Source organism: Heteronotia binoei, chromosome 7 (genome assembly GCF_032191835.1).
Source record: "Heteronotia binoei isolate CCM8104 ecotype False Entrance Well chromosome 7, APGP_CSIRO_Hbin_v1, whole genome shotgun sequence".
NCBI classification, from domain to species: domain Eukaryota; kingdom Metazoa; phylum Chordata; class Lepidosauria; order Squamata; family Gekkonidae; genus Heteronotia; species Heteronotia binoei.
In genome coordinates, this window is record NC_083229.1 from 74,565,673 (window position 1) to 74,637,761 (window position 72,089).

General features: G+C 43.0%; 1 protein-coding gene across 1 annotated transcript; it reads left to right on the forward strand.

Annotated features, from left to right (window-relative positions):
* The first annotated feature begins 271 nt into the window (after window positions 1–271).
* On the forward strand, window positions 272–41,196 carry LOC132575253 (desmocollin-1-like). The gene is made up of 16 exons (XM_060243860.1): window positions 272–866; window positions 13,249–13,333; window positions 15,443–15,642; window positions 16,499–16,609; window positions 18,148–18,303; window positions 19,369–19,513; window positions 21,378–21,553; window positions 21,946–22,080; window positions 28,822–29,007; window positions 31,179–31,438; window positions 32,382–32,521; window positions 35,870–36,079; window positions 36,180–36,440; window positions 38,758–38,879; window positions 39,656–39,934; window positions 40,866–41,196. The coding sequence occupies exons 1-16, from the start codon at window positions 816–818 to the stop codon at window positions 41,061–41,063; spliced, it is 2,715 nt and encodes a 904-aa protein (XP_060099843.1). The 5' UTR covers window positions 272–815; the 3' UTR covers window positions 41,064–41,196.
* The last annotated feature ends 30,893 nt before the right edge of the window (window positions 41,197–72,089 follow it).

Genomic DNA, 72,089 nt, shown 5'->3' on the forward strand with positions numbered 1-72,089 from the left:
GAACAAGGGACATCTGGTGGTTATAGTTTTGGGGTTTTTGGGGGCGGGGAGCGTGAGAGAAGCCGAGGAAAGATGTTACAAACTTCTGAGCACAGAAATCCTGATCAGATACCTAACTCTTCTCCTCCCCGTTTGCAAGGAGAACAAACACAGCCTCTCTGGCCACGGGAGGGAGAATCAGTCAATAAAAAGCTCCAGCGGTAGGAGGGCTCTGTTGGTATGGCACGAAGTTGCTAAGGCGCTGTCCTGTCCTGTACGTCAAAGGTAACCTGAAGGCGGAAGCCAGGGCGTAGAAGCAGCCTGCCTTGGCGCTGGTAGCCACCCACTTTGGCCGCGCCCGTGTGAATGTCTCTTTCTCTCGCGGTACAGTCAGCGGCGAGGCAGCTAAGAAAGGCGTGTAATCTCCTATCTGCCTAGCACAGGGCGGGGTTCGGGCCACTCCCTGGCCAAGTACAAAGAAGGGGGGGGGGGAGAAGACAACCCTAATTAAAATGCTTGCTCTGAAGAGCCGCGGCAGGAGCCTCTCCTTCCTTGGTGTTGCTCCGCCCTTTTTATGAGCCAAGTCCTCCTGTGGACTGGAGGAGACACCCGGAGCCTGAACTAGTGTGAAAAAAAAAAGTGCGAGAAAAGAAAGTCGCGTCCTGCCGCCCATCCACTAGCACCACCGCGAGCCTCGCTGCAGCTACTGAGGCGGGCTGGGAGGCACCCACCTCCGCAACCTCACCTGGTCGCCGTCGCCTGCCGCTTAGTGCTGCGCGGTGCTTGCCCTAGCCGGGCCAATCCTTTTTCCCGCCAAGCCCCCCTTCAACCTGGACATGGCCTCGCTAGCAAGAGCCTCGTGCGTTCAACTTCTTATCGGTCTCCTGGTGAGTAGGATCCTGGGCAGGGGACGACCGTCTTCTGGAGAGGGGTGAGGGGACGGTACTACTGGAAGCAAATGACGTTCATCGGAGGCATATTTCAAAGCAGACCGAGGTATGTGCGGCAAGCGCTGGTCTAAGTAGAGGCCGTGCTTCGTCTGCTGCGGGGGAGACGCTGCCGAGAGCCCAGGGACGCTTTTTTCTTTCAAAGACTCCCACAGTCACGGCATAGGCTGACAGTGCTGGCACCTTCTAACTTACAAAGTGATGAAGAGTTCATAGGAATCCCCCCCCCCCTTCCGCACACATAAATACCGAAAGGGGGACAAGTCCGCCGCATTAAGCTGCAAAACTCCGAGGATCACGTGAGCTAATTTTTTTGCCTCCCCAAATGAGACAATATGGCTGGCTGCCTTTAAAGAGACTATCCTTTGCCTGTATACTCAGAAGCCCCTCCGCTTCTGCTTCGTGCTTGTTTAAGGGATACGGCTTCGAAGTTGCCAGACTTCGAGTCAGATTTCCTGGCGGCATAAGGAATGTTGTCGGGTTTACGCCCGGAATTAGGGTTCCAGGTCCCCCCTGGCTACCTGTGGGGGATGGGGGTGTAGTGTTGCCAGCTCCCGGTTGGGAAACTCATGGTGATTGGGGGATTGAGCTTGGGGAGGACAGGGATCTCTGTGCGGTACAATGCCATAGAGTCTACGCTCCAAAATAGCCATTTTCTCCAGGGAAACTGATATCTGTGGTCTGGACTTTGGAGATGAGCTGCAATTCCGGAGGATCCTCAGGTCCCACCTGGAGGCAGGCATCTCTAGCAGTAAAACAACCAGAATATAGAGGTGTGTATAAACTTCCATCCCACAATCAGCAGTGATGTTTGCCTGAATGAAATGAAACTTGCGGTGGGGCAAGGCCATCCTGTAGATAGAAGAGTAGTCTCTGTTTTTCTCACATTCTTCTACTTTGGCCTGAATGTCTGCAGTTGTTGATCTTTGAACCTGGCTTCTGTGGCTGAAGGGAAGGTTTTGTAAATTGTAGTGATAAGGTTGTAAAGAAATGCAGGATCGGACAAAAGTTTTATATGGTGATGTAGACATACAACTGAAATAAAATGTACATACTTTAAAATCTGTTTTGTCAAAGGTGAATGGTACCTATGTTCTTAATTAAGACAAAGTAAAGTAATGAGGAAATTTCTTTAACCAAATGGGGCATTAAACCTTAAGCTTAAAGCTCTGTCAAATGAAGGAAGGAAGGGCGAGTATAGACCAGGGGTGGCCTAACTTTTAGTTAACATAAGAGCCACATAGAATAAACATCAGATATTTGAGAGCTGCAAGACATGAACATCAGATGTTTGAGAGATTCAAGACAGGAAGGAAAGAAGGAAAGCAAATAGATGGGGGAAGGGAGGGAGAAATGGAAAGAAAGCAACTTTAAATGAATTCTCCAAGCCACTGTTCTTGGCTTGGCTTGGAGAAGTTATTGAAAGAGAGAAATGCCTTTTCCAGGTTGGCTGATGGGGTGGTGGAGGCTTCAAGAGCCTCACAATGTACATGAAAGAGCCACATGTGGCTCCTGAGCCACAATTTTGCCATTCCAGGTATATTTTATATTGTTGGACAAATACTTCCTCAATGTAATTTTTTTTGTTGAGCCTTAGAAAGAGGCAGGTAGTTGCTTGAAATTTGAGTTCCCCATTCTTTGAGTGACTCTCCTGATAATAATAGCTCCATTTACTTCCAAAGCCTTTCAGATTATTTATGTTAAGAGATGAATCTTGATTTTCAAAATCCAAATAATTAGTTAGAATAACGCAAATTTATCACATTTCAATTCTCAGTAGTAGTCTACTTACTTTTTATCTGTAATTATGAATAATCATCTGTTCATGAATGTTACATTGCCTGTATTTCCCTAACCTACCCCTTGAAAACAACAACCAACACATTTCTTGATAATGAAATGGCTAAACCATGACCGTAATAAGGTAGACTTCACTGAAATAACATTTCATAGCTGTTTATGGACATCTGGTTACCCTTAATAAAACATTCCAGTTTCTTCAGGCACATTGGTGGTTACTATGTTTGTTTGTATGTTCCTGCCGAAACTCAGGACCAGAGTTCAATTTATTCAGCATCAAATAATATTATTTAAATTACTTTTATTTGGCCTTGAGGTCTTTAATGTTCATACAGTGCAATGCTAAACAGAGTTACGCCCTTTTAAGTCTAAAGAAGGGTGTAACACTGTTCAGGATTACACTTAGTCAAAATGTACTTAATTTTAGATAAAATAAGTGATTCATTGAAATTACTTTAACAACTCAACAAACTTATTGATATGAATATAGATTTAATTGTAGTATATTCCAGGCATCAAGAATTGCACTTTGGGTAACTGAACTGTCAGAAAAGTTTGCTGTTAATTTACAAAACATAATGAAATATTTTTCCTAAGTTTCATTAAATAACTTTATAAAAAATGATGCTAAGTTTTAATGGGCTTTTCTGGTTATTTTATTTGATACATCAAAACTAGACTTATTCTGCTTGGCAACAAGAAAGAATTCTAAAAGGCATTACATAAGTTCTACCAAATGCATGTCTGACAAAATCCTTTTACTTCCATGGCTACATGAGGGAAGGGAAACCTAATCTAATGCTTTATATGGGAGACAGCATCTGATGCTTTATGGAAGGACTTGTAGCTGTGTGCATTTTTTCAACTCTGGTTCTAAAGCCTAAAACCACCAAACATTTTGGTTTCCTGAACGATCAATAGTACTTTTATTTTATAGATACAATTTGAGGACTTTTTCTGCTTTGATTTTAGTGTGTACTGCTACAAAGTGTATGGCATTGTAGTTCTACAGCAGTGACAGTATTTTAAGGGGGAGGGGGATGGGTGTTGAATACGCCTCTGCACTTACGTGCCTTACTTCACATTGTGGGCGATTCTGCACTCACCGTTTTCCGGGTGAAAAAACAGGTTTACAGTGAAGCAGGGCAAATCGCAGGTTTGCCTCGCGCCAAATGCCAGTGCGGAGCAACTGGTGCGAAATCTCCAGTTTGCTCCACCCAGAAAGGGAAGCCCACCCCGGAGAAAGGTGAGTGCGGAATCACCCCTGTCTTAGGGATTTCAGTTGAATTTTGCTCTGACTAAGCAGAGATGTTCACGGCCTTTACATGAAATAGTTCACAAGTAAGTTCTGCTGAAATCTCTGTGTCTGATCATAGAAACCATTTACAAATCAGGGTGTAAGCATGCTTAAATTCTATTTGAAATCAGATTTGTGAACATATCCCCTCTTCTTTTTAAGGATGCCAAATACTAACTTTCAGAAACCCTTGTTATTGTATACTGGTCTGTGCTTCACTGAAGAGGCTTCTAAAGGCTACTGTGTATGTTGTAATATAAGTTGCTTGCTACCTCTTTTTGGAACAACATAGGAGCTAGAATTGGGAATCTTATGCTCTAGAGATTCATGGATATTGAAAGCTTGTATTATATGCATGTGCTGAACTACATTTGGTATGCAAAGCACTATTATTATTACCAATAAGACTTAATTCTACTGGGACCTATTGCTTTCTTGCAATCAATGCTCTCTTAAAATAGTGAGCAATTATGCAACTGTACGGCCTGCTTGAAATCCTTTATTATGGAATTCAGTTGTATAGAGTTCAATAAGACGACTATTTATTAGTTTTAACTGGGTTAGTTTTAATTGTGGCTGCTCCTTTGCCTGCCATATTTCATTAAATTATACAAGGTGAATTTATTGCCACAGCTTTAATTCCAAGCCCATTCCTGATGCATGTATCAATCCTTGCAGTTCTAAACTTAGTTACTTACAGTAATAATACTGATGCAGAGGACTATACAAAAATGCAAGTATTTTGGTCCGTGAGCACTGACCCTTATATAGCCTTCCCCCCCCTCTGATGCAGCTTTTTACAGGGAGGCAACATAAGGGTGGTCTGCTCTCCACTCAGATGGGTGTTGCAAAACCTGCCCCTTCCTCACACCTCTCTATCCTGACAGATGCGGTGGAGTATCAGGTATATTAAACACTCAGCTAGAGGATATAGGGCAGCCAAGCAAGGCCATATTTTCTTTAAACTTTATAACATAATTTTTCTGAATCTGATTTGTCAGTATTCTCTCTTGTCCTACAGGAAAATGTAAAATACAACATGAAATATAGTTGAATGACATAATTTTGTTCTTCAAGGCAGTACTCACTGTATGACTATTCTGTAAAAATTAACAGCATTGTTGTATCACTGCCTTCTACAGTCCATGACTGCCTATATGAAAAATGAGTTTCAGTATGCAGTTCATGAAAACTGCTACATCAGCTCATTGACATATATATCAACGGACTGTACTAAATGATTATTAGTTTTCACAAAACAGTACAGTCTATATGGACTTCTACTGAAGTGGCTTACATTTGGATCTGAAACTGAAATAAGGTCAGACAGGAAACTTTAATAAATTGCAATCTTGAGTTCTTAGGGGCTGGCACTAGAGAAGCAACTCACATTCCTAATACTCACAAATCAGTATGTTTGCTTTGTTAGTATATCTTCCATTCCATGGTTCTGTGCTTTACTTGGGGTACAGTGGATGGCTCCATGAAAATGTCAACTCAGTGTGCTGCACTAGCACTGGTAAAAAAGACATGTTCTATGTTGAGGACTGTTGGGAGTACTGCCTTGGGCCCATCTTTCTCTCAATGTAATTTGTTCACAGGGTTGTTATTGTAATAAAATGGAGATGGCAAGAACAATGGTGTAAGTTTCTTCATGTCCCTAATGGGTAGAAAAGAGGGGGTATAAATATCTAACTAAATACAGTTCTGTGATACTGTCTCTTTAGAAGAAACCATGAGGAATGGATTGTGTTTTGAAATATAAAACTCGTGTCCTGTTTATAATCTCGCTGAAGACATGTTCAAATAATCAAACTGCAAGAAGTTTATGAAATTATCTATTAAGTCTAGAAAATGGATACAGCGAACTTAGAATCATAGAATCATAGAGTTGGAAGGGAAGGACTCCAGGGTCATCTAGTCCAACCCCTTGCTTAACAATGCTTTGTTTGTAATTTAATTACTGTTTTCCTTCCTATTTTTATATGTTTCATTTAAGTGTCATGTTTATACATTGGTTCTGGGCACATCAGGTCTGGACCCATTCCTATCCTGCTTCTGTCATGGGATGGAGATGGTATTGGCCACCCTCATAGACTATCTCTGCAAACAGCTGGACCAAGGCAGGTCGGCACTGCTGTTGATACTTGACCTTACAGCTGTGTTTGACATGGTCCACTATGATCTTTTGACTCACCACCTTGCTGATATAGGTCAGAGACTTGTAGTGACTCATTTCACTTCTCTGAGGTTGGTGACAGAGGGTTGCACTGGAAGAGAGGTTGTCAACTAGGCACCCATTGGTAGGTGGGCTTCCTCAGAGGGTAGTCTTCTCTAAGATGTTATTTAACATCTATATGCGCTCCCTCATCAACTGGTGTGGAGTTTTGGGCTGAGATGTCACCAGTATGCTGATGAAATTCAGCTATATCTGTTGATGGGTGGCCAGCCAGACACTGGTGCAGCAAACTTGGCTGAGGACTTGGAGGCTGTGGTGGGATGGTTGAAGCAGAACCAGCTGAGACTGAATCCTGCAAAATGAAGGTTCTGTGGGTGGAAAGGGGAGAATTCAGGGTTTGGGTGCCATCTCCCAGCTCTCGATGGTGTGCCCTTGATGCCAGCATCAACTGTCAAGAGTCTGGGTGTGATTCTGGATGCCTCCTTATCAGTCGAAGACCGGGTCACAAATGTTGCCAGACTGCCATTTTACCAACTTCACGAAGTCCGGCAACTGGCCCCATATCTGTCTCACCCTGACCTAGCTGCAGGAATCTAGGTAGCAGTCACCTCCAGATTGGAATACTCTGTGTGTAGGACTATCCCTGAGTCTGACCAGGGAATTCCATCTGGTCCAGAATGCAACAGTGCGAGTCCTCATGGGGATTCCACATGTGGCACATATTCAACCCATTCTTTTTGAGCTGCACTGGTTCCCAGTGGAGTACTGGATCAGATTCTAGGTAATGGTATTAACCTTTAAGGGCCTTAATGGTCAGAGACCCACGTATCTTTGCGACCACCTCACTTGGTATACTCCCTAAAGAGCATTACGCTCAATTGATAAGAACTTGTTGGTAGTCCCTGGCTCAAGAGACATCTGGTTGTCCTCAACCAGGCCCAGGGCATTTTTGGCCGTTGCCCCAACCTGGTGGAACTCTCTGCCAAATAACATCCATGCCCTGTGGGACTTAATGAGTTCCACAGGGCATTCAAGGCAGAGGTGGTTCAGGTGTTTGGCTGAGGGTGACAGCAACAGCTTCTGTCTGAATGGAACTCCTGTTTCTTGTGCCTTCACTCCATGAGGCAGTGGTATATTTTTAGCTGTTTCATCACCATCTTGTTGGTTATAAGTTATTTATTCTTGTAATATGGCAGGGTTCTAAAATATGATTTATTACCTGTCTGGCTGTCTGTTTTATATTGATGTGCACTGCCCTGAGCCCTGTTTCACAGGGAAGGTAAAAAAGGTAAAGGTAGTCTCCTGTGCAAGCACTGAGTTGTTACCGACCAATGGGGTGATGTCACATCATGACGTTTTCTTGGCAGACTTTCTATTATGGGGTGGTTTGCCATTGCCTTTCCCAGTCATCTACATTTTACCCCCAGCAAGCTGGGTACTCATTTTACCAACCTCAGAAGGATGGAAGGCTGAGTCAACCTTGAGTGGGCTACCTGAACACAGCTTCTGCTGGGATTGAACTCAGGTTGCGAGCAGAGCTTGGGCTGCAGTACTGCAGTTTATCACTCTGCGCCACGGGGTTCATTCCACAGGGAAGGGTGGTTTAAAAATCATTCATATATATGTGTGTGTGTATATATATGTGTGGGTGTGTGTAATTAATAATGGGAACGATACACTGAAGAACCATACAGAAAAGAGAAAATGATTACAGATTCCTTCCAAGAAGAATCTTTTGAAGAAGAAGCTACAGTTTTAGAAAGTGAAGTGAAAGCTGCATTGAAAACAACTGGAAGAAGCAAATCACCAGTACATGGACTATCAATAGAACTATTTCAAGTCACAGAGCCCATCAAAATCTTAACAATGGCCCACAAACTAGAAACACTCAATTTACATTCCAGTTTTTTTAAAAAAAGGTGTCAAAGACTGCAGTAACTATTGGATGATCATATTAATTTATCTTGCAAGTAAAGTGATGCTTATAATCTAACAACAACAACCATTATCATATATGGAACAAGAAATTTCAGATATTCAAGCTGAATTCAGAAAAGGAAGAGGTACTAGAGAACATAATAAAAGTCTGTGGTGGTTACTGGAGCATATGAGAGAATTTCTGAAGAAAATCAGCTTGTCTTTCATAGATTACAGTAAAAAAGACTGTGTGAACTGTGAAATACTGTGGTTGGTTTTAAAATAAACTGCTTTGCCACAGAGTCTGATTGGTTTTTTGTATTTTTCATGTGTGTGTCTGCACATGGAAGTCATGTCAAACTCTGGTGACTGACCCGTACTGGGGGTCTGGATGATGTTCAAGGAGGTGGCTGAATAAGCCTGCTCCACCTCCTGATTGGTATTTAAAGGACAGTCTCCCATCCAAGTATTAATCACAGTTGACCCTGCTCATCTTCCAAGTTCTGATGAGATTGGGCTTGCCTGGGCTATCCGGGTTGGGGGCAGCATCTGCTTGTTTGATGTGCAGGCTATACTCTGGACAAGAAGTTAGTGTGAGGACAGAATATGGAGAAACAAAATTTACAATTAGTGTCAGATAAGGATGCATTTTATCTTTCTCTCTGTTCAGTCTATATGCAGAACATATCACAAGGAATGCTGAATTTGATTTAGATGAAGGTAGAGTGAAAAATTGATGGAAGGAACCTTAATGGTTTGAGATATGCATTTGACACTATATTGCTGGCAGGGAATAGTGAAGACTTGGAACAACTACTGATAAAGGCTAAAGCAGGATTTCAACTGAACATCAAAAGACAAAAGTAATGACTACTGAGGTATTAGACAAATTTAAGGCTGAAAATGAAGAAGTTGAAATTGCTCAAGATTTTCTGTTCCTTGGCTGCATCATTAACCAAGAAATCAGACAGGGAGACTGAGACTGGGAACGCTAGCCATGAAGAACATATGAAGCTACCTTCTACTGAATCAGACTCTCCTTCAAAGTCAGTCTTGTCTACTCAGACTGGCAGCGGCTCTCCAGGGTCTCAAGCTGAGGTTTTTCACACCTCCTTGCTTGGACCCTTTTTAGTTGGAGATGCCGGGGATTGAACCTGGGACCTTCTGCTTACCAAGCAGATGCTCTGCCACTGAGCCACCATCTCTCCCTGAAAATATTCTAAAACAGGGGTGTCAAATTCATTTGTTATGAGGGACGGATCTGACATAAATGAGTCCTTGTCAGACCAGGCCATGTGCATAATAAAATGTAATGCCAAGTAGCAGAGATATAAACTTTATAAGGGAAACAAACACAAAGGTTTTTAAAAAACCCTTAAAATAAAATTTGCTTAAAGTATTAGCACTTTTGCAATATTGTGGTATCAAAACAAGCTCTCCCTCCCTCCTGCTTCCTCCCCAAGAGAGAAGCCTCAGTCAGTGGGAAAAACAGAGGCTTTGCTCTGTAGTTTCTGCCAAAGCAAGATAACATAAGAGTAGCCATGTTGGATCAGGCCAATGGCCCATCCAGTCCAACACTCTGTGTCACACAGTGGCCAAAAAAAAAAAATTACACACACACACTGTGGCTAATAGCCACTGATGGACCTCTGCTCCATATTTTTATGTGACACAGGAAAAAGTGAGAGTAGGAAGCAGACTTGCTTGCAGGCCTGATCCAGCCCCCGGACTGCATGTTTAACACCCTGTTCCAAAGTGTAAGCAGGGCTTTTTCCCCCCTGGGGGAACACAGCAGAATGGAGTTCTGGAACCTCTTCGTGGAAACAGAATTCTCAAAAAATGTTTAAAAGTTATGAGGGGCATCTGTGTGTTTCTCCTTTATTTTCCTCTTGAGGGTTCCAGCACCTCTTTTTCTAGAAAAAAAAGCCCTGAGTGACTAAGTTAATTCATGCCATAATATTTCCCTTTTCTATGTAAGGGTATGAAAGCTGGACAGTGAAGAAAGCTGTCACACAGCAGGGGACCAGGAAGGGCTTTCTAGTGGCTGCCACCACTCTGGTAAGGGTCTGATGGGGGGGGGGAGCAGAGCACCCACCCAACCCCTGTATTCCTTATGAACAGATACCTTTTAACTGGGATCAAAGAGACGTGAGGACCCAGGCAGTTTAACAACAAGAAGTTTAATATAAGTGCTCTAGAACAACAAGTGGGTAGTAAAATATTAGTGCAACAGTGAAATAAGAAACAAGTAAAAGTTGGTGTAAATAAATAAGAGTCCTGATGCATCTGACTAGATGTTTCCTTTAATAAGTCAAACCAATTCACTCATCTTCCCTGGATGAGGGATCTCTCTATATCTGCAGCCTCCTCCAGTCCAGCCTCAGCAAAGAGAACAAACTTATCTTTCTAGCTGAGCCTATTTATGCTTTCCTCCCAGGTCCCACTCTTTCTGGACTAGTTTTCCCTCCAAAACTCTGCTACCCAATCAGAGGGACACAAGGGATCCTGGAAGATGTAGGCCCCTGTATCTACTCCTAGACGGGCTTCTCCCTGTCCTTGTAGGCTGCACTAGGCCTCAGATCATGACAAAAGTTGACAGGAAGAAAGTTGATTCATTTGAAATCTGTTGTTGAAGGAAAGCTCTATGAATACTGTGGACTGCCAAAAAGACAAATAAGTGGCTTGTAGATCAAATCAAGCCTGCACTCTCCCTAGAGGCTAAAATGACCAAACTGAGGCTATTGTACTTTAGTCATATTATGAGAAGACTGGAATCACTGGAAAATACAATAATGCTAGGAAAAACTGAAGCAGCAGAAACAGAAGAAGACACAACATGAGATGGATTGACTCAATAAAGGAAGCCATGGCCCTCATTTTGCAAGACCTGAAAATGTAATGATAGGATGTTTTGGGGACCATTAAATTCATAGGGCTGCCATAGTCAGGAGATGAAATCAGGCTTGCCTGGGCTATAATGTCCAAATGGGGTGTACTCACTTTTGTTGCCAGCAGTTTAGACATTAATGGCTGTGTGTTGCGTAATTCTGAGGGGACAGCACATTTACACAGTTATACAAGCTGTAGACTCACTACTTTACATTGTACCCGTGTCATTTCTACAGTGTTGTCACATGAAAAGATATACTTAAATATTTACAAAATGTGAGGGAGTGTACTCACTTCTGTGACATACTGTATCTGAATCAGGACCCCTGAAGAGTTAATTCTTCACAGAACCTGAGAACCTTGAGTGTCAGGCTGTTCCAAGAGATCTGATTGGTTAGCATCAGCTGAGTAGAGAGGTCTTGAACTGGATGTTGAGGACAATTCAGTTTGGTTTCAGCCCTAGCTGAGAAGAGTTGAGTACTGACAGATTCAGAATTCAGCTCTGACTGAGACCAGTTTAGCGCAAACAGGAGAACTGGGCAAAAGTTGACAAGAAAGTTTGGAAAATATGCAAAAACTCCCATTTGGGCCAAGGAAAGGGGATAGATATTCTAGTGAGAGAGGCATTTCCCTGCTTGGTTAAACAGAGAGTTAGCTTTGAAGAGTGCAGAGAGTCCTGGTCTTGTGTGGTTAGAAACTGCCTTTAGTGAACTCAATACTGGCATTCTAAGAGAAGGGGTTTGGGTATTGGAAAGAGTGTACCAACCTTTTGGAAATCAAAAGAGTCAGAGGAATATTAAAAGAAAGTGTACTAGAGTGTTTGGGAAAACACTGGAACAAAAGCCTCTCAACTAGGCTTCCCAACCCTCCCGCCCTGGCGGGGGACCCCAGGATTTCCACCCTCTTCCCCCGCTCCCCAAAAAACCGGAAGCGGGGGAGGGGGGGAAACAACGCCGGGGTGCCCCCCTTTCCCCTCTCCTAAGACTTCACAGGGACAGTTGACCCTTACAGGGGCAGCGGCAGCCCGTCCCTGATTGGATGGGGGTATGGCAAAAGGGGGGCGGGGAGAAACCACGCAGGAAAAGATGCTCGCCTCACCAAGCCTCGCCTCTGCGGCGCGAGGCGCTCCCCGGCCCCACCTACTAAATCGCCGCTCTCTTTTCCACCTCCCTCCGCCGGCGCCACCTCCTCTCAGCGACTGGAGCGCGAGGAAGGGAAGGGGGGGAGAGAGAGGAGAGCGTTCCCAACCCTGCCTGATGGACATTTTGACGGTAAGAGAGATCCTGCTCCACAAGGATTGTTTGCTCTCCCTGCCGCCGCGAGGTTCTTTCGCCTCCGTCTCCCTGCGGCAACAAAGCTGGATGGCCGGTAGGAGTGGCTAGGGTGAGGGGAGCCCCCTTTCTCGTGGTGGTGGCATGGGGGAAGTGTCCCTTTAAATGTGAGGGCCAGAACTCCCTTGGAGTTCAATTCTGCTTATCACACCCTTGCTCCTGGCTCCGCCCCCAATGTCTCCTGGCTCCACCCCCAAAGCCCCCAGATATTTCTTTAATTGGACTTGGCAACCCTACTCTCAACATAAAAATTTTAAATAACTGTGAATAGTGTAAGAAACTTTAATTAGCTTGAAACATAAGTGCTAAAGTCTATGCATGTACTGTTTTTACCTCAGAGTTATCTATATTGAAATACCTCAGAAATTTTCAACTGCTGATTTCACGTGACCTTCCCCCTCTATGTTGAATAAAATATTTAGTTAATTTTGAATTTCAAAACATCTCAGGTGCCATTTTCAGTGGTTTAAGTTAAAGGGTGATCCCAATCCTTCCCTCAGGCTCCTGGGCTGAGCCAGCAGTAAAATATGAAACTGAGACTGGGTGGGACAGCCAGAGTTCTTCACAAAAAAAGAAAACAGACCACAAGGGCTGTTCAGTCAGAAAGGCTAATAGAAATGGAGGGAAAATCTTGCCTCTGAGGAAGGGAAATGGATGGCGGGGGGGCGGGGAAGCATCATATTGTTGAAAATTGATTTTAATGTTTTTGATTGTTCTTCCTTTGGGGATCTACGTTGGGTAGAAAGCAATTAGAAAAATGTTTTAAATAATACATTTCAAAAATATTATCAAACATAATTGGTAGTGAGACATGGATGCACACATGTATTTTTGCTGAAACGTGATACTATATTTGTTATTTACTTAGAAAAAAATCAAAATATATTTTAATTTCTTCTTTCCCCTTAGGTACTAAATTTATTTTGTGAAGCTTGCAAGAAACAGACTTTTAATCTGCCTTCCAGAATAGAAGCAGGGACATTAATTGGCAAAGGTGAGAAACTGCAAGAATACTAGTGTTGCTAACTATTGGAGAAAAAAATGTCACGTACCTTTAATAGAGGATTAAATGCCATAAAAAGCTTCAGTCACCCATTTCTACACATTAAGTCTCTCTTGAAGCAAAAGGACAATTTTTTCCAAGTCTTTTTGGCACTCCTAAAGAAGACATTAAAGTGTTGGTGTTGTTTTTACAGCAATATTTTCTATTTTTGCCATAACAGTGCAATCCACAGTGCCATAAACAGTGCACCCATAGAGTGCTTGTGAATGGTTCCTCATCCTCTTGGAGAGGAGTGGCAAGTGGAGTGCCTCAAGGATCTGTCCTGGGATCTGTTTTGTTCAACATCTTTATAAATGATTTGGATGAAGGAATAGAGGGAATGCTTATTAAATTTGCTGGTGATACTAAATTGCAAACACAGAAGAAGACAGAAACAGGATACAGGATGACCTTGACAGGCTGGAAAACTGGGCTAAGTCAATAAAATGAATTTTAACAGGGATAAATGTAAAGTTCTGCATTTAGGTAGGAAAAATCCCATGTATGGTTATAGGATGCGGGAGACTTGTTTTAGCAGTAGTATGTGCGAAAAGGATCTAGGGGTCTTAGTGGATCATACGCTGAACATGAGTCAACAATGTGATGCGGTGGCTAAAAAAGCAAATGCAATTTTGGGCTGTATCAACAAGTATAGTGTCCAGATCACGTGATGTGATGGTATCGCTTTACTCTTCTCTGGTAAGACCTCACCTGAAGTATTGTGTTCAGTTTTGGGCACCACATTTTAAGAAAGATATAGACAAGCTGGAACAGGTCCTGAGGAGGGTGACGAAGATGGTGAGGGGTCTGGAGACCAAGTCCTATGAAGAAAGGTTGAAGGAGCTGGGGATGTTTAGCCTGGAGAGGAGGCAGCTGGAAGGTGATATGATCACCATCTTCAAGTACTTGAAGGGCTATCATCTAGAAGATGGTGTGGAATTGTTTTCTGTGGCCCCGGAAGGTAGGACCAGAACCAACGGGTTGAAATTAAATCAAAAGAGTTTTCGGCTCAACATTAGTAAGAACTTCCTGACCGTTAGAGCGATTCCTCAGTGGAACAGGCTTCCTCAGGAGGCTAGATGGCCATCTGACAGCAATGAAGATTCTGTGAATTTAGGGGGAGGTGTTTGTGAGTTTCCTGCATTGTGCAGGGGGTTGGACTAGATGACCCTAGAGGTCCCTTCCAACTCTATGATTCTATGAATTGTAAGCAGAATTACTGTCTTCTAAACTACTTTAGATACACAGCTGTTAAGGACTGCACTGCAAATGTGGAAGACATGAGCAAGCTGTAGTCTCCCCCCCCACCTGGCCATGATTCAAAAAAGACGAAAAACACACCACCAACAACAGTCACCTTACTCATGAGCAGATTAAAAAATTACTAATTAGTTTTAGGATTTTGTCCCTAATTGTTATAAGTGTGGAAAGGTATTATTTGATTAACTATTCAGCTGGATTTCTAGCCTGCCTTCTGGGGGTAGGAAATATGAATCAGATTGGTATCAGGGGGCTAAATTTATGAAATAAATGAGGTTTAAAGCATTCATAGCTGTATGGTCAGACAAAACAAGGTATGGACCGTCCTTGATCTCGCACTAGTAGCAAATATGCTATTTGTATCACAATATACTATAAGGAATTAACAACTGACATGTTCAGTGCATAGGCTTCAAAAATTTCTTAGATTTTCAAATATAGATGCTAGATTTAAATGGCAGTTCGAAGCAAGTTTACTGGCTGCTAAATATTCAGTGAACACTGAAAATATAAAACTGAACAAATTTAATGTATAGCCTTATCTTGTGATGTACTATGCTACCAATACATTATAATCTTGGGGCATAGCTAGTGGCGGCTCCCATGTAATGTCACAATGTCTGATGCTGTGCCAATACTATAACAAGTTTACTGTGGCCTTTCAAGAATGTATACAGCTTCAAATCTTTAGGTATGATCTCCTAGTTTTGTTTCTAGGCAGAAAAATTAAGAATGATTAGTAGCCATTGTTGATTATTATTTGTGTATTATTTCACTTTCTTTTTTCAATTTTTCTTACAGTAAATTTGACATGTCTCAGCACTTCAGACCTGATCAGTTCAAGTGATCCTAACTTCATAATTAAAGATGATGGTTCTTTGTTGGCAGCAAATGCCATTTCATTGCATTCTACTGGCATAAAATTTACCGTGTTGCTTAAGGACACACAAAAACATGTACAAAAGAAAGTGCCTATCATTTTGCGATCTTCTCGGGGAAAGGTAAGGGGTACTCATTTATATAAAAATACATTTCAGGTACATTTCAGGTATATTCCTCAGCAAGCAAAACTCTTAATGTTATGTGTGCTGCTGTTGGAGCAACTATAATCTTCCTGATTCACACACAAATTTAAGTATGGTATCTTGGAAGAAACAAGTTTATCTCATTGACTTCAGTGCAGTTTAAGTAATTCATTGTACAATGAGACTAGATATTTCATGAGCCATATGGCATTTGTGGTGGGAGGGAAATAGTTTTTAATCTCCTCCTTTCTCCACAGTAACATCTAGGGAAGTGAAACATGTGACACAACATGACAGCATTATACTTCTAAGTTTGCTCACTTCTGCAAACAGCAGCCCAATGAAATGGAGTGGGAGCAGAGAAACTCCATATGATGCAACATCACTGTGCTGTTTTGTAATACCAGACATTATGAGGGAGAGAAGTAGTAACACAGGTCAGGTTTGCGCATTTTAACAGCAGCGACACAGCTTTAGTATTGTGTTATTCTGATGTTAATAGATATGTGTCTCAAGATACGTCATCAGAAGATATGGTTAGGGTGTATAGCTTTAGCACCAACTTCCAAGTAGGGAATTTCTTTCCAGTTACAGTGGATGTAAAGAAGAATGATGCTCTTTTCCAAAAGTATTAAAATACTAGGAAAAATGATATTTTGGACCGTGAGTGCTATGCCAAAATATTGCAATTCAAGAAGAAGAAAATGATAAATGATCAAGTGGTAGAAGAAGCTGACAGAAATAGAATAGATGAAAAAAAATGGGAATATAACCAAACAAACACACATGTTGTTAGAATGTTGTATTGATATTTCTGTCTTCTAAAATTCAGGTCTCTGAAAAAGGAGAGACTGTTCTTAGAAGAAGTAAACGAAGATGGGCTCCTGTTCCAACTACTATAATGGAAAACTCTCTGGGACCTTTTCCAATGCAAATTCAGCAGGTAGCTTTTACACATTACACTAAAAAGTCTTTATTATTTTACTTGTAAGCATACGTTCTATGAAGAATATGACCTAAGTAAGCTATTATCATAGGATAACAAATAGAGATTACTTTGGTTTGAGTAAAAAAAAAGCATGACTAATCCAGTATGTACTTATTTATAGATCCAGTGTATAATGTGTGTTGATCATACTCAAAGAGGAACTTATAGGAAAGCTCTGCATGCTGTAGTTACACCTATAACTTGATTTCCTTTCCAACAGAAGATGAATTATGGATCAGAATAAAAAGAGTCTCAAACTCATTGTAGAAGTGATCATGAACCAGAATTGCTGCTGTTCTTACATTCTGCTTCTAAATAGAGTACAGTTCTAAAACCCCTTCCTGGAAGTAAGCCCAATGACTAGACCTTAGGATTCTGAGTGGAATTGCTTAGATTAGCAATGATAGTGTGTTACCATTTTATAAGATTTTTATTATTTTAATTTTAACGGAAAATATAATACAAGAAATACTTATTTAGCAAATTACATCACCCAGAGTCCTGCAGTAGCAGCAGGGATTGGACCATCCATAAATTCAAATAAATAAATAAATAAAATATATCAAATTGCAATGACACCTTATAAATACTTACCCTTGAAACAAGCAGCGTAAGGGCGCCTTCTGTGTAATATATTTCCGATCATAATCAGCTAAATTTGATCTCTAACACCATTTATATACATTTCCATCTGGCTTGATCCTGTCCCAAAATAGGATGAATACTGCTAATTCTGGATGAATAAATATTGTGAACCTTTTGTTATGGAGGTATTTATATGCTGTCATCTTATCTATAGGGTTGCCTGGCAACCAGTAAGAGACCAGAGGGGATGGGACATGGGATGTTGGTGTTAGTTTGATATCGCTTTTGGGGAAAGCTGGCAAGTGATGTGAAGCCTCCATCAGAATCACTGAGAATAACTTCTGGTGATTCCTAGAGAGGACTGACTTCATGTCCAGGGGAAAACAGGAGCTGGGTATGGGACTAGAAGACCTACTTATCTGTCAACATGATGAACCAAAATTTCTTAAATCAACTATACCATTGGCAAGGTTTTCTGCTTCCGTCCCCCAACCCCAAGATTAACTTTGCATATTACATCTTTTCTCTAAATGGATTTTACAAAAGCAATAGTAACGAATACCTTCTCACAAATAAATACATCATTTGGCCTGTGATTTTACTTGGGACAAAACTCTACTAGAACAAAGAGGGCTTATTTCCATTTGTCTGCTAAGTAGAATGTACCAAATGGAAGTAATCCCTCTTTGTTTTAGTAGAACTTTCCTCCAAGTAAGATTACATACCAAATAAAATATTCAAAATGTTTCTAATAAGAAAGTTTTATACCCATATATTTTCATGAGATCTACAGGCTTTAAGCTAATTTTAGAGGCAAAAATGTTGAGAAAGATACCCATTTTCAAGTTGTTTAATGTAAGTTGAGTGGTAGTGATTTTCTTGTGTTTCATTTATCCTTCTCTTTATAGCTGTCGTCTGATACAGCCCAGAGGTACAATATCACCTATTCTATAAGTGGTCCTGGTGTTGACCAACCACCAATGAATTTTTTTTACATTGAGAAAGAAACAGGAAATCTCTTTGCTACATGCCCAATAGATCGGGAAGAATATCCAGAATTTAAGGTATGAATACTAACTCTGTGGATTTTTAAAATTATAACTTGTAATTAAATGCTTTAGTGTTATAATGTCTGTTTACTCTAAAACACACCATTCTATACATAGAATGGTGTGTTTTAGACAAATAATCAGTCATGTTTATTGCTATTCATATTCATTTTGGATAGCAGAAGAACAGCGATGATCTCCGCTCATGAAAGCCACTGTGGCATAGTGGGTAAAGTGCTGGACTAGTACCTGAGAGACCCAGGCTAAAATCTTCTCTCTGCTATGGTAGCTCAGTGATAACCTTGGTCCAGTTGCTCTTTCCCAGGCTAAACTACCTCACAGGACTGTCGTAAGAATAAAGCAGGGTATGGCAGAACAACATTGTAAAGTGCATTTAGATCCCCTTGAGGGTAAAAAAGGTAAAGGTAGTCCCCTGTGCAAGCACCAGTCATTTCTGATTCTGGGGCGAAGTTGCATCATGACTTTTTCACGGCAGACCTTTTACAGAGTGGTTTGCCATTGCCTTCCCCAGTCATCTACACTTTTCCCCCAGCAAGCTGGGTACTCACTTTACCGATCTCGGAAAGATCGAAGGCTGAGTCAACCTTGAGCCTGCTACCTGAACCCAGCTTCCGCTGGGATCAAACTCAGGTCATAAGCAGAGAGCTCAGACTGCAGTACTGCAGCTTTACCACTCTGCGCCACAGAGCTCTTAAAGGGTAAAAGTGGAGTATAGATATATAAGTAAAAGTTTACTGCTACCACTAACCACTGATTCTTCTGGTATAGTGAACCAAAATTTTATTTGGTAGATAAAACTGATGTATGCTTTGATACTGAAAAAAAATGAATCAAATGAGGCTTTTTGGTCAAACATAAAAATGCAATTGTTAGTTTAATAAGCCTATATAAATGCTGCCAGTGGTAAGCAAGCAAGTATAAAAAGTAACCACAATGGAGTTAAAGAGCAAGAAGTGCATTGCTTGCTATGACTTTCACTGTTCTAATAAAACTATCTGGTGGAAAACAAAGCACCTCAGCGTGGCAAGTAACAAAAAATACTTTCTTTTTTTTGTACAGATAATTTGCTATGCATGGTCATCTGATGGCTACACCCCAGAGGTACCACTTGTGCATGTAATACGAATAGAAGATGACAATGACAACCCTCCAGTTTTTGACCCAGCTGTCTGTACTTTTTCTGTTTTTGAAAACAGTAGATCTGGTAAAGAGATAGTTTTTCATTATAAAATACTAAAATAATATTCCTGTTTTTGCTTATATTCAATGTTTGAAATGATTAAGTCAATGTGGGATAACTATAGAGTTTATTGGTACTTCTACAGTGTTATCTGCACTTAAAAGTGGCAAGTTAGAAATTTAAATTTTGAGTCATCAGGAGAAAGGTGGGTTTCTAAGAATTTAAAACATAAAAAAGAAACTATGGCTGAGAACAGACGGGCATTCTGGGGTGGCTGGGAGGCAGCCAAAAGTGGGACTGCTCAAAAAGAGCCGTCCTGGAGCCTCCACACGGTCCCCGGCCAGGTGGCCCCATCCCGTCCCTGAGGCAGCCAGGCGCCTCCACATGGGGAGGCACCTCAGAAGTCTCTACTCTTTTTTTTTTTGAATGAGTTAAGCGCTCATGCTCTGGCTTTGACTAGCCAGTAAAGAAAAAAAAGCTGGAACCGGCTTGGGGTGGCTTGGCGCTTCCACACAGTCAAGTTGCCTCGTGTGCGCCCTTCCAAATGGTGCGGAGGCAACTGGTGGCCAGCCCACAAAATTGTCACCACTTCTGAAGTGGTAGCTTTTTGAGCAGGGTGGATCGGCCTAGAGGATGGGGTGAGTGTGGGATGGGGATGGGAAGCAGATGTTATCATCTGCAGGGATTTTTTGGGCCGACTTCAGAGGCGTCTTTGAGTCGGCTCAAATTGCCAGTCTGTAATCAGCCTATCATTCCTTTAATAACATACGCTTGTTGGACTTGTCATACCAGTCAATTCCTTCATATTATTTAATCATGGCCAAACATTTGTTGAATGTACCATAAAGCCAAGTATACCACTGTGTAAGATGACAGCTTACCTTTAATTTTTTTCATTTAATTATGCTGTTGGTTAACAATGGCAGGATTGGTTGCTCCTTGCCTTACAGCCCTGCAGCCAGCCAGGACAAACTTGGCAGCTGTGAAAACTTCTCCCACTGGCTGCCTACTGCAACTGCAGCTTTCTCCCAACAGGAAGAGGAAGATAAGTGGATAGTAGCAGTATTCTGACATCCAGTTTAATCATGTGCCTGTCTTCTCCCTCTTTGCCTATGCTGTTTCTTTTCACATGGAACACAGTAAAGGAGTGGTGGCTTAAAACTAGCTCTAGTCATCTGTGAATGCAGATGTGCAGGTTAAGTGGAGTTAGTTTCCTCTCTGGAAACTGGGTTTCTTAACCATGGATAAATCCAGGATATAGGATAGCCATTAGTGGAAGGCAAACTAATTCTGATTATTCTGTGCCTGCAGTTGTACAACATGAGAAATTGCAACTGGTGGTCTGAAACTACCACCCCATCATTCTGCTCTGCATGAACAGGAAAAGAGAAGGTCAGGTACATGTGCAGAGCAGCCAGAAACTGGGCTCTTGTATGTTTTATTTTAAATTGAATACCTAAATATACCCATGGTGACAAAGGACACTTCTAATACAATTTTGAAAGTTAATTCCATTATTTCACAGCAACAGTCAGTAGACCTAGGCTTTTTTTGACAGGTTAACTGCCCAACCCATATGTCTATTTAAAACATGCTGAAAATAATTTTTTACCAAAACCTTTCTAATTATAGTATAGAATTTGCTCATAGATATATGGAAGTTTACCTATGGATATGCATACAACAATATACCTTTTGGGAGCTATGAAGAATGACATGGTATTGGTTTGTAATGTCTCAGTGTTGTTTAATCAAAGTTGTTTAATGTGCAAGGATTTTGCTTTACTTCATGTTTTTGTATGTGCAAGGTTCTCTCTTTTTTTGGCTAGTACTCAAAAGCTACTTTGAAGTCCTGTATACTGTAGCATTTAATAACTTGTATGTGCAGGCACCGTAATTGGAGAAATGACTGCGACAGACAGAGATGAGCCTGAAACTCTACACACTAAACTGAAATACAGAATTGTGAGCCAGGATCCAGTGATTCTTCAGTACCCCAAAGTGTTTAATATAGATGGAGATACAGGTGTTATTACTTTGGCATCCTCAGTCTTGGATAGAGAGGTAATTTTTAATGGAAGACCAATATATTTATTATTATTGGTGTAATATCTACTGGTAGAGTAGAATGCTGAATGCTATGGGTACAGGGGGATTTCTAAGCCACTGCCGCTAAGTAGTCGGGAAAGAGCAAGGCTGGTCTCGTTTGCAGTATACAAAGATTTTTATGAGATAGAGTTTGCTGTTATTTGACCAATTATCGTCCAGTCAAAATCTTAAGTATCAGTTTTTAAATTTAAGGCTTGCAGAATTTTTGCATATGTGGACAGATATGATGCCAGCACAGTAACATGCACAGTATAATGCAGTTAAGTAAAATTTCAGTTCTTAGAATGTCTGTGTAATTAGAAATCCATAACTTAAGTACATTTATATACTGTTAATATGATTTTCAGGCTGTAGAACAATATGTATTACTAGTTGAAGCAAGAGATATGGGAGGTCAGCCCTTTGGTTTGTGCACTACTGGGACAGCTGTGATTCAACTTCAAGACAGAAACGACCATGCACCTATTTGTGAAAAGGGTTTGGTATGTCTGTATTATTCAATTTTATTATAACAGGTTTTTTTTAGTGTTTTTTCTTATTTCTTGAAATAATACAGTATTGTGCTTTGTGTCATTACTATTAACCTTATAAATATGTGCAAAAATTGTAGTTTGTAATTTTGTTCTGCTGATGTTAGTTGTGGTAAAGAAAAATGCTGGTCCTCTCACACTTCCCTCCAGTGTTATTTTTACCTTTTGGTACCAAGACAAACATTTATGTAGCAGCAGTTCAGATATTAACCTCATGATTTAATCATATCTTTCCTAACTGGTAAGCCTCTCAGGACACAATCTCTAAATCCTTGTGGATTTATTAGACAATTAATTATAACGAAGTAGTGTCACACAGCAGGGAACCAAGAAGGCCTTCTATGGGCTGCCACCACTCTGGTAAGGCTCTTCCTTCTTAACAAAACACTTTCTATCCGTGACCGAAGAGATAGGAGTACCCAGGCAGTATAACAAGAGTAAGTTTATATTGTAAGTGCTCAAAAACAAACAAATGGTTTTAATTATTAATGCAACAGTGAAAGGTAGAAAAAGTAAAGGTGATACAAAAAAATAACAACCCTGATGCAACTCATTGAATGATCTTCTTTGTGGTCTCTGTTCAGTCACACACATGGGTTATCCGTCTGGATCGAACCCGACCTCGGAGAATTCAAAGCAATCTTAAGCATTAATTTTGGCGTGCACTTCCTCTCGTTCTAGGGAAGAGGCATTCACCGCGCATGCCTAGAACGGGAGAGAGGCGCTCCACCCACCCAGATAATCTTCGTGGTCTCTGTGCAGTCCCACACATGGGTTATCCGTCTGGATCAAAGTCGACCTCGGAGAATTCAAAGCAATCTTAAGCGTTAATTTTGGCGCGCACTCCCTCTCGTTTTGGGGAGGAGGCATCCATTGCGCATGCCTAGAATGGGAGAGAGGCGCTCCACCCACCCAGTTTCTTCTTTACCGCCATCCGGGATACACCTACCTCACTGCGTCTCCGTCTTTTCTCTGCAATCTTCACCTCGCTACTTAAGTCTTCATTGCTCTTCATTTCAAATTTTCATCTCACCTCTCCGGTATCTTTAAAAAAAAATCTTTTATCTATCCTTCCTTATCTTTCTCTTTTCCCTCCCCCTCCCCCCCTCTTCCCGGGCGGATGGAAGGGAAGGACAACAAAATCACTTTTAAAAAGTGCACTCAATGTGGGGCTAAGATTCCGTCTACAGACGGACACTTTTTGTGCCTTTTCTGTTTGGGGGAGACCCATAGAACTGACACCTGCCTCCATTGTAGTCAGTTTGGGAAGCAGGCTAAAAAGAATCGCGCGGCCAGGCTTAAAAGCCACCTTCTGGAGTCATCTCTACGGCCTGCGATGTCTCAAGCCTCGGGATCTCAAATTTCGCCATCATCCCTAACCACGCAAAGGGAAATGGCTCGACCGGCAGCTTCCATGGCATCGGCTCCCAGCAAGCATAAGTCCGGGAAGCACTCCAAGAAATCTGATGATTCCAAAAAGAAACATCATATGGAATCGACTTCCACAAAACCATCGGATTCAACAACCCATCGATCGAAGTCGAGGACAGATCATCGGTCTTCGGCTCCTTGGTCTCCCACTATGACCTCAACATCGCACCCGACTGCTCCCGCTACAACTTTGATATCAACGGTGCCAACTCCACCCGAGCATACTGATACAAGGCCCGAAGAGATCATCCATATTCTTTCAAGGTCACCTTCGATCCACGAATCCTTACTGGAAAAGATCCTCGACACCGAGTCGCCTGAATCACCGTGTCTTCGGAGTCAATGATCTAGCCTTCTTGAACCACATTCTTTTCGAGAGGTCTCTTTACCTCGAAAGCAGCAGACAGCCTCCCCAGTGTCTCCACTTCGAAGGGAACCATCGACTCCAAGGGAGCCATCCACTCGAGTCCTACCAGCACAATCCCCACGTCACCGTTGGGAATGCTACTACTACTTCACCCCATCGCGTTCCAGATCACCATCCCCCCGTCGGTACCGACGGTACTATAGGTCACCATCTTCGGAGTCACATCGGTATCGGTACCGTGAGGAACCACTTCACCCTCAGTACCGTGAGGAATCATTCCACCCTCAGTACCATGAGATGGATTATCAGTACAGGGAACATTGACTTTGTGAAGACTCCTACCGTCCTCGGTACCGTGAGGTCTCCTGTACTAGATCCTTCGGAAGCCCTCACTGTCGAAGACATTATGCTTTAGTATCTAAGCCATTATCACCAACCAGGTCCACAGCCAAGTCTGTGATACCTACCTAGCCCACTTATTCGGCTCCCACCGATGTTGCCACTGATGCTCCTGAAGAATCTGAAGCTGAGCACTCAGACTCTTCCCAATCAATGACTTCTGCACCTCATTCTCCAGCCTCCGATATTACCAAACCAGCCGACCTTTCACCATCGGAGGGATCCAAGGCTTACCTGGACTTATTTTCTAACATTGCTGCCGCCCTAAATATCAAACTCACCACTGACCTACCCAGGGTGTCAGACGTAGTTCATTACTTGGTGCACGCAGACTTGCTGGCGGGCTCTTTTCTCCCTATGCTCTCGGTTCATCTAGAAGCTTTAAAAGAGGCATGGGACAAACAAGCAACAGTCCCACCTACATCCAAGAGGATTGAGTCTTTCTATAAAATTCATGTACCAGATTCAAAATTTGTTTAACCATCTGGCGCCTAACTCTATGATCATTCACTCATCATCAAAGTCTAAGCAGACATGCCACCCGGTTCCACCTGAAAAAGGGGGGAAAATTGGATACTTTAGGGAGAAAGATCTACTCTCTTTCCACTGCTACTTCAAAAATTCACAACTATCTGGCATATTTTTCGGCATACACATTTCATTTGACCTCCCAACTTAATACTTTAGTTCCATCCTTACCAGACTCAGCACAGAAACATGCATTGCACATCCTTCAGGAGCTCTCTCACATCAGTAAGCAGCAAATTAATTCAGTGCGTCATGACTCTTCAACGCCACTACAGACGACATTTTAACCACAGTCGATGACAGCAGGGAAAGGGCTAAGAGGTTGGAAGTTAACCAGCAACAGTCTCAGCCAAATCGGCAGAGAGTTTGGAAACCCTCATATTATAAGCGGCCCCGCTCACCTGGGTCGCTTCCTGGGTCCTGGCGATCATCCACAGGGGCTATATCATAGAGTTCGATTTGCCCCCGAAGCTCCACAGATTCATAACTACCCCTCCCTCCCTTCCTCTCCAAAAAGAAATCACCACCTTGCTGGACAAGGCAGCTATAGAATCAGTTCCATTGCAGTTCTATCACACAGGGTTCTACTCCTGGTACTTTCTGGTCCCAAAGAGGGACGGGGGTCAGCGTCCTATACTAGACCTGCGCAAACTCAATCAGCACATTCGTTACAAGAAATTCCGCATGATTACCCTGCAATCCATTCTACCACTAATTCCAGAGCAGGCCTGGATGGCGTCAATAGATCTTCAAGACGCTTACTTCCATCTCACCATCAATCATCATCACAGAAGATTTCTCAGGTTTGCCATTGTGGATCAACATTACCAGTTTCGTTCCTTTCTGTTTGATCTTTCGACAGCGCTGAGGGTCTTCACAAAATGTATGGTGGTGGTGGCAGCCTCGCTCTGACAACAGAAGATCTCCGTCTATCCATACATAGACGATTGGCTTGTTGTGGCTCAGTCCAAGGAGCAACTCCAAACGGACGTCTCTACCATCCTGGCTCTCCTAGCCTCGTTAGGTCTTCAGGTCAATCTAGCAAAATCCAACCTGACCCCTATGCAGAACATTCAGTTCATAGGAGCACGCCTCTCGACTCTAACCCACAGAGCTTAACTTCCGATGGACAGAGTGCACCATATTCAATCCCTTGCCAGTACCATTGTTATGCACCGTACTCAAACAGCCTTCATCTTCCAACGTATGCTGGGTGTCATGGCAGCAACCACTTCCGTTCTGTGCTTTGCAAGGCTCCACATGCGCCCTCTTCAACTGTGGTTTGTCCGGACATTTCACCCACAGCGACAACACCAAATGACCCTACTTACTGTTCCATCGTACATCCTACCATCTCTACAATGGTGGACACTGGAATGCCATCTCTTGACTGGAATGCCATTTATACGGCCGACCCCGTCTGCCATTGTCACAACCGACGCTTCGAAGTGGGGATGGGAAGCCCACTTGGGAACGCTGACAGTTCAGGGTCAATGGACAGATTACGAAAGATCCCTCCACATCAACTGCCTAGAACTCTTGGCAGTTCACAGAGCTCTGAGATCTTTTCTACCATCTCTTCACGGCCAACACATTCAGACAATATTGCCACTGTCTTCTACATCAATCGCCAAGGGGGCACTGCTTCCGTCTGCCTCTGCAAGCGAGTCATGTCCCTATGGCATTGGAGCATTGCGCACGACTTATTTCTAACAGCTGTTCACCTACCTGGAGTTCAGAATGTGAAGGCGGATGCAGTAAGCCAACACCTAGTCAACGATCACAAATGGACCCTCAATCTCCAATACCTTCAGTCAGTCTTCAAAATTTTTGGAGTCCCAGAGATAGATGTCTTTGTCTCACCACACAACACCTAGTGTCCGTGCTTCTACACTTGAGGACCGAGAGATGCATTCCTCCTCATAACAAGGTCACTCCAGAAAATCAAGCTAGATCAGACCAATTGTATCTTGATCACACCATGGTGGCCTCATCAACCCTGGTTCATCACTCTTCTTCTCCTGTTGGACAACACATTTCTCCAATTTTCCAGAGTACGCGATTACCAACAAGAAGGCAAGGTCCTACACCACGACCCTGGTCTTCTAAAACTGCCTGCCTGGAAGATCAGTTTTTGAATTTTCCTCAGGAGGTTCGCCATGTCATGCTTAATGCCAGAAAACCCTCCACTAGGAAATCGTACTCTCTGAAATGGAAACGTTTTTCGACCTATGCTTCCAATCATAATTTCCATCCTGAACTTTCCACTATAGCTCAGATTTTAACATATACGTTGTCTCTTTCTAAGGCAGGACTAACTTATTCTTCTTTAAAAGTGCATCTAGCAGCTATCTCAGCCTTTCGTCCTCGCATTGAGGGATGCACTGTTTTCTCCCACTCTGCAACTAAACCCTTTATGAAGGGAATCCTGTGCATCCAACCTCCAGTTCGTCAGCTACAGCCCACTTGGAGTTTATCTCTTGTCCTGAGCCAACTCTTAAAACCACCTTTCGAGCCTATGGCGTCTATCCCTCTGCACCTTCTGTCATGGAAGACGGCATTGCTGGTGGCACTGACATTGGGTAGTAGGGTCAGTGACATTTGTGCTTTCAGGGCAGATCCTCCATATACTATCTTCCATCATGATAGAGTAATATTACGCCCTGACCCATCCTTTCTACCTAAAGTCGTTTCACCGTTTCATTTAGGAAAACCTTCTACTCTGCCTTCATTTTTCCAACATCCTAGTGATGAAGGTCAACAAGCTCTTCATAATTTGGATGTGCGTAGGGCTCTTGCCCTTTACATTGAAAGGACACATTCTTTCCGCACTGACACTAGACTTTTCGTAGTCTATGGAACCCGCAACCAGGGTCGCAGAATCTCAACCCAAAGATTTTCCAAATGGGTAGTTGTGGCCATTTCCTTATGCTACAGACTGGTTAAGCAACCTGTACCAGAATGTTTACGAGCTCATTCCACTCGAGCTGTGTCCATGTCATCAGCCTTCTGCAAGGGCGTCCCGATAGAAGACATCTGCGGTGCTGGGTTGGAAAGTTTGGATATTTGGGGCTAGAGTCTGGACAGAGTAGGGAACTTGGTGAGGAATAACGCTATCTTTCAAAGCTGCCATTTTCACCAGGGGAGCTAATCTCTCTAGTCTGGAGATCTCCAGGCCTCACCTGGAGGTTGGCAGCCCTGATAGGTATGCCTCATAATCATATCTAATACTGATGATGATTGTCTCATACATTTGTAGAAGAAGCAAAACTAGGCCATCCAGAGAGAAAGCAATACTTATGACAGAGTTAGGGGATTCTCTGGGTATGCATATATGCCGTTGAATTAAGAAAACAAACAGCCTCTTGAGAACTGGGTGCACACCAGAATGCACACAATATTTGAAGCAGCTCAGCTAAAGAAAAACAAAACAACAACAATGAGGTGGAAATTGACCTCCTCACAGTTGATACAATTTTGGAGGCAGAAATTACATGGGCAAGAATTTCTCAATAACTTAATTTTCTCCTCTTCCAACATTTCTTCACAGCCTCTCTGCTTGCTTTCATTAATGCCAAAATTCAGAATTCAGATGCCTCTCACAAAGATAGCAAGAAGAGCCCACTGACAATTAGGTGTAAAGGTTTTGGTATGCAGAAAAATAATCTGAAAGAGAGTACCCACCCAAATGACCTTATATAGACTAAGCATACTCAATGCTCTTTTGATGACCAGTTAGTATGTGTGGTGATGGAGGAGTGAGAAGGAGGGAAAGGAACATTTGGCCAGCTTAACTCCTAATATTCTAGAGGAGAATCTGGAGATTTGTGTTACATGTATAATCCGTAATCATTTGCCCTTCCTCACAAATATCCAATATGTAAAGATTGTATTATTTATGATGCCTCAAACTCTCTTTGTACTTAAAATATATACATTTAGTTAATTGAAAATCTTGTTTATTTTAGTACGAAGTTTATGTGCCTGAAAACACAGTTGGCATGAAAATAATAGACATTGGTGCCATAGACAGAGATATGCCAGAAACACCAGCCTGGCATGCAACCTTCAAGATTATAAAGGGAAATGATGATGGCGCATTCAGAATTGAGTCAAATCCAAATTCAAATATTGGGACTTTATGTGTTGAGAAGGTAACTGACAATGAGAAACTGTAAAATGTAACAGGTGATATTTGTAGACACATTTTTGATTTTTAATGGATTTTAGCCCTAACCTAGAAATAACTAACACATCTCATCATTTTTGACCAAACTGATCTTGAAATTTGATATGTCTTAATGGGTCAGAATTTAATTTCGATGGATAGTCGTCTACTTTCATTTAAAACAGATGCAGTTTTATCTTCGGTATGTTTAAAGAATTATTTGAGAAGGAGAAAATCCTGCATATTATTGTTTCAATTTTATATTTTGCCAAAGAACATTTTACTGTACAAATTACTATTTAAAACAAATTAAATTTTGCATGCTTTGAAATTACTGGCAAATATGCTTGATAGAAATGAGATTAGAATGGTTTTTCTTTGTAATTTTTTTTTAAAAAGATGTCTTATATTTGAACTTTAGCTATCTGAAGATGGATAAAGTATACAAATAGTTGAAAAGGTGTTAAGCTGTGTGAAAAATGTCTGCTGTCAGGTTCCACTCTCTTCATTTGTCAAAAATAGTAGAATGAGCACAGACATTTTTATCAGACAGACATTTTGTTCAATCAGGCAATGAACAGCTCAAGTTTGCATACTGGGGAGTAAATTCTATAAGAGCATTTATTTTAAGTGCAAGTGACTGCACCAAAGGGGCTGATTAAGGCTGTGCCTGTGGTTCCTTCCTCTGATCTTCTCAATGTGTTCAGGGATCCCATTTGGGCAGAGGTTTATATCAAATATCTACTTATATATCTAATTCTCAGCTGAGATATAGTATGGATTAATAGATTTGTAAAATGGAGCTAGGGAGAAATGGGGGAAATTACAAACCTCTGAAGGAAGTCCAAGTCTGCAGAAAAATCTGACATCTTAAAAAACAGAATCACAAAAGCCCCTACATTTGGGCATTAGAACGTCCCCAAATAATAGATACAAAAAGAAAAGAGGGAAAAATGGAGACAACAACAGATAAAAGAAGGTTGGCTGGTGAATGGGAAGAAGAGAAGGAAGCTGGAAAAGGGGAGAGGTTATGAGGTCTGCCAGGGAAGAGAAAGAGGAAAAAGTGGTGGAGGATGATGCTCCCACAAGTCCTTGCAGAGCCCCTGCTTGTGTTTGAGAGTTTGTATGGGTTGGATAGAGGCAAAATACCCAATTTTCTAACAGTTTGCCCTTCATGCTGCAGGCCCCTCTCATGTCATTCCTCAGGGTCTCCAAACCCCCAGAGTAGTATTTTTAGAGATTAGTGGTGTGTGTGTGGGGGGGGGGGGGGAGCAGGAAAGTTCCATTCTACTGAGGAAAAAAAAATTTTGGACCTTTGTTAGGCCCCATGCAAACAGAAGAACTCTCAGATTCAACTCAGAACTGAGCTGTGGAACTTAGATGAAATAGTGATTGACTTTTGCCTTCACTCAGTTTAACACAACTGCAACAGTACTTTGGAATGATCATTGTAAGTTTAGTTAAGTCTTGAGTAAGGCATGTGTCCACCTGTCCACTTCCACAATTTACAGTTGTTTTTGCAGTTGCTTTATGGCTTAGAATGGCTGATAGTCTTCAGCTGACATTGATACCCAAAGCAGTCTTCAAGAGTTCAGCCTGGCTTCAGAGGAAGTGCACCCATTACGTGTTGCCTGTGTCCCCTTGACAGGAGCAGCTTTCTTGGTTGCCATAGCATGTTTTTTGAATTGCCATATCCTATTCAGTAAAGGCTGAGTCTGCCTTTCCCTTTGTGTGGCGGCAGCAGAGAGAAAATCTTTTCTTCATTCAGGCTACCTTGCTAGAAAATGAAGTAAGAAAAAAATAGACTTTGGGTGTGTGTTTTTTTAACAGCAAGTGTGAAAATATGCAAATCAGAAAGCAAAAATATGGAACAAAAGGCAAGAGGTGGTCTCCTGTCTGATGAGATGGAGAGACCATACAAATTCTTGCATCCTGGGCAGGACCTATCTGAAAGTGAAGAGAGCACTCTGAAAGAAACAGAGGGGATGATTTTTCCATAAACTGTCTGTCATTGGAGCATCCAGTTTATTGTTTAAAAGGTTGCTTTGGACATGCTTCATTATGTTTTTGCTATTTGTTTGAAAATTGCAATGAGTTTTCTTCCAAATGATAACATATCTTGTGTTTGCAATATTTACACAGTGTTTTTCCCCCCAGGGTCTAGACTATGAAAAAACCAAGGAGAGAAGATTGGAAATTACTGTAAATAATGAAGAACCTTATATATTACCACAAAATTCAAGAGCTGTTTCTCAAGGTTCTTGTGTAGTTGTTGTCAAAGTACGGGATGTAGATGAAGGACCAGTATTCGATCCCTGTGTGTATATTTTAAATATTAAAGAATGTTTGCCTTCTGGAACTATGGTTGGCCACTACGTAGCAAAAGACCCAGAGACTGGAAATAGTGAAGACATTAGGTATTGCATTTTATTGCCAAATTTGCTTCACAATATTGAAATACAGACCCTACATGTAAAGAGGAAAAGTATAATCCATAGATATAGTATATAATTACACTGGTGAGCTGCTTATGTGTGACAAAACTAACTTTTTACTATATTATTTTATTCTCTGGTAGTGTATGTACTTGTCCAGTAGGGTTGCTATAGGGATCCCTTGTAGATTTTATGGCCTTTCCTTCTTGGTCATGGAGTTGAGAGCAATGCTAGTTTGTGAAGAAGCAGAAATGTGGAGGGGAGGGTGCAGAAAGGGGGGGTCAGTTGGAAGAAACATATTTTAAATACATTGAGTGATTTATACCAATACAATTGGGTTCTAAGGAATTGCTACAGTTCTGAGCTATAAAAGTTGCCTCCCCCATATTCCAGTACTGTCCCCAGGTCTGGCCCTAAACTATCTGGCACCCTTGGCAAGGCTAACTTCTGCCCCGCCCCCCCCCTGCAGTGGGGCAAGGCTAACTTCCACCCCCCTCTACATTCTATCTTGTGGACTCATAGGACAGAATGGAGTCCATTCTGTCCTATGGGCCCATAGGATACAGTGGAGTGTACTCTATCCTATGGGCGCATAGGATAGAATAGAGGGGTGGTAAAGCAGGGAGAAAGCCCCTGCCACCAGTCCCTCTTGGGAGACTCCTGAGAGGCACAGGGTGAACTTGGAGAGGCAGCCACTGGACAGCTGCCTCATCAAGTACATGGGGGGCGCTCAATTCGGCAACTCCAGGTCAGTTTGCCTAGTCGCAAGGAACAGTATTGACTGTCCGCCATTTTCTAGTACTGAGAAGCCATTGTTGCATGATGCTTTAGAAATGTTTGCAGTAGCCTAATTCCAAACATTAGGCATGTAAAATTTAAAGTGGTTTATTTATCTTTAACAGCTGTCTACATTTATTTCCAATAGATATGGAATGCTAAAAGACCCATGTGGTTGGATCACCATGGATGAAAGAGGTGAAATCAGAACTGCTAAGCTCTTAGACAGAGATGCACCAAGTATGCAGTATTACCAATGTAATGTAACAGTTGTTGCTACAGATCGAAGTGAGTACCAAATGCCATAATTAGCTTATTTGCTTTATAGTTGACTACAGTAATTCTCATTAAATTTCTTCAGATTATTTGAAAGAAGCATTTTTTTCCCCCTTTCTCACAATACGAGAACTTGTGGGCACTCAATGAAATTGCTGGGGTTAGAACAGATAAAGGAAATACGTCTTCACCAAAGGGTGATTAACACATGGAATTCATGCCATCGGAGATGGTAGCATCCGCAAGCACAGCTTCAAGAGGAGATTGGATAAACATATGGAGCAGAGGTCCATCAGTGGCTATTAGCCACAAGGTATAGATGGAACTCCCTGTCTGGGGCAGTGATGCTCTTTATTCTTGGTGCTTTGGGGGACAGCAGTGGGAGGGCTTCTAGAGTCCTGGCTCCACTGGTGGACCTCCTGATGGCACCTGGGGTTTTTTTGGCCACTGTCTGACAGAGTGTTGGACTGGATGGGCCACTGGCCTGATCCAGCATGGCTTCTCTTATGTTCTTATGCTATTTGAGCCCTGACTACTTTTATTTGTCAGCAGATTAAGGATAGGCTTTTTTTGCTTATAACTTCATATACCACTAGAGTAACTATTATTCTTATTTTACTGTTATCAGCTCAGGCTGTTTTACTGGCATGAAGTAATTTTTAAAATCTTAGGTTTTTAAAAAGGTTTTAATAGTTTATATGAAGAAGTTAATGAGAGTGTAGAATGTCAGATTATTCTGAAATTATCCATATATTTAGTTGTTAAAACTGTACAAAACAACATGGGCCTTTCCCCCTCTTCCCTTATTGGAATACTGTATAATTATTTTTGAAAAAATCTTTCTCCAGTTTTCAGTTTTTGTCTCTTTTATAATTTTTTTAGAGATATTTAGTATTGTATTGTATTACAAAGATATTTAGTATTTTATGTGCCATAATCAAATAGAGAAGCCTCTGTGGCTCTTAACCACTTGTGGTTACACCGTCAGGCTGGGAGAGAAGGAAGGTTTGTGGATAATCCTTCTCCTCCTGCCAGCCCTGTTCTGTACTGTCTGGAGTGGATGGCCAGTTGTGACCTCCTCAGCCACCTTCCCACCATGTTTTAAAGCAAGACTCACTTGCTCTTGGACTCTAATTTAGTATTAATGAAGTTCATTTAGCCAGACTTTCATGCTGAGGTTCGAGGCTCTGCAAAATATAATTCAAGCAGTCAGTATATGACCTCCAGTAAAGAATTATATTAGGATTACAGAACTGAAAGACAGTGAAAACAAAAAACCTATTTTATGGCATGACACGGTATAATGCAGAAGGTAGATTATGAGAAGACAGTTTTGGCTTTTGCAACATTTGTGCCAACCTCAAGAGCATTACACATGGTGAAGTAGTTCCAACATGGAAATGATTTCTTTATAGAAATGTTAGAACAAAGTTTGAGTTCAGTGGCAGCTTTAAGATGAACAAAGTTTTATTCTGGGTATAAGCTTTTCTGTGCACACATACTTCTTCAGATACAAATGTTCATGCACACAAAACCTTATACCTTATGCAGTGGCAGAAGGAAGCAGACAACAGCCAGTTCCTTGTGGGCCTGATAGGAGCCCTCCAGGGGCCTGTTTCAGCCCCTGGGCTGCATGTTTGACACCTCTGATCTAGGGGTCTTGTTGGACCACATGCTGAACATGAGTCAGCAGTGTGATGCAGTGGCTAAAAGGCCAATGTGATTTTGAGCTGTATTAGCAGAAGTATAGTGTCCAGATCATGTGAAGTGATGGTAGCTGATCGGCAGGCCCTTTAAATCACTTCAGAGGCTGCCTCAGCTGCCCTTCTGGTGCACAATTTGAGTGGCGGACGTGAGGAGGAGGCAGCAGTGGAAAGACTGGCATGGAAGGAAGAGAAGGAAATTGCTCTGGAGGCTGCCTCAGCTGCCCCTCCCGTGCATGATTTGAGTGGCTGAGGGAGGGAGGAGGCAGTGGTGAGACAAGCAGGGAAGATAATGGGAGGTTGTGCAGGGGGTGCTGGCAGTGTGATTGTGGGATGGAAGGCTAAGGGTGTGAGACCACTGAGTGCCTCCTGAAAAAATTTGAGCCCCATCCCCCCTCCCCCACTTCCCAAATCCTGGGTATCCTGGTTCAGTTTTGAGAACCACAATTTAAGAAGGATATAGACAAGCTGGAATGGGTTCAAAGGAGGACAGCAAAGATGGTGAGCGGTCTGGAGACCAATCCCTATGAAGAAAGGTTGAAGGAGCGTGTATAGTTTAGAGAGGAGGCAGCTGAGAGGTGATATGATCACCCTCTTCAAATACTTGAAGAGCTGTCATATTGAAGATGGTGTAGAATTGTTTTCTGTGGCCCCAGGATATAGGACTAGAACCAACGGGTTAAAATTAAATCAAAAGAGTTTCCGGTAAACATTTGGAAGAACATCCTGACACAGCAGTTTCTCAGTGGAATAGGCTTTCTCAGTAAGTGGTGGGTATTGTAAAGCGAGTTCAGTCAGCTCTTAATTAAGCTCTTAATTATTCACAAAGAAACAGTGACAAACAACACAGGCCACTCAACTCAATATATACACTGTGGCTGAGTAAAACATGCCCTCTTTAGTTGGCGGCAATCTCTCCTATTGGTCTCTCCAGGATCCTTCATTTGCATTTCCTGGAAGAAATGCCTAATGTCCTGATTGGCTCGTTCTAAGAGAACGGCCAATTGGAATGCAGCCATCAGGATCCTGGAGAGTAATGGAAGCATGCTTCAAGCTAATATCTATGCACAGTAACAGAAATAATACATAACAAGGGCTTTCATTTTTTGGAGGTTTTTAAACAGAGGCTGGATGGTCATCTGACAGGAATGCTGAGTCTGTGAATTGGGCAGATCATGCAAAGGAGGGCAGGAAGGGTTCCATCAGTGCTTAGTTCTCACGGCGCTTTCTTACATGCCCAGAGAAATGCTGATTGCCCCTTTGAGGTCAGGCAACAATTTTCTCCAGGCCAGTTTGGCAAGTGATCATGGAGGTTTTTGCCATCTTCTGGGGCTGGGAACAGGGGCCACTGGGGATGTGTATGCGGGAGGTATTTGTAAAGTTCCTACACTGTGCAGGGGATTAGAGTAGATGACCCTAGAGGTCCTTTCCAATGCTATGATTCTATTATTTTAACTACGTCTTTCTCAACAGCTCTATAGGAAAAATTAGTATTGCTTGGAAAATGCAGATCCTGGGCTGATTGCTGAAAATATAACAAAAAGGCACCTATTTTACTGGACTCCTTCTTGAGAAATGCAGTTCATACCATAGGACCAGACAGTTCCTGCTTGTGCTAATTTGTCCTCTTAACATTAAAATTGTTTCTCTTTCCTAGGTGGCAAAACAGGCACTGGAACAATTGTGGTTAATTTAGAGGATGAAAATGATAATCACCCAATAATTGTTCAGCCAGAGAAAATCATGTGCAGAGACAGAAAACCAATTTGTCTTACTGCTGTGGATGCTGATTTACCTCCTAATACTGAGCCTTTCACCTTTGAAATGACTGATAGAAACTTGGAATGGAGACTGGTAGGAAACGATGGTGTGTATTTCATTCCTAAAATCTTACTGCTGCAATAAGAATTTAAGTGATAATTATGAAATAATGTTTCCCACTTGGTTTGCATTTTTTTCTTTTGCAGATAGATCTGTGTATCTGGAACCAATGAGCCATATACCCTTTGGGGTTTACGATATTCCTATTATGGTAACTGACCGTGGTGGAAACCGTGGTATTACTAACGTAAGAGTTCTAGTGTGTGACTGTACGACCCCAAGTGATTGTAGTGGTGTCATGCCATCTCGAGACAGAGAACCTGACATTGGGTCCTATCAAACACCTAATGTCACCCTTGGACTTTGGGCCATACTTGCAATGATTTTGGGATCGTTATTGCTGCTATGTAAGCATATTTATATATCTTTATTTGAAATTTAAAGTGCTATTAATGCTGACAAACACTATACTATAAAATTAAGACTGCTTCTAAGGCATCTTAAGTCCTCAAAATACTTAAAGCTGGTTTAGTTAACATTTATGTATTACTATTATACATTGATTGAATAACAATTGCAGTACCTCTTCAAACAAGCAAAACAACGTCTTGTTTTAAGATCTATGCAGGTTCCAGTCTGAAAGTGCATAGGTACATGACTTGTATGGAAACGTGTAAAAGTTGCTTTTGGTTTTGGAGAACATTTCTATAGTGAGTGTTTCACTCCTCTGGTCATACTGTGAAGCAGAACTTGGTGTGTGAGTTAAGGCCATTGGGCAGTGAGTTTCCCACTCCACCAATGTCAGCTATGTTTACTATTCACACCATTATTGACTTTAACTGTATGAGGAATCTATTTGAAAGACTGGTTTGTGTTTATAGCTTGAAAACTGTGATAACTGACAACTGCCTCTTCAATGGCAGCCCCATAATTATGGACCAACCTCTCCAGGGAAGTGTACCTGAACCCCTTAGTTTCAGTCTTCAGGAGGCTGCTGAAGAGAGTTTTATGTAGGGCTGCATTTGTCTAATTTATTTATTAGCAGTGCTAATTGAGATTTTAAACTGTTGCCTTTTATGTGTTTTATAATCTTAGTTTTATTTATATTGTAAGCTGCCTTAAGTCCTGCAAGATGGAAAGATGGCTAATAAATGTTTCAGTAAAATAACTAACATAGGTAATGTATAACTAACAGCAGAGATTCCATGCTATCAATATATCTGATTTTCAGTATGGCCCAATCTGTGGATACCAGAGGATTAAGATAATGAAAATAATAGAAGCAATGCCTATAGATTTAAGAAATAAATTTCCTCTCAGTGGCCATGGGGGCAAATACAAGTATTGCCTGTCTTCAAGCACTAGTTTCTGTCAAAAACAGTAAGGGGTGGGGGCAGGGCTGTTCTAGCTGAGAAAGGACTTCCCAGGGCCAGACCTGGTGGCAACCTCTGGGCAACTTGCTACCATGAGCCTTACAAGACACACTCAGGCCCATCTGCTTGCTTACAGTTCAACAACAGCCACACCAAGAAAACCAGTGTGGTATAGTGGTTAGAATTTCATGCTTGGATCTAGGAGACCCAGGTTTGAATTACCACTCTTCTGAGGAAGCTCAGTGGATGACCTTGGGCCACTTACACATTTTCAGCCTAACCTACCTCACAGGGTTGTTATAAGCATAAAATGGAGGAAAAGAAAATGTAGTAAGTTACATTTGTGGAGAAATATGGTATAAGTACAATAAAATAATAATAAATATAGGTGAAGATGGAGGTAGATAAAATGTAGTTTGATGGGGGGGGATGGGAAGGAGGGAAGGAAGCAGGGAAATGTGAAGATATGAGGGCTGCCATGAAAGCATGGAAATGTGAAGATATGAAGGAGAAAGAAACAAAGGAATAGTCTGGGGAGAAGAATACAGGGAAAAATGAGCTGCCTCTCTCAACTCAAGTACTTCTCCACCATGCAACTAGGCTTTAAAGGTAGCAGGTAACTGAGACCTAGTTTTCTTTGGAAGAGGCTGCCAGTGGGAAGGACGAAGTAAAAACTGAAGATGAAGGCAGATAAAGGTTCGGTTGGTTGGTAGGTGAAAATGAAAGAAGGAAGCAGGAAAAAAGAAGCTATTGAGATTTCCCTACCGTGGAAGTAAAATGTGATCCTTAATGGGTTCCATTTTGCTATATTGGCTCGTAAAGTGATTGGTCGAAGAATGTGATGGTTATCTGTCTTAAAAGTGATTGAAAAAAAACAGAATATCTTTCTTGTATAGTATCACAAATACATTTCCAGTTTCCTAGTGGAGAATAGTAGAAGCTCTTAATTGAGGTGTGTGTCTAGATTATGTAGCAGTGGAAAGATTTCTCTTCTATAATTCAATTCCTGGCAGTTTATTAGAACAAATTACCCAAACTGCAAGACTTCAGGTTAAACAATTGGGACCATTGATGACAGCTAGGCTGTGAATGCATATTACGTGGTGAAAGACCAAAGTCTCTTATCTCAGGAATTTCACTTGCACTATCCTACACATATCATTTATTTATTTATTCTTTATTTAAAACATTTATATGTCACCAGAAACTTGTACTAGTCAGCTCACAACATAAAAGATGACATCATAACATAGAAGTGTGTTCCATTAAAGCCAGTGAACCTCATTTTCAAATATATGAGTTAAATACTGGAGACACTGTTGCTTCATGTCTGGCTTTCACCTTCCTACAGTGATTCTGATAACACTTTGTGGCTGCTGTGGAGCTGCACCTGTGAGCAAACATGTGTGTGATGACTTAGCTAATCAGAACTTGATAATATCAAACACTGAAGCTCCTGGAGAAGAAGTAATGGTAGGTTATTTGGATAATTTGTTATTTCTGAATCACTTGCAAATACTAGGGTTCTGCCTAAGAATTTGGACCCCTAAGGGGAGGGAATGGAGAGTGAAACTACAGGAGGAAATTGGTTTGAAAGGATGAAATTGTAAGTCCTTGATAACTTCTGAAGAACAATGTGGAAGAAGCTAGCCAGCCACAGGTCAGCAGATTGCAATGATGGGGAATACAAGAGGCAAAAAAGGCTTTCACAAGGAACATAACGAGAGAGTGGGGTGACAAAGTAGTTGAAGTAGTCAACTTTTGATCTGGCCTGAATCAGTCACTTGAGTATAGCAAAGTTAAGGGGAAAGGTGCAGGTTATAATAGATCATTACAAAATTTTAACATCAGAGCAGTGTAGCAATTCTCAATTACTTAAATAAAGTGATCTGATGGAATGGGGCGAAAATGGTACCTATGGGGTGCTGAGGCCAGGAAAGTGCAGAAAAAATTGCTGTGTACAAGCTCTGTTGCTTCTGTAAATGTTTCTGCATTTGCAACAGCTAGGAGTTCTACACAGAAAAATGTGTCTATCTAGAGGCAGCCAGTGTTTGTTACTTGAAACTGAATAAAATCAGGGACTGGATTGGCAGTTGAAATGTTCAGAAGCATTGAGTACAGAATCATAAGTTATACTTGTGCTTCCTTAATGCTTATGATATACAAAGAATCTTCTAAACTTGATCCAAACCATACCTATCTCCTTTTCAAGTAGTTAAAAGTCTTTTTTTGTTATTTTTCCCCATTAGGACCCAAACATACTTCCTGTGAAAACAGGAAATGTGGTTACTAGTGATCAAGGGGCTGACCTTGGAGTAAAAACTGGAGGACAGGAGTGCTTTGAAATGGTCAAAGGAGGAGGACATCAGACCATGGAATCACTTGAAGGAGGAGGACTTCATACCTTACAGTCAGTCAAAGGACATCATACATTGGAATCTGGAAGGGGATATGGACATCCCATGATGGATACCTATAGATACTCCTATTCAGAATGGCAGAATTTCACACATCCACGCCTAACTGAGGTAAGGATGCTGGTCTGTATTTATTAACAGCTCATATGCCCTTTGTTAGTGTTAATATTTGCTATCTACAACTATAGATTATATATTCTGAGAAAGTATATAGGATCTACTTTGAATTCACCGGCTTGCAGTGTTATGTTTTAAAAGTTGTGCTTTCATTGCTCTATAGTTTTGAGTTTAGCGAAAATATTATTTTTTTTCTTTGTATGGCATGATTGTGTGTGTGTGTTAAATACCATCAAATTGCTTTTATTTATGGCTAACCCATGATCTGACCATGGATTTGTTATTTATATGTTTGTTTTGGCATGTTTTTCCATTTATTTTTGTATTTTGCGCCCTTTTATCTAATTTTTCACACCTCTTTTAGTGTTGCCTAGGATCTATGGGTTGGTTGTGAATGATCATGAATAATTTTATCTCTATTTTATTTAGGTTTATGATCATCTATCAGTGTGCTTTCTGTGTATATTTGTGCTGATTATGTGGTATTTAGATTGTTTAGTGTTTGTAATAATGCCAGTGATGGTGATGTTATTGCCTAATATTGATAGAGAGGCTGTTTAGGTAGTGCATCCTGAGAAAGAGCATGTGGCATGAACTGAACCCCAGACACTGAACCTGTCTATAACAAATACTATACAGTCGTAATTGTTAATCATTTTTATGATTTTTAAAGACTGATAGAAATTATTTGCATTTTATTGTTACATATGTGATCAGTAGAAGCTTGATATTTTTTGTTAAATTCTTCTTAGAATGAAAGATATAGACCAATCATGTGCATTTTTTATATATAGGAACCCATTAGAGGACACACTCTGATTAAAAATTAAACGTTGAAAGGTAAATCAACGAAATTATTTTTATGCCATATGTTTAGGTTCATTTAAGAAAACAAATAACATGTGTGTGTTTTCTCTCTATACAGAAAGTGTATCTGTGTGGACAGGATGAAGAGCATAAGCATTCTGAAGACTATGTCCTTTCATATAACTATGAAGGAAGAGGATCCCCAGCTGGTTCTGTAGGCTGCTGCACTGATCAGCAAGAAGAAGAGGCACTGGACTTTTTAGACCACCTGGAACCCAAGTTTAGGACATTAGCAGAAACCTGTGTAAAGAGATAAGTTTGGTGATGACAGTGCAGAAAATCATCGCCCTTTCCATAGAGGTGGTTGTTGTAAAATTTCAGTGGATTTTTCTATTCCCCCCCCCCCTTTCTTTGGGAGTGGTTAATCAAATATACACTTTAACAGTATGTTTGTCAGTATCATTGTACCTACAAGATGCTATATAATTTCATCTACATGCACCATTCTCTTAGACTTTTGATTTACCTTTCAGCGTTGAATTAGTTTTCAGTATCTCAGTCAATATTAGAGGCAAAATGCTTTGTAAACAAGAATATATATTTTATTTGCTCTGCAAATATTTGGGACTGGGTGGTAGAAATTTTTTGTTTGAGTCATCTGATGCTTTCTTTTAGTTTTTTAGAAATAAATGGCAAATTACTATTTGCGATATGTTAAAATAGTTAATTTCTTACATTCATGATATGAATATGAAAGCTTTTGAATTTTAAAAGTAATTGAATTAAAATGTGATAGATTTGGGCAAAACTTCCTAAATTAGCAAATTGAATTGTGGGAGAGAGAGCAAAAACCCTTAATGTATACTTGTAAGATGTCTAATTTAAAAAACAAAACAAAAAAACACTGAATTTATATTTAACACACTTGCTAGTACAAGGAGTGCATGTACAGCTATTACAGTAATCAGCATTGAATGAAAATGTAACATTCCTATGGTATTGCCAACAATACAAAAAAATTAGTATTACATTCCTAGGGATTAAATTAATTTCAGCTAAAACTCTGGCTTTTGTAACATTGGCCACCAACTGAAGAAACGTGTATGCTCCAATTTGTATTGTTTATGTAGTAATAGCTAATATGACTTGAGTATCACTACTTACCATTGCATTTTCCGTCTCAGGTAGACAAACTGAGAAAAGAGGATCTGTAGTGATGGAGGCTTTGCAGTTTGCCCTGAGGGTTCTGATATATAGCAGTGCACAGTCCCTAACTCATCAATATACTTAATTAATTAGGGAATGTAAGAAAAGGACAAATGTGTGTGTGATGATGGGAAGTTAGAAAAATAGAAAAGGACAAGCAGCACCCAATTTTTAGTCTCTTGATGTCCCTTATTATGCAGCTATGGGATTGTGTTAATAGGGCACACCTATGCAGGTCTGTTCAGAAATAAGTCACACTTTAGTCAGTGGGGCTTAACCCTGGAAAGTGTTAATAGAATTGTGGGTTTAATGTCTCACACATATACTAAATCTGCTTAAATCCAAATATTTTGGTATAAACAGTTTTGTGCGTTTTAAATTATATTTTCCTAGTTTATCTAATTCTAGGCTTAATCTTTCATACCATATGCTTCTCTGAATCTTCAGAAATCAGAGTTGAGATCAAATCAGCATTCCAAGTTAGTACAAAGCTTAGAAATTTAGGGCAGCATCAATGATTGTGCTTCACAGTCCTGCATCCAGCTTATAAAGCCACTGGTTTGTCTACTTTATATATGAATTTCCCAGGGCTCTTTTTGTAGCAGGAACTCTTTTGCATATTAGGGCACACACCCCTGATGTAGCCAATCCTCCTGGAGCTTACAGTAAGTGCTCTACTGAGAGCCCTGTAAGGTCTTGAAGAATTGGCTACATCAGGGGTGTGTGGCCTAATATGCAAAGGAGTTCCTGCTACAAAAAAAGCCCTGGAATTCCCCCCCCCCCGCACCCTCTAAATATAGTATGTACTTAGCATGCCCCACTACAAACATATTGGTGCTAGGGCTGCCAGGTCTCCCATGATGATTGTGGGGAAAAATTAAAATGGGGGGGGGGGGGGAGATCCACGTTGGTGTTGTGCGTACTGCAGCCTCACTGCTGGGTCAAACCTGAAAGTGATGTCAAGCAATTCTAGGAATTGCTAGAAGTGCTATCTTTTGCAATAGAATTTCTGGTGGTTTCTAGAGCTAACTGATGACACTTCCAGGTTTTTCCAGGAAGTGATGTTGTAGCATGTATGACATTGTGCCCCCCATGTCTCCACCTCTGAAGCTCATGCTGATTGCCAGGCATGACTCGACAACACTAATTGGTACCATTTCATCATTAAGGCTTAAGTTAGTCATAACTAATTTCTTCCATTATTTTCAAGGAGATAGTCACAACTAACTCTTGAACTAAGACAAAAATGTATGAGCCAGAGACTAAAAAACTGTGAGCTAGCTCACATTAACTCAGCTTAGAGGGAACACTGCTTATAGTTAACATTGCAACAGAAGTGAAGAGACAAGAACGAGAAAAATGGGCTATGTCAAGGTTTATATTGTATATTTTTATTTTACAAAATGATAGGAAAGATATTGTAACTTAACTAATTTGTTTTTAACTTTTAATGAAAAATAAAATCTAATGAAGAGCAAAATGATCAGCAACAAAACAAAATATTCTGGACTTCCTGTGTTCTGGTTAAGAGAAATGTATCCCCATAATAGTGTAGTTTTGGTGGCACTGCAATGAATACTAGCAACTCTAAATCTACTTTGGAACTCTTAGTGCAGAAACTGTTAATTGTGATATGTTATAAATGCTGTTATTGTACAATTGAAAAGACAGTCTAACATTTAAATGTCTCAAGAAGAGCATCCTGTTCATTTAATGGAGAAAAATGAAATCTCCTGAATTATGCTATTGCTTGAATGTACATAATTTTAAAAATGAGAACAAATCTAAGTTTGAATTTGTTCCCCCTCCAAATGTCATTACTTATGTTCATGCCTGTTTTGTAAATTATTTATTCAGTAAAGCTGTAAACCTATCCTGACTTTTCCAGGCAACCCCCCCCAATGGTAACTATCGAAATATGCAAATTTTAAAACCCTATAATTTAGGGGGATTGTCTTTTGTTGTTTTCAGTTTAGATAATATTATAAGGGATGAAGAGAGAAGTTCAATCTTGGCTTGACCATAATTCCCTGAATTGGCCTTTGGAAGGTCATTATCAGCCCCCCATCTGTAATGTGGGAATAACACCACTGCCCTTCATTACAGGGCTGATGTAAGGACTGCTGAGACATTTTCTTTGAAGTGCTTGCAGCACTCATGAAAAGTGTTATATATAAATACAAATTATTATTATTATTGTATTTTAGTAGCTTGGATAGGGTTTCTGGTGTATATATATATATATATATTTTAAAATAACAGCTTTCTCCTTATTGCTTGCACTGCAATTGGGTGTAGTCTCAGAATTACAAAGGCGGGTGTAGCAAAACATTTAATTATATTAGTCAGGCTTCTCTTCCTGTTACATGGTGTACATGTGGTGCCTTTCTTGGAAACTTGGGTTCCTCAATGAGAAGGTGAATAATCCTTGTTCATCTCTACCATCACTTTTCCTGCAGTGTGCAGCTCTTATGGTGCATCCTGATTGGAGCATGAAGTGGGTGACCTAGAATATGCCCTAGAACCCCTTGCAGAGTGTGTTGGTGTTCTGTGGCAGATAAGTTGACATAGAAAGAGTTCCTGATAAGCAGAGATCTTGAAAACCACTGTGCCAGGCGATTCCCTTGAATCACTAAATTTACAGAGATAAAAAGAGAAAATAATTTATGATTAAGTTTTGATATGTAAAGTTTGAGAACTTTGTATTAATTATTTATAAATTTTTACAAAATACAACCGTATCTAATGTTTTACGTTTTTATCTCACCAACAGAAAATGCTTTGAATCAAATTGCAATCAATCTGTTCTTTCCAACTTGCATCTTGTAAAGCACTGCTCAGTTGTGTAAACACCCTGTTTAATTCTGCATTTTGAAGATATTTTGTACAATAGTTTAGCAATAAAGTGGTTTTTATTTGAAAATAAAGGGGCTACTACAGAACTAGCTCATTCACTTATATTCTGTCTAACGTTTACTGGCAGGTATGGTTGCAAACGTGGTTGGAACTTCAGTATGGTTGTGGGCTGGGTTTATTCCTTTCTCAGGCCTTCTCTCCTGTCTGCCTCTGTTGTTCAAATCACTCAATAAGAATAACCTCAGCATTTGTTTGATTGCTGGGCCCCAGGATATGTGGCACCCAGGCATGCCTTGGTTTTGTTGGTCTCAGATGCCTGCATAGGCACTATTTAAAGGCAATCTGTCAGAGTAGTGGAGATTATAAACAACTGTGTCTTTAATCAAAATAAAGAGCCTTCAGTCTTGTTCTGTTGTTACAATTGTCAGATGGTTTGCAACAAAATACTGGACATACTTGATAAAAAAACCTCAACAGTATTGTACACATACATGATGAAAAAGTAATTGACGCTTTTATAAGAAAGGAGGTAAATATGATCCTATTAAGCTTCTATTAAAGGACAAGACATTTAACTCCAGGCAGTTGGCAGCCCAAACTAGGATCTACCCCATCCTAGTTTGACATGCTAAACACTAGTGCAACAATATAGCCCCATGTAATAATATAAATACAGGGATTTCGGGGTTATAAATTGTTGTGCAGCGTGCAGGATTTCAACATTTAAATGAATAATAGGTTAAGATTTATTTATAGTCCTATTTTATATCTCCTAAAAAGCCAAAACACTGAGTTCCTGATCATATTATGGTCTCTAGGGCACAAGAATGAGAAATGCCAGATGTTTAAGCTGGTTTCAGAAAAGGAAGAGGCACTAGAGATGATATTGCAAAGTTGCATTGGTTACAGTAGCATATGAGAAATTTCAGAAGAAAATCAGCTTGTTTTTCACAGATTGACAGCCAAGTTTTTGACTGTGGATCATGAAAAGCTATGGTTGGTTTTAAAAGAAATGGGTGTGATTGTTGTGATGTACAACCTGCAGTTTGGACAAGAGGCTAATATTAGGACAGAATATGGCGAAACAATTGTTTCCAATTGGAAAGGTGTCAGATGAGGATATATTTTATCTCCCTCTTCCTTCGATCTGTATGCAGAACATATAAAGAAAACTGGATTAAATTTAGGTTGAGTGAAAATTGGTAGAGGAACATTAATAATCTGAAATATGCAGATTACACCACATCATTAGCAAATAGTGAATACTCGAAAGAACTACTGATAAAGGTTAAAGCAGAAAGTGTAAAAGCAGGATTATAGTTGAACATCAAGAAGACAAAAGTGACTACTGAGGAATTACACAGCTTTGAGGTTGATGACAAAGGGACTGGAATTGTTAAAAATTTCCATTCCTTGGCTCCATCATTAACCAAAGGGAGACTGCAATGAAGATATCAGAAGAAGATTGATACTGGTTAGGGTAGCAACAAAACAGAGAAGATACTTAAGTGTAAGGATGTGTTGCTGGTGACCAAGATCAAAATATTTTATATCATAGTATTCCTCATTACTGTGTATGGGTGTGAAAGTTGGACAGCGAGGAAAGCTGACAGGAAAAACATCAATTCATTGAAATGTGTAGAATGAGAGTTTTATGGGCACCATAGTCCACCAAAAAGACAAGCAAGTTGTTCTAGAGCAAATTAAGCCTAAAGTTTCCCTAGAAACTAAAATGAACAAACGGGCTATTGTACTTTGGTCACATCATGAGAAGACAAAAATCTCTGGAAAAGGCATTAATGTTAGGGAAAGTTGAAGGCAGCCGTAACAGGAAGACCCAACATGAAATGGATTGTCTAAAAAGGAAGCCACAACCCTCAGTTTGCAGGAAGAGGAGTTGGTTTTTAAACCCTGCACTGTAACCACTACATCATATTGTCCTCCAAGGAAATTTCTGCCTCCAAGCTCTTTAGCCTCTCCCCACAGGATGACCCCCCCTTTTCTCTACCACAGGATGACCCCCCTTTCTTCTACCATAACTTTTTTTAGAAGATTCAATCCTGCCCTTACAGCTGGAACCAGCATGGGAAGCCAACTGGTGGGTCTTGAAAGTCTCCCCCTTTCCAGCTTGCTTTAGCTGAGCCAATAGGATTTCTCTGGAGTGCCCTACCTATTTGCTGAGTGGTGGATTTGGTTCTTTTCAGACCTGGCTGGCTGTGATTGAGAACAGGAGAATGGGGGTGTTGCTCCTTTATCAGGCCTCAGAGGAAAGAAAAAGAGCATGCATGGATCTGTGGTAGTTGCAGGCTTACTAAATTAGCAAATATTACAAGTTAGTATGTCCAGTATTTTCTCAGTTTATTTGCTGGACAGAAAGGGAAAAATACTGGACCCTTCAGCACAAAACTAAACACCAGGCAATTCTAACTAGTCTGATGAATCCTATGCATCTCTCTTTGCCTTAACACCAAGGTTAGTAAATATAACTCCTACAAGAGCTATATAACTAAGGGGGAATCCTGAGCTTCCCTCTTTAATTCTGCCCCTCCTTCCAGTGGCTCCCTCGGCTCTTGCAATCTCCCAGCTCTAGGTTTCTGGGCAACCTTTGTGGCTTGATGAGAAGAGCTTGCAAGCCTGCCTATTTTTTCCTCCTTCCCCACTTCACACATGGCGGAAATAGCCACTTACCTATGGGTCAGCACTAAGAGGCTGACTGAGGTCCCAGTGCTACACACTTACCTGAGAGTAAGCCTGTATTAAGTTTGGCCACCCCCCCGGGCTAAATCATGATACAATATGATTTCTTTTGCACCCAGTTATCCCTGTGCATCACATTCAGTCCTAATTAGTATTCCTCCGCCCCAGCCTCACTGAGTTTAAGCCTGAGTTCTCCCTAAAGCTAAAATGACTAATGAGGCTATCATACTTCGGTCACAATATGAAAAGACAAAGCATCACTGGAAAAGGCAATAATGCCGTGAAAAGTTGAAGGCAAGAAGAAAAGGATTGAATCTTCTTCGTGGTCTCTGTGCATCACACTTGTGGGAGTAGGCGCCAGCGCCGATCTCGATTGGTAAACTTCAAAAGCTGTGGATTTCCGCGCCGCCGGCCCAGTGCGCATGCCCCGAAGCCCCCCTGCGCATGCCCACTGGGACGGCCGTGGACATCCCGCCAGTTCTCTTCTGACCGCCGCGCTGATCGGTTGATCTCTCTGCCACGGTCGGTGAACTTTTCGTTTCCATTCGGAAATTATATAGTTAGCTGTACATAGTTTTAGTATTGTTAGTTAGTGTAGATAGAGTAGGGTTTTTTTCCTATTGTTGCGGGAGAGCAGGGTTTTTGTTTCCCGCCCTTCGGGGGGGGACCCCTCTCCCTTTCTCTTCCTTCCCGCCTTGCCTTTCCTCGTATGGAAAGAAAGTGGGGATTTTTTCGCCGCTGCTCCGCGTGCGGGAGTAAAATCGCCCCACCAGACGGGCACTCTCTGTGTTTATTGTGTTTGGGAGAGCGGCACAGGCCGGATTCCTGTTCCCATTGTGCCAAGTTTTCTAAGCAGACGCGAAAAAACAGAGCGGCACGACTCGCGGTGGCCCTGATGGAGCGAGCACTTTCCCCGCGAACTGAACAGGCCGAGTCATTGGCAGGCCAGGAGGCCCCACCTCCGTCGACGCCAGTCGATACCGGGCGGGCTAACATCGATACCGACCATCCTCGAAAACGATCCGGTTCGGTAGCCGCCTCGGAGTCCTCGGTGCCGATCAAAAGGCCCAAGGAGGACAAAGGGATGCCTTCCGGAAAGAAGCTGCATAAGAAGTCTGAGAAGCCCAAACGCATATCGGCTACCCAGTCTTCTCCGGCATCCCCGGTCGACCCGACCGCACCGGTCGTCCCGCCACTGAAGCTCTTTGCCTCTCCTATCCGGCAGCCGAGCTCGCAATTGGCATCGATGCCGACTCAACTCATCATTTCCGATTCGGACTCAGAGATCGAGTCGGCGCAGCGTGTCGGTACCGGGAGCAGTCCACTCAACAGATCGACCTCCCAGCCTCGAAGCTCCCCCGCTCGACACCGACAAAATCGTTGGGACCGATCTTCCAGCAGCCACTCTCCTCGCTGTCGGGAAGAAAAGCGCTCGCCATGAAGCCAGCTGGCCCAGATCCCCTGGGACCAGAGACAGTGGCAATACCTTTATGGGGCCTACCCCATGCAACCCCCCCTTTCCGTGGCTTCAGCAACGCCAGAAGGATTGGGGCCAAGCCTCCGAGACCTCGTATCGATCCCGAACGTCTCACAGGACGCAGAGGGATGCCCCGTCGGCGTCGGCATCGAAGCCTCCTGAGCTGCACCGGTCGGTCCAGAAAGCACCCAAGGAACGCACCCTGTCTGTGAAGGAGCTTACACCAGTGGCCCCGCAGCTGCCCCCTCAGCACCAATCTGAGCTCTCCGATTCGCCAGAGGTTTCCCCCAGGTCTCTTGACGACTCTTCACCCGAAAGGGAGGTCTCCTCCGGTGGCGAACCCTCCCCCCCCCCCGGGAAAACATCTGAGGAGCAGCCAATATCACCTTCAGAGGACCTAAAGTCTTATGGTGACCTCATAAAGAGAATGGCTCAGACTCTTTCGCTCACTACAGTCCAGCCACAACCTACAGTAACGGACACTGTCTTCGACATAGTCCAACAAGACACATCCACAGCGGTGGCTCTATCCTTGACGAATGTCATGCTCCAAACTGCCAAGGCCTCCTGGGACAAGCCTGCTTCCACGCCTGTCTCCTCACGCAGGCTGGATCATATGTATAGAATCCAGGAAGCTTCGGCAGAATTTTTGTATGTCCACCCTAAACCCAATTTGGTGGTCGTATCGTCGTCCTCCAAGGCGCGAAAGACACACTCCACTCCGCCGGACAAAGAGGGCAGAAAATTGGATGCCATGGGTAGACGTCTGTATTCGGCGGGCTCCCTGGGCGTTAAAATCGCCAACTATGCGGCATGCTATGGCCGCTACCAATTCGCACTCTGGGACCAGGTCACCACTATAATGGCCACCCTTCCCGAGCAAAGCCGCAACGCTCTGAAGAAGTTGCAGAAGGATGGCATGATCCTGGCTAAGCAACAGTTAAACTCCGCCAGGCATTCAGGTGACACCTGCGCGAAGGCCCTAACAACGGCTATCTCTCTACGCAGGCACTCGTGGCTAAGATCTACGGCGCTCCAACCCGACACACAAGCGTATGTCGAAGATCTGCCATTTGATGGAGCGGGTTTATTTAGTTCTACGACTGATTCGGTCCTCCAGGAGCTGGATAAAAGCATCAAAACGTCCAGAAACCTGGGGGTATCCGGACCACGTCCTCAACCTAAGCGTCAGTGGCCTAAAACCTGGCAGAAGAAGCCGTACACCAAGTCGCCAGAGAGGCAGTGGCGATCGAAGTCGGCCTCCTTTACCCGCCCTTCCTACCAGTCGAAGCCCAAGTACTCTCCCCCTTCCACCCAGACGTCCCGCCAGAAGGGGGCAAAGCAAGGCAAACAGGGTCTTTGACTTCCTCCCGGACATTGTTGGCCCGCCGGACTTGGACTCTATCCGCCTTGCCAAATTTTTCCCTGCCTGGTCCCGCATTACCTCGGACCGGTGGGTCTTGTCAATAATCTGACTGGGTTATTGTATAGAATTCCTCCACCCCCCGTGTACCCCGAGGTTCGTTTCCACTGCACCATCGCAAACTCTCTGCGAGGAGGTCCAGTCGCTCCTCCAGAAGCAAGCCATCCAGAAGGTCCCTACGGACCAGGAGGGTCGGGGATTCTACTCCCGTTATTTTGCGGTCCCCAAACGGGATGGGGGCCTCCGGCTGATCATGGACTTGAGGGCGCTGAACGCCTTTGTGAGGTGCAACAAGTTCAGAATGACATCGCTCCCATACATCCTTCCTCTCCTGGGCAACGGGGATTGGATGGCGACCCTCGACCTAAAAGACGCGTACTTCCATGTCTCCATTCATCCCAGACATCGGAAGTACCTACGCTTCGCAGTCGGGGGCGACCATTACCAGTACCGGGCTCTACCGTTCGGCCTCTGTACGGCCCCAAGGGTATTCACCAAGACCATGGTGGTCATTGCTGCTCACTTGCGGCTGCAAGGTGTGACACTTTTCCCATACATAGACGATTGGCTCCTGGTGGCGGAGTCGAGGGAGAAGTTACTGCGGCACATCTCCATCACCCTGGCCTTGGTGGACGATCTGGGGCTCCAGATCAATCTAAAAAAGTCCAACCTGGTGCCTTCTCAGAGGGTACAATTTATTGGAGCGATCCTCGACACACGAGTGTGCAAGGCGTTTCTCCCCTCCGGACAGAGCAGACGCCATTGTACAGCTGGTGTCCTCTCTCCAACAGAACCCGACTGTCCCCGCAAGGACGCTGCAGCGGCTCCTGGGACTTATGGCAGCGACTACTTCCGTCCTCACGTTTGCGAGGCTCAGGATGCGGCCCCTGCAGCTTTGGTTCCTTCAGAACTTCAGGTGCAACGTCGAGAAGCCATCCCGGTTGCTGACGGTGCCTGTAGAGATCCTGTCGTCCCTCTCCTGGTGGAGCCTGAAGAGTCGCCTGACCGAGGGGGCGCCCTTCCACAAGCCGGAACCGGTCCTGACGCTCACCACAGATGCCTCCCTCTGGGGATGGGGGGCTCACATGGGGGGCTTATGCGTGGGGGACCGTTGGCCGAGCCATCATGCCCACCTGCACATAAACTTCCTGGAGCTACTGGCCATCTTCCACGCGCTTTGCTCTTTCCAACCTCTTCTGGAGGGTCGGTCGGTGGCCGTGATGACGGACAATACCACAGCAATGGCCTATATCAATCGACAAGGGGGCACGGTGTCCAGGAGGCTCTGCAAGCTGGCCTCCCTGATATGGGAAATGTGCATCTCCGTAGGAATTTTCCTTCGAGCGACCCACCTTCCGGGGGACAGGAACGCTCAGGCGGACTTTCTGAGTCGAGGTGGAGCTCTCCTCCATGAGTGGGAGCTCAACTGGGAGTTCCTGAGACCAGTCTTCAGCCGGTGGGGGACCCCGGACCTGGACGTTTTTGCTACAAGGCAAAACGCAAAATGCCGCCTCTTCTGCTGCAGGGGGGGCTCGGACCCTCTCGCCTTGGGGGACGGACTCCTTGTACCGTGGAGGCACCACAAGGTGTATCTGTTCCCTCCTGTACCACTACTCACCAAGGGCCGAAGGGGATTCTAGTAACGCCCTGGTGGCCCCGACAGCCATGGTTTCCCCTGGTCCTCCGCCTGTCGGGGAGGACTTACCATCAATTTCCCCAGGTGCAGGATCTCCTGCTTTCTCACGAGGGCCGGGTTCTGCACCACGATATCCCGCATCTGCGCCTCACGGCATGGCGTCTGGATCCAGATTCTCTGACAGGACCAAGTTCGTAATCTTGAACTGTAGGAAAGCCTCCACAAGACGGTCATACGCGGCTAAATGGGCCAGGTTCGCCAAGTTCGCTGCAGACCTCTCTGTGGTCCCCGAAAGGGTGGACTTATCGATAATTTTGGACTTCCTAATTACCTTGCTGGACGCGGGCCTGGCGCCCTCTTCGGTGCGGGTCTACCTAGCTGCTATCTCGGCAGAACACGGGCCGATTGAGGGCTACTCGCCTTTCACGCATCCGGACACTAAACGCTTCCTCAAGGGCATGGCAAGACTGTACCCGGCAGTCAGGGCACCTGCACCTGCGTGGGACCTTCCACTTGTCCTCAAAGCACTGACAGGGAAGCCGATTGAGCCGATGGCGACGTGCCCGCCCCACCTCTTGGCCTGGAAAACGGCCTTCCTTGTGGCTATCACCTCAGCGAGGAGGGTGGGGGAACTCGCTGCGCTCAGGTGTGACTCTCCCTACTTGCTGTTTTCGCCTGAAGGGGTCACGCTGCGCCCTGACATCACCTTCTTACCTAAGGTGGTGTCTCCCTTCCATCTCAACTCGGAAATTTACCTACCGGTTTATTTCCCCTCTCCGGCCAATGACTCTGAGCGACTGTTACATGCCCTGGATGTTAAGACGGCACTTTCTTTCTACCTGCACCGCACTGGCCCTTCCCGGAAGGATACCAGGCTGTTCGTTTCATACGCAGCGTCCTCCCTAGGACAGCGCGTTTCCTCCCCACGCTTATCCAAATGGATTACAGGGACCATCCGACTGTGCTACCTTCTTCGGAAGCGGCCTCTTCCTGGACCACTGCGTGCCCACTCAACCAGGGCGGTGGCAACGTCGGAGGCGTTCATGAAGGGAGTTCCCCTGCAGGATATTTGCAGGGCAGCCACGTGGTCCTCGGCTCACACGTTTGTGCACTACGCCTTGGACCTGAGGCACAGACAAGCTTCTTCCGTGGGCCGTGCCGTCTTACAGTCCGTTTCCTCGTGATGGACCGGCGTACCCTCCACCAGGTAGGCCTGAGCTTGTTAATCTCCCACAACTGTGATGCACAGAGACCACGAAGAAGATAAACAGGTTTCCTACCTGTAACTGATGATCTTCGAGTGGTCATCTGTGCAGTCACACTACCCGCCTGCCTTCCCTGCTGCTGCCGGTCCCTCCGTGGGGCTAACGCGGCGGCCAGAAGGAACTGGCGGGATGTCCATGGCCGTCCCAGTGGGCGTGCACAGGGGGGCTTCGGGGCATGCGCACTGGGCCGGCGGCGTGGAAATCCACAGCTTTTGAAGTTTACCGATCGAGATCGGCGCTGGCGCCTACTCCCACAAGTGTGACTGCACAGATGACCACTCGAAGATCATCAGTTACAGGTAGGAAACCTATTTTTCTATAAAGGAGCATGAAATGGACTGATTCTATAAAGGAAACCACAGCCCTCAGTTTGCAAGATCTAAGCAAGTCTGTAAGTAGGGATGGGCACAAAAGGGATTTTGGCTGGTTTGTGGATTTCAAGTTCATGGCAGCACAAACTTTCCATGAACTTTCAAGCAATTTGTGGTGGTTCATGAATGGGTACATTTTCAGATAGATGGTTTCCACTCAATCTAAATACTTACCAAACTTCAAAGCAACAGAGGGGAGCAGAATTTGAAGGGCATGTAGAGGTGCATCCAGGGGAAGTCCCCTGTGACTTTGATGTCTCTAGCTTGCACAGGATCTCTTATATACACTCTTGAACCTGCACCTGTCATTTACCCAGAAATCACTGCCCTTGGGGGAATGTAACTCAGACCCTGTAAATCCAATCTTCACTAAGCTTGGAGAGGAGGTAGAGGAGAGCCATTTGGAGATCCCCTGAAAATGTTATATTGCTAGCATGCTGCTGTGGAGGTGGTGTATCTACTCCCTCACAAACTGAAATGGATTGTTTGGCAGCTAAAAGTTTATGGTTTGTGAACCAGGCATGCCACAAACCATGAATCGAAATGCATTTCCCAGGTTCAAACCCATCCCCAGCTGTAAGTCAGAAGCAAACCACAGCCCTCAGTTTGCCCTTCCCCATCCCCAGAGTCCTATGCTTCAGCATGTAGTCAGTGACTCCCAGAAGGCAACATATAATTATCTACAATTTCATTTAAAATGCAAGTTGAAGAAGAGCAAGACTTAGTAAGGCTCAAGCTTCCTGACTGCAGTGTTATTACAAGTTTGCTAGTATTCTAATAATTCTGCAGTTAACATTTCTACAGAAAAGAAAACACTTGGAGCACATACAACCTGAAATTAAACACAAGGCTCAGGTGGAAAAATAACTAGGAGTGCGCATGCAGCATGAGCCAAGGTGAAAAAATACCTGGAAAATACTTTACTGGTATTTTCCAGGTATTTTTAAAGCCAGATTTAAATTGGGGCCGCATTTTGGCTATCCAAAATGGCCAAGCCCCCCAAATCCCAAAAATATTTGGGATTTTTGGGGCCACCAAATAGCCAAATATAAAGGGCATTTAAAATGATCATGGTCTCTTTAAATGCCTTCTCCAAGTCATACAAAAAACAAAGTCCAACAATAAAAATTCTTTTTAAATACATTAGAAGCAGGAAACCAGCCAGGGAGGCAGTGGGGCCCTTGGATAGCCAAGGGGAAAGAGGATTACTGAAGGATTACAGAGAAGGCAGAGAAAAGTACTTTTCTCACTTTCTCATAATACAAGAACTTGTAGGCACTTGGGTTAGAATGGATAAAAGGAAGTATTTCTTCACCCAAAGAGTGATTAACACATGGGATTCACTACCACAGGAGGTGGTGGCAGCTGCAAGCATAGACAACTTCAAATGGGGACTGGATAAACCTATGGAGCAGAGGTCCATCAGTGGCTATTAGACACAGTGTATTGTTGGAACTCTCTGGGGCAAGTGATGCTCTGCATTCTTGGTGGTTGGGGGAGGCAACAGTGGGAGGGCTTCTAGTGTTCTGGCCCCACTGGTGGACCTCCTGATGGGACCTCGGGTTTTTTGGCCACTATGTTACATTGTGTAGGACTGTATGGGCCATTGGCCTGATTCAACATGGCTTCTTTTATGTTCTTAAAAGGGATAAGGCCTGTTGTGAAGAAAATTACAACATGCTCTGGAAAGTGGCTCTGGGTGAGTGCCCCCCACCCTTGCTGACTTCCCACCCACCCACCCAAGTGAAGGCATTCACTCCCCCCCCCCCCAGCTCAAGGAGAGCTGATCTCTGCCATCTGGAGAGCAGTTGTAATTCTGAGTGATCTCCAGCCCTCACCTGGAGATTGGCAACCGTGGTTCCCAGGAGGAGTAGGCTGATTTGGGGGTGGAGTCTGTGGCACTGTACCTAAGGTCCCATCCCTGCTCAAACCCACCTTCTCCAGGCTCCACTCCTCAAATCTCCAGGAATTTGCCAACCTGGAGTTGACAATTGCAAAGTCACACTGGCTGTCATGATTGGGTAAGGAAGGTTCCATCCCCTCCAGCTTTCATAAACATCTGTCAATCAGGCCTCTCTGAAAACATATTTATATGATATCAGTTTTTCCTGATTGTAATTATAACTGAAACCAATCTCTATTGAAACCAATCTCTGCAGAGCTCCCTGGAGTATCTTCACTTCAGGGCTTCTGCTTGTTACCTAAGGTGCTCCTTCAGCAGAGGGAGCTACATATTTCCTTTGTTCCTGCCTGTCCTGTATGGGCTGCCTGACATCAGGGAGAACCTCATCAGACCACATTGGTTGACTGTCTCTGCCTGTTACAGTTACGTTGGTGGTACACCACTTCTTGACAGGTAGATGTCACTGGGGCTACTATGGACTCCGGTGCAGTCACTATACTCTGTACCATGGGGGTGTTTCTGTCATTTCTTTCTTTCTGCAAAAGCAAAGTATTTGGGGAATTTTGACTGTACAACTTTGAAGGGCCTTCTTTGTGTCCACTTGCCACCTGAGGCGCAGACCAAAGCCATTCTAATAGATGTGCCTTAAGGGATGGAACCTTTCCTATTTGTTTCAGATTCCAGATTAAGACATGGTTTTCTTAGTATTCATTCAGTCTGGATGACCATCCTCTTGTGCATATACTTATTCTGCACCATAAGTTTTACTGCTTAAGTCTGGTGACTTTGTTTTTAATTGTTTATAGTATTGTTGCTGTTTTATTTTTGTGATTTTTTATTTTTATGATTTAGTTTATATTGGTTTTGCTGCTCATAGCCTGGAGGATTGTAGGAAGGAGAGGCAACATTTAAAAAGTTAATAAAATGTAATCTCCCCAGGATGCTCTGGCTATCATACCACCTGCCAAGGGCCTTTTGTGTCGTCAATGTAAATCGCTAAAACCCAGTTTACATTAGCGATGCAAAAGCCACGGCTCTTCCTGCTTCTGCGGAGCAGTTGGTGGGAAATCCGAGCAGACGCTGTGCGGTGAAGAGGGACTTCGCTCTGCGGTAAACTGTGTGGGAAAAAGGCCATTATTTGCATTTATTTATTTAAATATTTATAATCCTCTTTTCCTCAGAGCTCAAGGTGACTCACAAACCCACATTCAAAATATATAGCAAACTGCTAAGATAATAACATAGACGTACAGACACACAAAAGCAAGGGGATTAGTAAATATGAAATTACAGGGAAAGGACTTTGTCTCTTTTGTATTTAGCACCACTATCTGCAGTAAAGTAGGCATGATGAACTGACTGAGAAATCATTACAAAAAGATGAATTGTCACAAAGCAGCAGAAAACATCAAATGTATATCTTTTGGGGTTTTGACTCTGTTCAACGGTAGACATACTAGCTAAAACCTGTTGTAAGATGCAAGTATCGGTACATGATTTTTCATGCCCACTATGATTCAACGATGTTACCAGAGAAGTCACATGGGATTGTTCAAACAAGTTTTATCAAGGCAAATGACTGTGCTCCTAAAATTCTGATGGGGCAGGAGTTGCATAATTCACTTCAACATTACTCGCTTGCTGACAAGTTAAAACACACTCAGGAGAACAAAGAGTACATACATTGCGCAACTAATGGTAACCCATGCCATGAGAGATTTTTATTTAAAAAAAAAATAAAGGCAAAACTTTACTTCTAAAACTGTTCCAGTCACATGGGTCTTCATATCAGCCTAAAATATGAAGCGTAGGGACGAACATAAGATCCAACTAGTTTTTCTAGCTTTCAGTAGAATCCAGGGGGGGAATGTTCAGAAAGAAAGGAGAAAATCAGTGCAACTTTGCCAAATGGATATGCATAAAAGAGGTAAGAGCCCTTTTGATGATGATGATGATGTGTGTGTGTGTGTATAAACATACACACACATACAAAATTAAAAGTGTACACATACACACATTCAGTTTATAGCCTGAAATTAGCATGCAGAACATTTCCTTGGTCTCTACACAGCTGCAGATTTATGCATTTTAACATTCTTCCTTCTTGCATGCCAATTCGTTACACTCTGTTTTACTAGTATTTTGCTGGCTGCATTTGTGGTTTTGGATGCATACTGATAAACAGTCACTTTCCGAAAAGGAATTAACAATAAACAGTTTCATTTTTATCTGCAGTTGTGGTAACTTCATATACAGAATTTTTAAAAATAAAACCTGTTTTTCACAACAGAAAAACACAACATTTTCACAAATTTAAATTTGCTTCCAAGGAAAGCCTTCCAATATAAACTAATAAAGTAAATCCTTGGTAAAACAAGTTTGGATGCATACTCAAGGTAGGTAATACGATTATGATACATCCAGTTTTCCATTTAAGCACACTGTCACATTTGTAGCTAGAGTGGTTAAAGAGCACATTGTCCCACTCTTTAAGTACATGAGTTTCAACCTGCAATAGAAATAGTGAGTATGGAAACAAGGCCTGGTAGTTATGGTGTATTTCTTAACACAACCCAAATTCACTCATTTCATTTTTGGGTATCACAGGGAAAGAAAACAGTTGGGCACCAAAACAACTAGAATCAGTCCTGGGACAGGATTTTTCAGTTCACTTCTCATTGTGTCCTTTTGGCAAGGAGAGAGCTGTTGCCCACTGCTTACCTACTTTCATGGCTGTTTTTTGCCAGAGGAACAGTGAACAGACATTTAAGTGTCCCCTTTGGCAACAACCAGTGAGGCCTTCTGCTGCCATGAAAGGAGTGAGCAATTGGAGTGACAGCTCTCTCCTTGCTCAAAGTGCAGGATGAGGAGAGAACTACAAGGTCCTCACCTCACCAAAGCCTGCTGGTTTGGTAACCAAAGCCAATACAGGTTCATCGCAGATGATCCCACACCAAGCAATTACAAGGGTGCGATCTAGCTCATACATTACCATCTTTGTATTGCACCTAGATAGTCATGTATTGCCACATACATAATATTTGAAGTAGAAAAGAGAAGCTAAGAATGAAATCTCCTGCAGCTGGTACGGGGAGATAACATTCCATTTCTAGCAGCCAGCAGCAACGCTGCTAGGCTGCAGGAGTGTATTTGCCTCCCTGAAAGGGAAGGGAGGACTGTTGCAGCCCGTTTGGGAGGGGGCGGGGCTTTGCCATTGTATCAGCAGGACCATCTGACTCCCTTCTCAGTCCCCAACAGAAGATCAACAGAGCAGGAGCACTGTGTGCTGGCTCCTGTTTTTGGCTGTGTCAGTTTCAGTGCTGGGGACTGAAGAGAGCGGCGGGAGTGTTATTTTATCACTCCGTGCTTTTCTTGTGGGTTTGAGTGATCGGAGGGCCAGGGAGAGCATTTTTGTTCACTCCTCCTCGAGCCCGGTCAGTTTCCCTCGGTGAGAAGGTGCAGTTCTGTTGAAGCGGCGGTGGCATTGCCTCCAGCGTGTGCGGCGTGCTTTGGCAGGAGGAAGAGGAGTTTCATTTAACCGTTTGTGTTAGGACCAGATTTCAAGGGTGTTAAGGGGGTATTTGGTCCCACACATACCCAATTTTTTACTTCTGGTAACCCCTTTCTTGTTATTAGGTGGAGGGGGCTGGATCTTTGATTACCTGGGTTGTGTTGGGTGGGCCTGTTCGGGGCAGGGGCAGCCATATTTAATTCTCTTTCTTCTTCTGTGGGACAGTGGCCATTTTTTCTTCCCCTTCTTCTGAGGGACGGTGGCCATTTTAGGGGGTTAAGAAAGGGAAGCCATTTTTTGGTCGGATTCAGTATAAGGCAGCTTCACAGAGGCAGGCAATAGCAGCTTCCCTGGGCTGTTTGTCAGTAGTGAGTGGCGATTTTAGGTGCTGTTTAACAAAGGCCATTTTGGTTTAATTTGGTGTAGTTTTTATTCACGCTTGGTGTTGCAAAAATGTCTGGTAGGAAAGGAACGGGAAGGTCCAAGGGTAAGCATCCTGCACCAAAGGCCCCTAAGGCCCCACCAAAAGGCCTCCACCGCCATTATCTTTTTCAGATGATAAGGGTGAAGATGAAGTTAATGCAGCTATTATGCAATGGCTGTTGGCGTTGGAGCAAGTGTCTGGTATTCCTCCCTCACAAGATATAGTATCAGGAAAAGTTTCTAAAATGGCTCTTCAGGCAGATATGTTAACTCAGTTGTCTATTCTCGAGGGCAGGTCTGCTGGAAACATCGCAGGAGGTGCCATGGGCTAAGGCAGTTCAGTCGGGGGATCAGTTCCATCTATGGGGGCTGCTGGATCAGGGTCGGCGCTGGTGCCTATTGGGACCATGGGTAAAGCTGGTGACACTCCACAGTCATATACTGGGCTGGCTTGGCCTTGGGGTCCTGCTACATCTGCGACACCTGGCATTGCTGCTGGGAGTTCTGGCGTAGCTCCCTCCCCAGGTTTGGGTTCTCAGCCAAATTGGTCTTGGCCACCTGGACAGGTTGGCCCTTATGGAAACTGGCCAGCTGTTGGGCAACAGGGTTTTGCAGGTTCTTTCTTGGGGGGTTGGGGCTTTTCTTCTCCCTATGGGACAGTCCCCTTTACGGCCTTACCTTTCGGGGACATAGCATTACCTTTGGGTGATCATTTGTTGCCTGCAACAAAAGATCCTAAAGGGGGTGTATGTGGATATCTTCTCTCTCCTGTTTTGGGAGTTGAAGAAGAAAGATAAGGAGGATTTGGATGAAAAAAGAAAACGAGAAATTGACGAAGCACAAAGTGGACCAGACTTGGGCCAATTGGCTGCCTGGGTTTTTATATATATACTTGGTGGGCGGCTGCTCTTGACAGGCGCCAGACTTGGCGGCTGCTCTTATCCAGTATATGGATATCATTTATAAGGGGTACATGATGTTTAATTGGCCTGATTGGATACAATATGATGAAGAATTCCGGATGAGGACTGCTTTGTACCCTTCCCTTCAGTGGGATCGCATTCACCAGCAGCTGTGGCTCCAAGTCATGTCTCCTGCGCGACCAAATTTGGTGGCCAGGTCAGCGGCGACTTCTTCAACTTCATCATCCTGCAGTTCTGCGGGGCTGGCGGTTCAACCCTGCCTGCTTTACTGGGAGTTCGGCTCCCAAGGAGTGTGCAGGAGAAAAGTTTGTCAGTTCAAGCATGAATGCCCCATGTCTGGCGGCTCTCACTTCTTCAGTAACTGCCCCAAAGCATGGCCACATAGGAACCAAAAGAAACAAGGTGGGGGTGGAAGTAATTACCAGACACAAAAAGGGGCCCAGTCCGATAAAGGTGGGACCTCTTAAGCACTAGCTGTCCAGGTATAGTGTTTACTTGTTAAAAGGTTTCAATCTCGGTTTTAGGATTCCTTTTCAAGGTCCATGGGTCGCATTTCGGTCCGGGAATCTTGGTTCTGTTAAGGGTTTACAGCATGTAGTTAAGGATAAGATTGCCAAGGAGTTGGCAGAGGGCAGGATTTTGGGCCCATTTTCTAATCCTCGGGTGCCTAACTTTAGGGTTTCGCTCTTGGGTGTGGTACCAAAAAAGGCACCTGGTGAATTTCGTTTGATTCACCATCTCTCCTTTCCCAAAGGGAAGTCAATTAATGATGGGATTCCCAAGCACTTATGCTCAGTTAGGTATACCAGCTTTGATCAGGCCGTGGGCGTGGTACGACGCTGTGGTAAGGGGGCTAAATGCGATATTATTGGCTAAATGCGATATTAAATCTGTGTTTCGCCTTCTACCTGTCCATCCGGCTGATTTTGAGCTTTTAGGATTTTCCTTCGAAGGGCAATTTTACATGGACAGAGCTTTGCCAATGGGCTGTTCTGTCTCATGTGTCTCATGTATGGCTTTTGAGTGTTTCAGCAAGTTCTTGGAATGGGCTGTTCGCGAAAAAGTTGGCGTGCAGGATGTTGTTCATTATTTGGATGACTATCTCTTTGTGGGCCCTGCAGGGACTGGGCATTGTGCACAGCTGTTGTCTGGCTTCATTGAACTGGCTGCAGAATTGGGGGTTCCGTTGGCTCAGGAAAAAAACAGAAGGTCTGGCCCAAAAACTTATCTTTTTAGGGATTAAGTTGGATACCCTGGCACAATTGTCCAGAATACCTATTCAAAAGGTGGCAGATTTGAGGAGTAGGATTAATTCCTTCCTTCTGGATCGAGGTGGCTCGGCGGTATTGCTGTTGCTAGACCTATCGGCTGCGTTCGATATGGTCGACCATTGGCTGCTGACCCGCCACCTCGCCGACGCAGGAATTCGGGGGCTAGCCTTACAGTGGCTCTCCTCCTTTCTTGATGGTCGGGGACAAAGGGTGGCAATTGGGGGGGAGCTGTCTCAGAGGCACCCACTTCATTGTGGTGTGCCCCAGGGAGCAGTTCTCTCCCCGATGTTGTTTAACATCTTTATGCACCCCCTTGCCCAGATTGCACGGAGGTATGGGCTGGGTTGTCATCAATATGCAGATGACACCCAGCTCTATCTATTGATGGACGGCCGGGCTGGTGATGTCCCTATAAATTTGGACCGGGCATTACAAGCTGTGGCTGACTGGCTCAGGCTGAGCGGGCTGAACTTGAATCCGGCGAAGACTGAGGTCCTTTGCGTGGGCCGCGGCGGACCGGGAGGGGAGATTACCCTGCCGGCTTTTGACGGTGCGCCACTGGTACCAGTGCGCAAAGTCAAAAGCCTGGGAGTGCTACTGGAATCCTCTCTATCAATGGAGGCCCAGATAGCCGCCACTGCTAGATCCGCCTTCTTCCATCTCAAGAGGGCGAGGCAGCTGGCTCCCTTCTTGGAGCGCAGCGACCTAGCAACTGTGATCCACGCTACGGTCACTTCGAGACTAGACTACTGCAATGCCCTCTACATGGGGCTGCCCTTATACCGAACACGGAGACTTCAGGTAGTCCAGAACGCGGCGGCCAGGCTGCTGGAGGGACTACCACGGTGGGAACCTGCACGGCCTGGGCTGCGGGATCTGCATTGGCTGCCGGTTGTGTACCGTGTTCGCTATAAAGTGCTGGTTATTACCTTTAAAGCCCTATATGGCCGAGGACGTGCCTACCTAAGGGACCGCCTCTCCCCATATGTGCCCCAGAGAGCACTGAGATCTAGCTCTCAGAACTTACTAACAATCCCTGGGCCAAGAGATGCTAGGTTGAAGGCTGCTAGGGAGCAGGCCTTCTCAGTGATGGCCCCTCGTTGGTGGAACCACCTTCCAGAGATGGTGCGAGCCCTGCGGGACCTGAACCAATTCCGCAGGGCTTGCAAAACATTTCTTTTCCAGCTTGCTTTCGAGATAGAACCCGATTAATCTGACATGTGGACATCTAGCCATCTTGTGGATATTATGATTACAGAATTTAGCACCCATTTTATACATTTTATCTATTTTAAATAATTTATTATGCAATTGATATATTTAAAATTGTTTACATTGTTTTATATGAATAATGGGATCTCCATGTCTGTTAGCCGCCCTAAGCCCGCTTCGGCGGGGGAGGGCGGGATATAAAAATAAAGTTATTATTATTATTATTATTCTTAAGGAGAGATCACATTGCTTGAGCTCCAGCAGCTGGTTGGGCATCTTAACTTTGCTTGCAAAGTGGTTGCTCCTGATTGAGCTTTTCTTCGTAGGCTATGTGAGGCTATGGCAGGCCTCCGCCTGCCCCAACATAGAACATGGGTTACCAGCAGCATGAGGGAGGATTTAAGGGTATGGCAAGAATTTTTGGAGTCCTTTAATGGGATTTCTTTTTGGAGAGATGACATGAGGCTTGAGGCGGAGCTTCAGGGTTTATTTTCGTGGACATTGGTGCACGGATGCATGGCCAGATTCATGGGTTCAGGCAGGTGTGAACCAAGATCTTACATTTCTCGAGTTCTTTCCCATTCTTGTTGCAGTTTGGCTGTGGGGGAATTTTATGGCCAATCGCACAATTCATTTTTGGTGCGATAACATGGTTGTGGTCCATGTCATTAATTCCCTTTCATCCAAAGTGATTTCATCCATGATATTGGTGAGGGCCTTCACTCTGCATTGTCTGTGGCTGAAGATACTGTTTTTAGCCAAGCATGTTCCTGGGGTAAACAACGGGATGGCTGACGCTCTCTCTCGTAAACAGATGGAGAGGTTTCATCAGTTGGCCCAAGATGCCGATCATGAGCTGGCACCAATGCCCCAGGAGCTATGACTGATTGGAGAGCCGAGGCCTGCAGAGCAATAGGCCTTGCCATTGAGCCTAACACCAGGATGTCTTACGAACGTGCTGTGCGGCAGTTTGAGGACTTTAGGGCAGAGGTAGCATATCGCATCATTTGGCCTCTCCCAGTGGAGCAGTTGCTCCACTATTGTGTTTTTCTAAAAGGTAAGGGATTGGCCGTGTGATCCATTAGGAGATGCCTGTCTGTGCTGGCTTTTGCTAGAAAGGCGTTGGGACACAAGGAGGAAACAGCACACTTTTGACTTCAAAAGATGCTAGAGGGATGGACCAGAGAGGCTGGGACTAATCTCGATACTAGGAAGCCTATTTCCCCTCTGATTCTTAAGGGCTTGAAGGGGGCTTGGGACACAGCATCTTATTTTGAGTCTGCACTGTTCCATGCTGCTTTCTTGGTTGCCTTTTTTGGGGCCCTTAGAGTTAGTGAGTCATTCATTCATTCACATTTTATTTATATCCCGCCCTCCCCACTGGAGCAGGCTCAGGGCGGCTAACAACAAAATTCAATACATACATTGAGTTATAACTAACAATATAAACCAACAGATAATTAAAAACTATTAAAATTCTAAAAAACAATACGTTAATATTAGTATGTTAATGAGTTAGTGGCAGGCTCCAGAAATGATGTTTCTGGTAATGCTTTGTTGCTTCGGGACCTGAGGTTAGTTAAGGGTAAGGCGATCATTACTGTTCGACGCTCTAAGACCGACCAGCATTGCAAAGGGACCGTGTTGGAGCTAGGCACATGCTCTGAGCTTGAGTTGTGCCCAGTTGCTGCTTTGGCTGCTTATTTGGCAGTTCGGGGGCCCAATGATAGGTTTTTATTTTGTCACCTTAACGGCAGCCCACTGACAAAGCATCAGTTTTGGGCCATGACTTCCCGGGTGCGGTTTGGTACCCACTCCTTTAGAATTGGGGCGGCCTCTACCTCTGCTGTCCTGGGTTATCCTTCTTCCCCCACTCAATGCCTGGGGCGTTGGTGCTCATTGGCCTATAAATCCTATGTTCGCCCTTTGCTTAGTCCCTAGCTTTGAGTGTGTGTAGTTTAAATGTTATGGTTCTTGTTCTAGTTTGACTGTTTTTTCGTTTTAGATGCTGTTGTTCCTGGCCAGAGGAGCCTAGTTCTCATCTGTGGGCACAGCTATGTGTTTTGGCACGTGCATCAAGCTCGGAGAACTTTGGTTGGCTCTCAGCTGGGACACAGCCAATATGTTACTATCGAATGCCAGGGGCACCAGAGTCTTCAGTGGCCTGGCCTGCTGCCATTGTTATTCCATGGGATTGCTGGCCCTCCTCCTCAGGTTTTAATTATTCACCTAGGAGGGAATGATCTTGGGCTAGTAAAAGGCAAGGCTTTAATCTTGCAGGCCCGAGAGGATTTTTGGTGCATTAGGGAAAGATGGCCCGGGACCACTATAATTTGATCAACCATGATTCCCCGCCTTGTTTGGCGTAGTGCTTGCAATCCAGCAGGTATAGAGAGTGCCCATTATAAAGCTAACAAAGAAATTAGCAAGGCATTGGATGGGGGGGTTGGGCCACTATTTGCCACACCCGGATATTTATACAAAATTTCCTGACCTCTACAGAGGGTATGGGGTGCATCTCTCTGAAAAAGATAACATGCTTTTCTTGAGAGATCTCTGGCAAGGGCTGCAGGTGGCTTTGTGCCTCCCAGTGGGTGCTAAGTCCTAAGTAGAGACTTAGTCTTAGTAGTGGCAGGTTTTTACGGGGTTTATGGTATTATGTGGCTAGGGAAGGACCCGAAAGCATCCCCCTTTTGGGGAATTAGGGGTCTGGCAGGATCAACCTGTGGGTGTGAGGACCCGGGGTGGGAGAATGCAGACCGTCCTTGAGGCTCGACTAGAGGGTGCCTTCCACTGAGATGTGCATCTGGTGGTTGGGCACTCTGGGGCTTGCCTCCTTGCTGGGCCGATTGGGGGCTGGGTCTCTCACCCGCTAATGGCAGAGGAGCGGTCTGTTGAGACCCCTGGCCCAGACCAGGCTGCATTTCTGCCCTTGTCGTTTATTATTATACTTAATAAAGTGGCCCTTAGTTATACCAATACCTTGTGTCCAAGTCCTCATTCCGACTTGGGGGGTAATCCATTTCTAGCAGCCAGCAGCAACTCTGCAAGGCTGCAGGAGTGCATTTGCCTCCCTGGAAGGGAGGACTGTTGCAGCCTGTTTGGGTGTGCTTATAAGGAGGTGGGGCTTTGCCGTTGTATTGGCAGGACCAACCGACCCCCTTTTTCAGTCCCCAGCAGAAGATCAGCCCTCCCGCCCGCCCTGTTTGTTATGTAGGCAAGTTCTAGTTACCTCATGTTTGGGGGCCGGGTAGGAATTTTTTGCTCTCCAACTGATTGGCTGTTTGCTGGAGTGTTTTTTTGCCTACCCTACATAGCAGGTCAGTGGGTTGTGGATTTGGCTATTGGGAGGTGCTGTTAAATAGGTTGGTCACTTTAGTTTGGCAGGTTTTTACGGGGTTTATGGTATTATGCCGCTAGGGGAGGACCAGAAGGCATCCCCCTTTTGGGGAATTAGGGGTCTGACAGGATCAACCTTTGGTGTGAGGACCCGGGGTGGGAGAATGCAGACTGTCCTTGAGGCTTGACTAGAGGGTGCCTTTCATTGAGATGTGTGTCTGGTAGTTGGACCCTCTGGGGCTTGCCTCCTTGCTGGGCTGGCCTATACTTAATAAAGTGGTCCTTAGTTATACCAATACCTTGTGTCTGACCCTTCATTCCAACTTGGGGGGCAATATAATAAAATAGTAACAAAGTCAACAAAAACTTTAGTGAAATTATGAGACATCTTACTTGAGCTTATTCTTGAGCAAGGTATAAAGCTTAAAAGCTCTGAGATCTTGCAGCAGACAAATGCTGTGTATGTAATTCATGGCTGAAAGCCTGAATTAGGAAGGATGAGAACGGGATCAACATGGAGATTAAAACAGTCTCTCACACCCTGAAAGCTTTCCCTTCAGGGCAGGGTTGGATCACATTTATGGAGCTAGATGGCATGGGGAATCTTGCCCAGCAACTGACAAAATTTACTTCAGAAGAATTTCATTTTCCTGTCAGACTTTTTCCCAGGAACATTTGAATTTAGAGGAATGAACAATCATGTAGGAGCAGGCACATTGACACTCTTCCAAATGCTACTCTTGAACAAAGCCAGGTTTTCTACATGGAAAGCTCTTGCACATTGGGCATTTTATACAAGTTTATCACATATAATGGATACACATGCAAACCCGTGAAATCCATCTGTAACTACAGATCCTGTATTTGTATATGTGCAACAACATAATATCCATGCACCTATGGGGAACCTCATTTATATTCCACCTTTCTCCCAGTGGGGACCTGAAACTGGATTCTCTCACCCATGCTCTTTAATACACACACACACACACACACAGAGGTAAAGGTAGTCCCCCGTGCTGAATATGATTGTCCATAATTTTAGGATTGGGTGCCGCCAATATGGAGATGACATTTCATTATCCAAGCCTGCAAGTGCATCTGTCTTGGTTCTGAACCAGTGCTTTGAGAATGTGGTCAGGTGGCCAAGGCAGAACAAGCTGAAACTGAATCCAGACAAGACAGAGGTAATGCTGTTTGGGAAGGATAATATTAAAAAAGGCTACATTCACGTAATCTAGATGGAGTAATGTAGGAGTTTGAACAGCAGGCATCTTTAAGTTAATAATTTAATATTCATCTGGCATTTAAAAAATCTACAGGGGCAGGGCATCACAAGAGTTGTTTCCTGAAACAGCTCTTTACTGCTAAGTGAGCACTGCAGCTCAGAAACTCAGATACATGGATGCTCTTCCTCCTGTTCCTGGCTGTAGACAGAATAAACATGTTTCCTTGTCAATAGATGTAATACAGACTTCAAGTCATACCCATGGGTTGATGAGGTGCCATTACTTTGACAGAAGCAGCAACCAAAGGAGAGACATTTAAAGCAAACTATTTTTTTAAAAGAAGTGGAGATGGAAGTTGAATAGAAGAATAAGGAAGGCAGAATATTAGGAGGGAAATGTGAAGTTGAGATATATACAGGTCTGTCGTTTAGGCTATTTTAAAAGGCTGAATTTCTTCCTTAGGTAGGGAATGAACAGAAGGAGGATGGCTCTTTCCTGGTGGAAACCTTAGAACCAAAAGTTATAATCTACCTCAGTTTAAGAGGATGGATGGGTGAGAATCACTCTTGATCTATGTTGCCGTCCTCCCCTGTGCTTTAATAATGTTACTAAGAAGCCAAAACATTTAACTAAATAATTTCAGTTTGTCTTAATGTTGTTAGTGTGTTTATTCATATTATTTATTGATAGACTCCTGAGCCCACTTGAATATTTAAACCACAATCCTAAGAATGCTTTCCAGGGAGTAAGCCTCATTGAATAGCATGGCACTTATTTTTGAGTAGATCAGTTAGGACTTTTTCTTAATTGTTTTGAGATCATACATTTAGAAAATTATTTAATGTAAAGGTTGATTTTCACCTGTAAAAAAGATATAGATTTTTTTTGCAAAACTGAAATATAGTGGAAACTTGAATTCTTGGTAAAGATTACTCTTTTGTGTGTGTGTGTGTATAAATGGAAATTATAAAATGGTTTAACTCTACCATGTAATTGCAGATAAAGCAGCATAAATTAACAATTTTATTAAAAGTGTCACTAAGCAATTAGGGCTTGAAAAAAATCTCCTAATTGGATAAGTTTGTCAGACTGTTCAGCTTGTAATAGCAAGGACTGAGCACTAGATGTCAGTTCAAAACATAAAGTTTAAAGGTTCCTTTTCATGCATACATTAAAATGGAATTCAAGAAACTTTCACATCAAGTTATAAAGAAGACTGTCAGCTTCAGACTATCAAGGCATATAAATAATTATTAATTGTGAGTCTGAATAACTCATGGGCAGAAGTTTAAAACATTATACACTTCCTGAAACTAACAGTCACAAGTTGGCTAGGTAGTTCAACTCGGTATACACAATCCAGGTCCCACTCATTCACAACAGTCTTTTGACTGTCTCAGCCTTCCTGAACTGAAGGAAATGAAATTTACCACAAGTTGTGTTAACACTGTGGTCTGTACAAAATTCAGAAACAAAAAAATGGCATGACAGAAGATACATCAACTCCACTTTAGAAACAAGGTCCAGTAATTCAGAATTCTAAAACTTGGGGAGAAAATAATATTAGGAGAATTTTGGGACCATTCTGAGCTCTGTATTTTTTCCCCTTCAGCTGTCCTGCCTCTGAGAACCCTGCTCTTTTTGGACTACTTATGTCTCAGCTACCCAGTTCTCAGTTGTCTTGACTTTTCTATTCCAGAGAATCTTAGGGCATTTCTTTTCTTCACAGAAGTTGAACCAGGACCTTTTTTTGAGCAGGAACACACCAAAACACAGTTCTTGCCTAACCTGCAAATGAGTTCCTGATGGGCTCTTTCTACAAAAAGCCCTGTGTGAAACAATAGTGATGTCAAGAGGTGTGGCCCAATATGCAAATAAGTTCCTGCTGGATTTTTTTCTACAAAAAAAGTCCTGTTGAACTAAGAAAATTATCTAATTGCAAGTTCTTTGTATTCTATTATAACAAGACCATCTGTCATGGCTTTAATACCGATGGGTCCTTTGACAGTGTTTTAAACTTCTTTGCCTTCTCCAGCTACTAAGTTTTTTGTTTCTTTGTTTTGCTTCTTGTGGGTTTTGGGAAGGTCAATTTGAGAAGAAGTGGAATAGAAACAAAACAACCATTACAGATTATTATTATTAGCCTTCAAGTTGCACCCAATTTATAGCAACCCCATGGGGTTTTCAATGCAAGAGACATTCAGAGATTATCTGCTTAGCAAGCCAGGTCTTCCTTTGTGGTTTTCTATCCTAGTACTGACCAAGACTGACCCGGCTTAGCTTCTGAGATGCGACAAGATCAGGGGTAGCCTGGGGGATGCAGGTCAGGGATAAGGAGCACAAAAAGGAAGACAGACAAAAACAGAGAGAGAAACAGTTACAAACCAAAGAAAGTAACTTGAAAGCTTCCAAGTTTTCATTTGCAAGAAATGCAGACACAGATCTCTTTTTTTGCCAAACAAATAACTTAATGGAATAGTAAGTAAAAGCCCAGGTAGAAATGCAAAGTTGACTTTTGCACCAGGGTATTTCCCATTCTCCGCATTCAGAATGATGATGGGGGAAAGCAAGCTTAGATTTGTGGGGAAGGCAGAGAGGAGAATGAAGAGGAAGAAAAGACAGCAAAATCCTATGACAGCATTTAAAAAGACCCCAAAATAGCAAAGATGGTGAACAACATTTCAGCATCTCAGAAGAAGCTTATCAGTGCTTGTCAGCTTTTGTATGCATCTTAATATTTGTCTGGGACCAAGGCACATTATGCCAAAACCACTTATCAGCATAATCCATCCCTGAGTATAATAAAAATTATTTGAGTTTGATTAAACATTCTCTCCTCTAGTTCACCTAGCCACAGCAAGTCAGTTTCTGGAATACACTGCCATCATGTGGCTATTTAATGAATCTGCAGAACTTTGCAGAGTTTATTTTATCCGGTAATAGTTTACTTTTATTCTGAATATATACTAGGTGCATCAGATATCTCCCCCATATGTATGTTGGAACTCACTGGATGTTTATGTAGTCATGGAGCTTATTTACCTCTTCCCATTTGGTTACTTCCTTGCTTTACAATTCTGCTAATGTGTACCTGATTATGAAATTCTAATGTTCTACTCTACTGGCTATATGAAAATTTGAGCCCAAATAACTTATGAATTTCCAAGAGCTGATTCATTTCAGATGTATGTTCTTCATCTTATTCTGCGTGATTAGACAAACTTTGATCAAAGTAAATTAGCTCTGAAGTTCTTGCTAAAGAATGACTATAGTCCAGAGGTGTCTTCAAGAGTTTACTGTTGACCTTTAGAAAAGATAACTTAGAGAGTATGGACTCATGCTTACTCACCAGTTTGAACACATGCAATATTCTTCTTTACTCTTTATTTTGCTAATACTTTCTATTACACATAGGCCCTGACTGAAAAAAGACCATTGTTCACATTTTAATTTTTTTTTCAAACAATGGAGAATAAGCAATATATCTTTCAGGCAGCAAATAATAAATCAACAAATATTATCTTTTAAACATTACTTATAGGCTAAACAGTCTAACATCCTAATCGAATATGTTTCTATTTCATCCTAATTCTGTTCATTTTCTCTTACAGGTAAGTCTACTTCCTTCAATACTATTACAATACAATTGCAAAGCAAACAGATAAGTTACAATACAAAATAGAAAGACCATTGTTCACATGAAATTAATCAGCTTAGGGATATTTTTCAGGAGTATATCTGCTCTTTCTTTTGGATTTGTTCATAGATCATGGTCTAGCCTGTTTTCTGAAGTTCATCACAAAATATGACAATGGAGGTTGTGAGCAGAGAGCAGCCTGTTGAAAATTTATGCGCCACCACCCCCTAGAACAGCTTAGAAGGAACTATGGTAACATGTTTTTAGTGGCTAGCCCCTGACAGTAGTCAGCCTGCTGTATTCTGAACCAATTGCAGTTTCCAGGTGGTCTTCAAGGTTTTCCGCACATAAAGTATGTTGCAGTAATCCAACCATGAGTTTACAGAAACATGAATCAGTGTGGCCAGATCAGCTCAGTCTAGTTCATGATAGAGCTGGTGAACCAGATGCAGCTGATAGGAAATACTCCTGGCCACCATACCAACCTGCTTGTTGAAGAGAAAGGTATGAGCATCCTTAAGCTCTTAACATGTCTGAAAAGGCCAGCTTGACTCCCTAGAATAAGGGGATCCAATCTCTCAAGAATATTTGAAGGAAGAAAGGAAAACTCACTGAGATGCCAATGTTGTCATGCCTTCCTGTGCCTGCTCTGCATGTAGTAATTTTAATTGCATGCAAAATAAGTGTTTCCTTCTATCTGCCTGAAATTTGGCAGGCAGGGTGTCATGGGAGATGGGTGCAACCCCTGTGAATTTAATCAAAGTGGAATAATAAACAAAAAAATTAGATGCAAAAATGTGTTTCCCATTGAAACCTATGGGGTAAAAATGAAACGATAGCCCTAAAACAAATGGTGGTACCAGTGAAAATAATGGTAATAAACTGGTGTAATAAGAGACAAGATAGATTGAATATACAACAGTTTTCTTTACACATCTCTAACCATTAAAAGAGAGATGCAAC

Excerpts from the sequence above, each read along its gene's own strand:
- LOC132575253 (XM_060243860.1), top strand. The coding sequence starts at position 816 with ATGGCCTCGCTAGCAAGAGCCTCGTGCGTTCAACTTCTTATCGGTCTC. Across the intron at positions 867-13,248 it reads AACTTCTTATCGGTCTCCTG|GTACTAAATTTATTTTGTGA; the intron begins GTGAGTAGGATC and ends CTTTCCCCTTAG. Across the intron at positions 16,610-18,147 it reads TTCCAATGCAAATTCAGCAG|CTGTCGTCTGATACAGCCCA; the intron begins GTAGCTTTTACA and ends TTCTCTTTATAG.